This window comes from Leuresthes tenuis, unplaced genomic scaffold (genome assembly GCF_036924035.1).
Source record: "Leuresthes tenuis unplaced genomic scaffold, fLeuTen1.0.hap1 SCAF_16, whole genome shotgun sequence".
NCBI classification, from domain to species: Eukaryota; Metazoa; Chordata; class Actinopteri; order Atheriniformes; family Atherinopsidae; genus Leuresthes; species Leuresthes tenuis.
The window spans coordinates 2,105,593-2,176,163 of record NW_027325370.1 but is presented as its reverse complement, the minus strand read 5'-3'; the positions used below and the strand labels follow the sequence as shown (position 1 = coordinate 2,176,163).

The 70,571-nt window shown below is 45.1% G+C and overlaps 3 protein-coding genes and 2 long non-coding RNA genes across 6 annotated transcripts in view; 2 read left to right on the top strand and 3 right to left on the bottom strand.

Moving 5' to 3' along the window:
• LOC140271255 (IQ motif and SEC7 domain-containing protein 2-like) overlaps positions 1-17,280 on the bottom strand; it is a 212,153-nt gene extending 194,873 nt beyond the window's left edge. Inside the window, exons 1-2 of the mRNA XM_072366383.1 lie at positions 17,196-17,280; positions 1,800-3,662 (exon numbers count right to left, since the gene is read on the bottom strand). Of these exons, the coding sequence (XP_072222484.1) occupies positions 1,800-2,503 (704 nt within the window). The 5' untranslated portion in view covers positions 2,504-3,662; positions 17,196-17,280. The remainder of the gene's footprint in view (positions 1-1,799; positions 3,663-17,195) is intronic.
• A 9,045-nt stretch (positions 17,281-26,325) lies between these two features.
• On the bottom strand, positions 26,326-36,733 carry LOC140271645 (polymeric immunoglobulin receptor-like). Of its 2 annotated transcripts, XM_072366928.1 has the most exons (8): positions 36,594-36,731; positions 32,473-32,778; positions 30,532-30,867; positions 29,827-29,964; positions 29,588-29,626; positions 26,918-27,013; positions 26,796-26,836; positions 26,633-26,722 (listed from the first exon to the last, which is right to left on the bottom strand). In XM_072366928.1, the coding sequence occupies exons 1-7, from the start codon at positions 36,673-36,675 to the stop codon at positions 26,817-26,819; spliced, it is 1,017 nt and encodes a 338-aa protein (XP_072223029.1). In that variant the 5' UTR covers positions 36,676-36,731; the 3' UTR covers positions 26,633-26,722; positions 26,796-26,816. The 2 variants fall into 2 exon arrangements, with proteins under 2 accessions (XP_072223028.1, XP_072223029.1); XM_072366927.1 differs by lacking the exon at positions 26,796-26,836 and having other exon boundaries at positions 26,326-26,722; positions 36,594-36,733.
• A 101-nt stretch (positions 36,734-36,834) lies between these two features.
• On the top strand, positions 36,835-48,256 carry LOC140271646 (uncharacterized). Its single transcript, XR_011907859.1, has 3 exons — positions 36,835-37,311; positions 46,978-47,064; positions 47,356-48,256. It is a non-coding gene; the product is annotated as an uncharacterized lncRNA (long non-coding RNA).
• Positions 48,257-51,749: 3,493 nt separating this feature from the next.
• On the bottom strand, positions 51,750-58,196 carry LOC140271248 (uncharacterized). The gene is made up of 8 exons (XM_072366374.1): positions 58,066-58,196; positions 57,398-57,739; positions 56,776-57,099; positions 52,996-53,088; positions 52,693-52,829; positions 52,048-52,345; positions 51,883-51,963; positions 51,750-51,817 (listed from the first exon to the last, which is right to left on the bottom strand). The coding sequence occupies exons 1-8, from the start codon at positions 58,103-58,105 to the stop codon at positions 51,750-51,752; spliced, it is 1,383 nt and encodes a 460-aa protein (XP_072222475.1). The 5' UTR covers positions 58,106-58,196.
• A 4,223-nt stretch (positions 58,197-62,419) lies between these two features.
• LOC140272361 (uncharacterized) lies at positions 62,420-69,346 on the top strand. The gene is made up of 4 exons (XR_011907914.1): positions 62,420-63,997; positions 64,364-64,465; positions 67,720-67,760; positions 68,028-69,346. It is a non-coding gene; the product is annotated as an uncharacterized lncRNA (long non-coding RNA).
• Positions 69,347-70,571: the final 1,225 nt, after the last annotated feature.

Genomic DNA, 70,571 nt, shown 5'->3' with positions numbered 1-70,571 from the left:
GTCCTCCTGCTTGTTGTTTGAGCTCAAAGTTGACCTTGCTGAGGCCTTGAGGCTCAACAAAAACTGGATTTTAGTGCAATATATCAGAGGTAAATCCCAGCTGGCACTTGGCTGAGAAAGTGAGTGAGTGAGAGCAGTTTTCCACTGAAGCAGCCTTCATCCCGTCTCTGCCCGGTGGTGTTTTCCCTGCTTCAGCCTGATGTGCTGCAAGACAAACGTGCGTGAGGCTGTTTTGCATTTTGCTGCATCACGCCCCGTGTGACACCACGCAGAAGCCAGTGTGGGCAGCTCTGCAGCATACGGTCATGCCTCCGTGCAGAGTGGGATCTCCTGGCTCGTGGTCAGCCGTTTAAGAGGCAGCAAGCTGTCGATTGTGCCGTGTGATTTCACAACAAATCAGCCTCATCTTCACTGCTGTCAGCCCTCATCTTTGTTCTCTGCCTGTTACATCATTTGAGCTGCAGGTCAGCTTTTTCTCATGCTTTCAGCTGCACCTGAACATCCATGACTCAGAGCTTTGGTGCCTTAAATGAATCCAGATCTGGAGGTCTGAGTCACACAATCTGCTTCACTTTTTGGATGCACATATGAGGGCTTATAAGACCAAGTGATAGTACTATTAAATCTGTGTCCATGAGTCATCACTGCGTTTCCTCAGCCCTCACTTCTGCAGCTCCTTATCGAGCCCCTCTTTCAGCGCCGCTCTGCCTTCCAAACGTTAAAACATTTCAACTGTAGGTGAAGACGCCGTCCTGCAAACGGGTTTTCCAGACGCCAGCGAGCATATGCGGTTCAACTCTTCCCGATGGGATGCTCCTCAGATCCTGTTGCCAGGCAACAAACCCAAAATCGAGCCAGCAAACACAGTTTTAGAGCAAAAATGTATTCAGAGCAACACAAATTACAACAAAACAGGAGCACGAAACAAAAGAGACCGAACTACTTGGCAAGTGGTTACCATAGAGATCAGAGCAGCAAACAGCTTCCCTCTTTACAGAAAGCGTCTTCATCGTGACATAGATAACCACTTGTGTTGCTTAGCAAAATATCTGTTACATAACACCGCCGAGTCTTTGCTCCGTCAATACTCCGCGTTGCTGTAGTTTATAATTCATCCGTCTCTGGAGTCTCATGCACTCCTGCTCTCATGCAATTTACAAAGTCCCCCTGCAACCCTCCACTCTGCAGCCCCATTAACTGATAAAAGGATGAATATTTATAAGCTCTGTGTGCCCAACAATCACACTATCTCAGTGCAGGCAGCAGGCCATCAGCTGCCTGCTCCCGGCTGGAGGAAATAAAGGAAATAAAAAACCTCAGCGGTTAACTTCGACGAGTCACCTCTCCTCCTCCTTTTAGACCTAATGCTCAGCAAAACAAAGCATTTTCAGCCGCCAAACAGTCCAGTTTAGCAGGAAGACGCACAGAGCGTCTCCACGCCTGCACTACACCTGTGTGAGGGAAGCTGCAGCGTTAGTAGCCATCAGAGTCAAAGATTAACTCGAGTTCCAGAAAACCAGCCACTGTGGCTTTAAGACGAGTCCCACTTCCTCTGAGAATAGATCGCCACTGCATCACGGTTTCTTGGTTTATTATCACAGATTAAAAGGAGGCCTTTAAACACTCCAGAACACATGAAGCCCTTTGGTACCGGATCATACTGAATGTGGCATCCTGTGTCATTTTCTAACATTTACAGTGAAACAGCAGCTCACGCTTTGCAGGCCATCAGCTCTGGTTTTCCTTCCCCTCGCGCCACCTTTGCCTTTGGTTGTAGTAAAAAACAGGGTGGGACTTACGTTTTGTGGTGGAGGGTGTGGGCGTGGTGGTTATTGGCAGCGTTGGCTCTGTGCAGGCGCTCGAGCCGCTCCTTCTCTTTCTCCACAAAGTTGGTGTTGGTGCCGGTGCTGGTGGACGGCGCTCGGGTCAGCCGGCTGTGGGCCCGCGGCTGGTCTCTGGATGGGTTTGGAGGTGGAGGAGGAGGTGGAGCCGGGGCTGAGGAGGAGACTGGAGTTGGGATTTGGGTTGGAACAGAGATGGAGGTTGGGTTGGCTAAAGTGGGAATGGGAACCGGGATAGCAGTTGTGGGGGTGCTGTTGTAGGAGTGGTGGGTGGAGGAGTGGTGGTGCTGGTGGACATGGTGGCTGTGGTGGAGGGGGATGGAGGAGGGTGGCTGGAGAGGAGCTTGGTGCTGGCTGTTGTGGTGGTGGTGATTCTTTGTAGAAATGGACGTCGAAGCGATCTGAGTCGGAGGAGGCGGTGGGGGGGGAGGAGGGAGCGGAGGCTCGGGTGGAGGAGGAACGACAGGCTGCCGATCCAAACGCAGGTCCTTGTTTTCTTGGCTGAGTCGGTCCAGTTGGACCTCCAGCTCCTCAATTCTGTGCCTCTGGGTTTCTAGAAGCTTCTGCTGGCTCTCAATGATGTTGTTGAGTTCAAGAAGGTACTCCACGGCCCGGTTAGGGCTTTCAGGGCTGCCCCCGCCCGGACCTTGATTAGCATCCATGCTTGGCTAATCGGAGAGCTAGCAAAAAAAGTGGGGAACCACTGGCTAAATAACAACCTGGAAGATTAGGGAAGTCAAGATTAGCTAATGCTTAAATCCAGGTTGAACCAAGAAGCACAGAGGCTAAACTTTTGCCTGAATCTGCAGCTGGTGCAGAGCCAAAAGCTAGCTGTGGCTAACTGATCGATGAGCTAAAAGCTAAAACTAGCTTAACAATAAGAGAAAGCTTCAAAGCAGCAGAGAAAACGTATTCTTCCTACAGATTCCAGAGTCTAACCTACAACCTAAAGCCTATTCTCTAAAAACTACAACCTAAATCCTAAATCCTACACCTTAAAACCGACCCTTCACCCTCCCCCCCACCAGAGGGAAGTGGGGGGGAGAGGACTCTTTCTTTTTCGAGTTCTGATGTGAAAATCAAGATGGATCTCGTCCCCGAGTGCTCCAGTCAGGGAGTTTCATGGAGCTGCTGGTCATTCCCTGGGTGCGGTCAGGTGTTCCCGTGGGAGTTCAGACCCATGACGGGTAAAAGCAGAACAGAAAAGTCCCAGATGTTTAAATCTCCCCAGCAGTCAGAACCGTGCGAGAGGGTTGTCAGCGGATCATCTGTATCCTCTCCCTGCACTCCATTCAGAACGCTGTGGAGGCCGGAGCTGGCAGAGGCTGAGTTAGTCCCTCTGTGTCAGAGATGTCGCCTCTCAGGGTCATTGCTGTCGGATAAATGTCCAGAACTCCTGACTCTGATGAGTTCTCTGAGCCAGCATCTACTGAACCACTTCCCCGCAGAGCCTCATAACGTAAGCCTGACGCCAGAACTGTAGCAACTCAAACAGTCTGAAAGAGTCAGAAAGGAAGAGAAGCGCAGTTAGCTGGGTTCAGATGGGCTCCATCCTTAAAAATCCTGTGACCAGACAACACAAAGCTCCACAAAGCAAGAAGGCTGGTCAAAAATCATCTTCTGAACATCTGGGAGGAGGGCGTCTCCTCCTCTGGGTCCATGTGTTCCCCAGCAGGACTCGGCCGGTCACCTGGCAGTGGAGGAGCGACCCGGACCTTTAAGTTCATGTCAGATGCTTGTCTTCTTGGATGTGGGGAGACAGCTGGGACTCACTGTCATGATCCTCCCTTTTGATGGAGCCTCCAGATTCTCCTTCCAGCACTTACATGTAAAAAGAATAAAGAAGAGAAAGATGAGAAGCAGCGTCAACAAGAAATATCACTTTCAGAGCTGGAACAAACGCTTTCTTTCCTTCTTTCATGTCTTTCTGGGTTCTCCCTGATCTCTCTCCTCTCGTTCTTCTTCCATCTGCTGTTGTCTCTCTCATCTCTTTCCCTCCCTGCTGCCTTACGCTCTGTAGATGCAGGGAGTGTGAGGTCTCTCAGCCCATAAATACCAATGACATGCTCCAGCTCAGCCACCAGAGACAAGAGAATCATCACACACCATCAGCCTCTCCTCCTACACTCTGTCACTCTCCCGTCTGTCTTCATCCACCTCGATTCTACTTCTCATCTTTCTATTTTCACTCCTGCAAACCTCCTGCGGTTCCAGGCTATTTGCAATGAACTCTGCTCCCCAAACAGCTGTGTAGAATGTAAATAAAAACAGTACTTTGCTAATCTTAAACTGTATTTTGTTCACAAAAGAACACAGAAGAAGTCTCTGATTTTGAAAGAGAGACACTGGCTCTTCTTTGTTTTATTTCAGGTGGTGAAACATCTGGACTGCAGCAGCTGGACTGCAGCAGCTGGTCAGTCAGCAGCTGGACTGCAGCTGGTCAGTCAGCAGCTGGACTGCAGCTGGTCAGTCAGCAGCTGGACTGCAGCTGGTCAGTCAGCAGCTGGACTCTTAAAACATCTGGACTGCAGCAGCTGGACTGCAGCAGCTGGACTGCAGCAGCTGGACTGCAGCAGCTGGACTCTTTTACTACGAAGCCGTGCTGCTGGAACAGATGCAGGATTTAACTCTGTCCTGCTGAACTATGCAAGGCCTTCCCTGAAGAAGATGCAGATGTTGCTCTAAAACCTATTTATACCTTTCAGCTCTGATGGAGCCTTCCAGATGTGCAGGTTTCTGATCCATCTGACCCCAGAACAGTTTCCTCTCTGCCTCGGTCCATTTTAAATGAGCTTCGGTCCAGAGAAGACGGCAGAAGCTGCATCTGACGGAGCTTTAAGCTGCATCTGATGGAGCTTTAACCTGCATCTGATGGAGCTTTAAGCTGCATCTGATGGAGCTTTAAGCTGCATCTGATGGAGCTTTAAGCTGCATCTGACGGAGCTTTAACCTGCATCTGATGGAGCTTTAACCTGCATCTGACGGAGCTTTAACCTGCATCTGACGGAGCTTTAAGCTGCATCTGATGGAGCTTTAACCTGCATCTGACGGAGCTTTAACCTGCATCTGACGGAGCTTTAACCTGCGTCTGATGGAGCTTTAACCTGCATCTGATGGAGCTTTAGCCTGCATCTGATGGAGCTTTAACCTGCATCTGATGGAGCTTTAACCTGCATCTGACGGAGCTTTAAGCTGCATCTGATGGAGCTTTAACCTGCATCTGATGGAGCTTTAAGCTGCATCTGATGGAGCTTTAAGCTGCATCTGATGGAGCTTTAAGCTGCATCTGATGGAGCTTTAACCTGCATCTGACGGAGCTTTAAGCTGCATCTGATGGAGCTTTAACCTGCATCTGACGGAGCTTTAAGCTGCATCTGACGGAGCTTTAAGCTGCATCTGATGGAGCTTTAACCTGAATCTGACGGAGCTTTAAGCTGCGTCTGATGGAGCTTTAACCTGCATCTGATGGAGCTTTAAGCTGCATCTGACGGAGCTTTAACCTGCATCTGATGGAGCTTTAACCTACATCTGATGGAGCTTTAACCTGCATCTGATGGAGCTTTAAGCTGCATCTGATGGAGCTTTAACCTGAATCTGATGGAGCTTTAACCTGCGTCTGATGGAGCTTTAACCTGCATCTGATGGAGCTTTAACCTACATCTGATGGAGCTTTAACCTGCATCTGATGGAGCTTTAAGCTGCGTCTGATGGAGCTTTAACCTGCATCTGATGGAGCTTTAAGCTGCATCTGACGGAGCTTTAACCTGCATCTGATGGAGCTTTAACCTACATCTGATGGAGCTTTAACCTGCATCTGATGGAGCTTTAAGCTGCATCTGATGGAGCTTTAACCTGAATCTGATGGAGCTTTAACCTGCGTCTGATGGAGCTTTAACCTGCATCTGATGGAGCTTTAACCTGCGTCTGATGGAGCTTTAACCTGCATCTGATGGAGCTTTAAGCTGCATCTGACGGAGCTTTAACCTGCATCTGATGGAGCTTTAACCTACATCTGATGGAGCTTTAACCTGCATCTGACGGAGCTTTAAGCTGCATCTGATGGAGCTTTAAGCTGCATCTGAGTGAGAAATCACATCATCTCACACAACCCGTGTTCGGTTATCAGCCTCCTGTCCTCAACAACCGATCGGATACCACCTGATACTGTAGCCTGTGAGGTCATTTCCTGTGTCAAGATATTTGTGTGAAAGCCACTGAAGCCCACTCAATATTACTTCTGGGACCCTCCCTACAGTTAATCTGGTCCTTTGCCTAAAATCCTGAATAAGTAGCAATGAGGGCTGGGTTTCTCTGAGTCCTGATGAAGTGAACCGGGGGGGTCAGACACTCTGATGAGCCTGTTGGCTGTCGAGGAGACAGATGTGATAGATGCTGAGCCCACTGAGCTGCTGTCCTTCTTCCTAACTGATGATTTCTGGACTCTGAGAACAGATGAAACTAACAGATATTCTCTGCCACTCAGACACTGAAGAATCAGGATCTGATTAAAGACTTTTTACTGATTTTCTGTTGTTTTTATGTGGATAAAATGACAGAAAAACAGGAAAAAGATCATAGTTGTGTTCATGAACTCAGAAAATAACGAAAAAGGATAAAAAAAACTAAAGAAAATCATGTGGAAATGTGTTAAAGATCCAGAATTTCCAAGTTTCCATCCTTTTATCCCTTTAGAAAGAGAAATCTGTCAAAGCTTGTTGTTAAAACCAGCACTGAAAGGGTTAAAAAGCTTACGGACCAGCTTCTCTTCAACCTCATGAATGTGAAGGACTACATTACCCAGAATCCTTACGGGTGACTCTAAGGATTCAGGTGACTGTAAGGATTCTGGGTAATGTAGTCCTTCACATTATAAGCACACACTTGTTCAGAGAAGCCAGATGGAGTCACTGATTTACAAAGTCGCTGCTTTTGAGGAAGTTTCAGAACAAGACGTCACACACACACACACACACGTGCACAGACACACACACACACACACGTGCACACACCTTCTGGTCTCGATTGCAAAGTGGCCAAACCGTTTCAATTTTCATATCTCTTCCCATTAAGCCCGTTCTATTATTCATGAGTCACTAACTGACCACCATCCCTCTCTCCAGCTGTCTCTGTCGGGGTCTCACTGCTGTTGCTTCATGCCAGAACAGTCTGTCCCAAACACACCGTGCACAACAGCGCACGGAGACAGAGGCGCCGGCTGTGGGGGTCTGCTGTCAGTCATCAGGCTTCATCCGATTTACAGGAATTAAAAATGTTAAAGCGAAGCAGAGCGGAAACACAGGTGAGGCTCAGTCCTCTCTGCTGATCTTCTTCACACTCGATGCATCCATGAAACTGATTAAATGTATTTTTTCATGGAAAACAGAGTTTTTTATCAGTTCTGAGCAGCTTTAAAGTGAATCTCTGGTCTGAGCTCCTTTATCCTCCAACACAGCCTGAACCCTCTGAGACCAGCTTTCTGTCATTTCTTTAAGGAGTCTTCAGGAATAGTTCTCCAGGCTTCTTGAAGGACATCCCAAAGCTCTTCTTTGGATGTGGGCTGCCTTTTGTTCCGTTCTCTGTCAGATGATCCCACACTGCTTCAATAATGTTGAGGTCCGGGCTCTGGGGAGGATTCATCCCTCCATAAGACCTGTTGCCACTGATTTTCAGTCCACTTCTTGTGTCATTTGGCACAGCTCAGCCTTTTCTCCCTGTTTCCCTTCCTTAAGAACGGCTTCTTGACAGCCACCCTTCCATGGAGACCATTTCTGATGAGGCTTGGGCCAACAGTAGATGGATCAGCTGAAGGTCCAGATGCATCTCTCAGGTCCTGTCAGGTCACAGCTGGATTTTTTCCTCTTTCTTAAGGACATCACTTTCAGATCCTGTTCATCTGCTGGAGATAGTTTTTTAGGCCTGACACTTCTTCTTTTGTCCTCCACTTGTCCAGTTTCCTCAAATGTTTTAAGGACACACTGCACACCATGCTGAGATATGCCAAGTTTTCAGCTAATAGCTCTTTGGGAATCACCTTGTTGCTGCAGAAATCCTATTTTCTGTCTGTCAAACTGTGTTTTCTTTGCTGTTTTTCATAGATGCAGCTAAAGAAATGGGAACAAATGATGTGTCTTTGTGACAAAGTGCCGAAAGATCCAGTTTAAAATGTCTTCTTTGCTAAGTTGTCTGTCGACACAACACTGGTTCATCCCTTGAGTTAGGAGCCTTTTTTCTGCCTGAAGGGTTCAAAGGTCAGAGTTAAGTGGCTGAACAAAGAAAAAACACTGAAAATGCTCAGGAACAAGGACTGAAAATTAGGGGAAAAGCAGAAAATGTCCAAAGAAAAACTGTGAAAGAGCTTCAGAAAGCTGCAGAACTGTTGATCAGGACACTTTAAAGGTTACAGGAAGTCTGGCAGTTTGGCTCCAATATTAACATTAAACGTTACAACCTCAGATTGTTTCTTTATTTTTAGCAGCTGCATGCTAATGAAAGAGTTGTTGCTGGGAGAGTTGTTCTTCTGCAGAAACGGCAGAAACTCGCAGTGCGACATCAGAACCGACACAGAACTCTGTTTAAATCACATCAAGTGTGGATAAAACAGCAGCTCAGCAGCAGCTCAGCAGCTCAGCCGTACCTGCTCCCGGCTGGCAGCGCACAGGTTCTGTGAAGGACACCAGTTTGTGGTTTCATCATGATTCTGAGGAGAGTTTTAAAGATAATAATCCACCTTCAGTCTGTAAGCAAACAGGAACCACATGCTAACCTGCAGACTTTCCCTTCTTTTCTGCAGAGGAAACAGTGAAGATCGTTCAAATGTTCTTCATCCTGCCATGAAAAGCACCGCAGGCGCCACTTTGAACTTTTTATCTCCGTGTGAGTCGCTGTGAATCACTCACATGTCACCTCAAACTCTCCCCCCTCCTGCCCTGAAGCGCTCAGATCTGCACGTGCACGGCTCTCACTGGCCAGTGACTCGCCTTCATCCCTTTAAACTGCGCATCTCACAGCACCGTAACAATAGCACCGAGCTTTGTGCCCATAGCTGCATTTTCCCAAAGGGACGCTTGGAGTCTTCCCAGCAGGAAGCAAACAGCCTGTTTCCACCTGGAGTGAAACAGGTGATGAGGTCCCATCCCATCTCAGCCTGAGGGACCATCTGTGGTCACACAGCTCCTCCAAATCTAAATGCATAAAGAGCAGAGGTGCTGCAGCTGTTTTAAACTGGATGCAGGAGCTTATTTCTACTTTCTCTGCATCCGTTCAACCCCAAAGACTAAAGTTATGAAACATGGCTCCAAATCCAATATATCGTTCTTATTCTTAACATATGCCGTCCTGAGCCACGGATGCATCAGACTAATGAGTACGGACGCCTCCCTGACTAATGATTTGCACATCAAGACATTGTTTGCACCCCAACTAAATATTAAAGGTGATGAAATTGTAAAGAAGCACAGTTTTAGCGGATATAAAAGCTCAGCCCCAACTGTTTTAAAACTAAAAACTCCTTCGGTGTGGATGCAGGAGCTTATTTCTCCTTTCTCTGCATCCGTTTAACCCCAAAGACTAAAGTTATGAAACATGAACCCGATGCTTAACTGTCTTTCATCAGATGGCCACAAACGCGGCTCCAAATCCAATATATCGTTCTTATTCTTAACATGTGCCGTCCTGAGCATCAATCTGTGGTTCCATGACTTATATTCTATGTGCACTCATTGTTTTCTCCACATTTATAAAGCTTTATAAACCTGACTTCCACCCCGGTTTCTAACCGAGAATGAGTACGGACGCCTCCCTGACTAAGATTTGCATATCGAGACATTGTTTGCACCCCAACTAAATATTAAAGGTGATGAAACTGTAAAGAAGCACAGTTTTAGTGAATATAAACCCTCAGTCCCTGCAGATCAGCTGTGATGGACGACCAATGAACGCCAACCTTAAACAGTGAAACTGTGCAGAGATCAGGAGGAGACGCAGATGGTGTTTGTGTTTCCTTTAAGGCTTTAAATGGTAGCACGGCAGGCCTTTTCCCCCCCATTTCCACCTCCAGTCGGGGTTAGTTGCCACAGAACCTTGTGTGCATTGTTTCACTTTCTTACTTATAAATTCCAGTTCATGTGGAAGAAAAGGTGTCTTCGAGGTCTCTGTGTATCGATTTGTTGCAAAAACACCAGGTTTTCCACAGTTCTGAGTTTCAGCAGCTTCCTTCGAACCGTTTCCATCATGAGACGCTGCTCAGTCGGTCAGGGTTAAACAGCTGCTGCCAGCTGAAAGGAAACTTCTCCAGTGGGACGTTCTTATTTGCTTAATTAAATCCAGGTGGTGAGTTTAGAAGATGGCAGCCGTCCGGTGTCAAATGTAAAGTAAGGTGCAACGACAAAACTAACCATCGGTTACGTCATCAAACGTCTTTTTCACGCTGTCAAGCTGAACATAATTTTTCGTACGGAGTGAGTCATCTCACTTCCCTCCTATCTCTGATTAGAGACGCATGCGCATTACGGTAAATAATAGCGGGAGATGACCTGTAGAAACGGTGAAATGGCTGCGGCTGAATTATCGTCCAGGATCTGGGAGCATTTCAGCCTCAACACCCAGAAAAAAATAGATTACCTGCAAGTTAATGCATAAACATTTGAAGAAGAAGCAGGTTGGAGCTCTGGGAGACGAGGTCTCACCATGGTATTTAGATATTTAGCTTGTTAGCGTAGCCTGCTAGCTATAAATAAGCAGAGTTGTCTTAGATTTTAACATTAAAATTGTGTTATTTAATTTCAGTCCAAAGTTACAACCAGGCTGTGTTCTTTTCCACTTTTTGGTATCATTTGGCTGTTGGTGCATTACAGCATTTTCAGCTAATGTTAAAGTTAAAAATCAAGATAAAATATGGCTCGAATGTGTCCTTTTTCAGTTTTGGATTGTTTTAATTAGTAATTAACCGATAAGTCGATTAATCGTTTCAATAATTAGTCGTTAGTTGCAGCTTTAATGTAAATTACGCGATGCTTCTGCTAGCTTCACGCCGTCTGATCAGAATACTGAAAGCTAACGTAAAAAGATGCTAAAATCACAGCAAATACATTCAATCAGGTTCCAAGCTGTGGTCCAAATACGGTCACCGCCGTTTGGAAAAGGACTTTAAACCAGTCTGACCGACGAGTGAATGCAACAAAGCAAAGAGACGAGCGAAATATCTGCGTCGAGATGCTTCTGAGAGCTGTTGGCCTGGTTCTTCGTAGGTAAAACTGCCCAGAATGACGGTAACTGTCTGTATAACAGCATGTAAAGCTGCTGCTGCTGCCCCCCCGTCACCAACAGAGGAGCTGAAGGTCCCACAGCTCCTTCCTGCTGGCCCCCAGGAGCCGATCGGCACATTTCAGGAAACTATGGGCCACATTTTTAAGAAGGTTGAAATGATTGAATGCAACTTTAACAAAGAGGCCCAGCAGCAGCTTTTTCACATCCATGAGAAACATTTTCATGTTTCCAGTTTAGTGAAACAAAGAGAAATAATGTTCCGTTCAACCCAGGAAACTTTTGTGCTTGTTCAGAGAGAAAAACTCCTCAGAGCTCATTAACCATCTTCGTTCTGGTAGGGGTTGATCTTAATATTCTGTCCAATCTTTCTGCTCTTGGGTCTCACGAATGGTTTGAACCTGCTGATGACTTGTTAAAGTTAAAAGTCAAGATGAAATATGGCTCGAATGTGTCCTTTTTCAGTTTTGGATTGTTTTAAATAGTAATTAACCGATGAGTCGATTAATCGTTTCAATAAATCGATAATTAGTCGCAGCTTTAATGTAAATTACGTGATGCTTCTGCTAGCTTCACGCCGTCTGATCAGAATACTGAAAGCTAACGTAAAAAGATGCTAAAATCACAGCAAATACATTCAATCAGGTTCCAAGCTGTGGTCCAAATACGGTCACCGCCGTTTGGAAAAGGACTTTAAACCAGTCTGACCGACGAGTGAATGCAACAAAGCAAAGAGACGAGCGAAATATCTGCGTCGAGATGCTTCTGAGAGCTGTTGGCCTGGTTCTTCGTAGGTAAAACTGCCCAGAATGATGGTAACTGTCTGTATAACAGCATGTAAAGCTGCTGCTGCTGCTGCCCCCCCGTCACCAACAGAGGAGCTGAAGGTCCCACAGCTCCTTCCTGCTGGCCCCCAGGAGCCGATCGGCACATTTCAGGAAACTATGGGCCACATTTTTAAGAAGGTTGAAATGATTGAATGCAACTTTAACAAAGAGGCCCAGCAGCAGCTTTTTCACATCCATGAGAAACATTTTCATGTTTCCAGTTTAGTGAAATAATGTTCCGTTCAACCCAGGAAACTTTTGTGCTTGTTCAGAGAGAAAAACTCCTCAGAGCTCATTAACTGTGACACACTTTCTCATTTCCAGCTGAAATAAATCTTCATTTTTCCTCTTTACGTGCACAGAACGTGCACAGAACGTGCACAGAACTCAGAGCGTGGGCGGCTCCAACGCCTACATTTCCCTTATCATCTTTTATATCATTTCCATCTAATTTAACAGCAGCAGCACTATTTTAATTGTCTAATTTCACAGTCATGTTATCTGCCACGTGCACACACACGTGCACGCACACACACACACACACAGCTTATACAACCCACACACACTTTACATCAGCTCACACAGCCTCCTTCCATTTACATGCAAACATTCACATACATAAAAATAGTTCCAGGTTTAGCTCGTGCACGCTCACGTGCACGCACACACACGCACACACACAGCAGTCCTCGTGGCCTACATAGCCAACAGCTCCACATGCGTGACACACACTCGAGGGCACGCTCGCTCACATGCACGCAGACACGATGCAGCATTCGAATAGAAAGCAGGCAGCGAGTCTCACAGGTTTCAGCGGCTCCTGCAGAGGTGATGGAGGGATGAAGGTGGAGGAGGGAGGATTATTGATCCCGGCTCATCCCCCTCTCCCCTCCTTCGCTGCTGCTGTCACCATCATCTTCACCAGAGGAAAAAAGACCAAACTGCTGGTGCCACTCGGCGGTTCTCCTCTCGATCAGATTATGTTCAACTCAATCCCTCCTTCCTTCCCTCTGCTGCAGGCCAGGCTCCTCTCCTCCTTCTCCTCCTCCTTCCACCTCTTTTTCTTCCTGCTGTCGAGTCAATCTCTTTCTAATTATCATTCCTCTGCGTCTGACAGCCGAATGATCCGCTGCTGCAGCACCGATGATCCCCCTTCGCTGTGAACGGACTCCGCTGTGGTCATTATTACCGGTGAAATGTTCTCTCCTCCGCTACGCTACCGTAAAAACAAGAGGAGGAGGAGGTGTTGAGTCCAGACAGGCTGCCTGAATGGATGGATGGATGGGTGGAAGAGGAAGAAACAGCAGCACAAAGAAGGAGGAGAGTGGGTGCTGGTGGCAGAGAGGAACGTGAGCCACCAAACAGGCACAAATGTGGAAAACACATCCACAGGAGGCACTGGTTTGCTGCACAGCTGGCAACACACAGGATGTTCAGTTCAGCTTCTTCTTCTTGTGTTCTATAAACTTAAAAAACACTCATAAGGACTGTCTTAGTGAGCAAAATGTCACAGTTCAGTCATCGCAGCTGTAGTAAATGAATGATTATGTGTTTTCCACTGATTATTCCTGCAGAATTACCTGTAGCAACCAGTTTCACCACCAGGGGGCAGCGTAAAGCACACAGTTTTATGAATCTGAGCGGGTAATCAGCTGAAAACTGTGCCAGTACCTGCTGTAAAGACCTCACCTGCAAACAGCAACCCCAAGACAACCTAAATTCTGTTAAGAAAGGTTAGAAATAGAGCTGATTACCAAGGAGAAGCCCCAGTCCAACACCCGGAGTCTGGCTTACTGCTGTTAAAGCAAACCAAGCTAACATCACCTGTCCGGGAGCTGAATGACCCACAACACGCCACACTTCCAGATTCAGGCCAAAGGTGGGAGGAGACACTTCTATCTGCCACCATCCTTTCAAGTATAGACTAGGACTAGACCTTAACCAAGATGTTTCCTCTAATCTACAGACAGAGTCAGGACTTCCTGTTATGCCCTGAAGTGAATGACTCCCTTCATGAAGCTGGGGGCTTCACCAGGTCCTTTCTTCAGCTGTTTTATGGGTCTTTAGTTTGGTTTTAAACGGTGAAATGCCGCCACTGCAGAATATTCCACTTCTTTACATTCAAACACTCCCGGATCAGACTATTTTCTGGGGTCTGTCAAGTCCAATCGGTCTTTGTCTGAATCGCAGAAGACGGTCTATCCTTCAGCATTCATGCATCTGCTTCTGTCCTAATCATCGATAAACACAGTGACCCCCTGGAAACCGTGCACATCTATGGCATGCTACGGGCTCAGAGTGCTTTCAAGCTAATCTCTACCTTCGGGTATCTTCGTTCTGGTAGAGGTTGAGCTTAATATTCTGTCCAATCTTTCTGGAATGGTTTGAACCGGCTGATGACTTCTCTTCATGTTAAACTCATTAATGACATCATGATAAGGACACGTCTTCCTCCTGGAGAGGGTTTTTCTCTTGGCTGGATGCTGTGAAAGGGTTACCAGGATGTCCAGTGTGCTGTGGATGGCCTCAGTCCGCAGCAGCAGTAGCACAGGAACTGGATATGACCTGGGTTCAAACCCCCTGCATGAAAGGTATTACCTCCAGTAGGGGTCCTTAGGCAAGGCCCCCTTACCTGCCTTCCAATCTGCTAAATGCATAAAACATTTATGCATTTAAATACTTGGTCACATTTAAACGGAGGGTCTAATTATTAGAGTCCTCCATCGTGGATGTAAAGCCTCTAAATTAAAGCCGACAGCCTGCCCTTAAAGCTCATGTTCACTAAAGGAAAAACCAAAGTATCTTAACGTTTCAGTGTGATATTCCATCATTCTGTCCCCTGCCAGGAAGAGCATCCCCAGTTTAAACCTGGACGTGCACGTTCTCCAGCTACACTGAGCGGGGGGGGGGGGTATAAACCTGATGGCAGCTGAGACGGTCAGCAGCTTTGCACATGTTGAAATGAGCATCATTCATCTTTTCTGTCAGCTGACCCGAGGCTGTTTTTACCAGAGGAGCGTTAACCGAGCGCCGCTCTCTCTTCAGGTATTGAATTACGTGCTCGTGGGCTTGCACGGACCCATCCGGTGTGCCTCCAACTGAAGCCCAAGACCTCGCAATGATTCCTTCACCTGTTACAGGCGTAAATACTGGCTGTAAAACGAATGCAACCGCATTAAAACTGCAGAGAGCAGCTGAAGCAGGCTGGAGAACAGCTGGAAAGTGAACCTTCCTGCTGGATCCCTGCAGGGCAGAAAGTCAGAGGATCATTCAATCAACCTTTGTTTTGGTCTAGCTCCATCTGTACCTTCCACCGTCTTTTTCCTGCTTCCACCAGATCTTTTTCATCCACTGCTGAAGTTTCTTCACCTATTCGACCCCCTGGAAACATCCAGTTTGATGTTTCCAGTTGTTGACTTGGTCATTTTGGAGCTGGAACCCCAGAAAGACTCCTGGGCTGAGCTGTTTAAGTTAACTAATCTGCTGGTTTGGCCCACTTCGGCCATCTTGTAGGCGAACTCATTACTGCAATGGCCCCAGAGCACGTTTTTAAAGAGAAATAAACTAGTTCGTTTTATTCTGTGTGAAGTGACCTTTGACCTGGTTCCTCTGAAGCAGGTGTGGAAAATGAATGAAAAGGAATCAGAAGGAGCGCGTCACAAAGAAATTATTGTCTTAATTTGACCAAAAACTGGACAAATCCATGTAAAGGCGTCAGCTTAAGTGAAATAATGTGGAGCTGAGCCTCACAGAACTGAACTGAAACCCTCACACACCTTTTTCAAAGGCACTTTACTGAGTTAAGTGCTTATTAATCCAGACGAATCCCCAAAAAGCTGCTTTGATTCACAGATCTTTCCTGAGAAACTGGGACTGAAAATCAGTCACTTAAAGCACTTTTATTTCAGATAAATCTAATTTCTTTGGGTGCAATAATTGTTTTAAAATGCTTCCATTTTACTTCTAATTGAGCTTTTGCTTCTTTTCAGCTGGAAAAGTCTGAGTTTCTCTGTGGCTGTTTGTCTTCTGAGGATATTTGGTCTATTTTTGGCTTTTTTTGTCTTTGGATTCAGTTTTTCTTTCTTTCTGATATTGTTTTGCATCTTTTTGTCAACCACTGGAGACATTTTTCTTTAATTGTCTTTCTTCCAAACCATCTCTTTGCACAACTTCCAGCAGCCAGAGGGGTCAGGGGCCCCTGTAGGACTTCTCCCTCCATGTTTATCAGCAATAATTCCATCTCTACACTTTCTTTTACCTTTATTTAACCAGGAAAAGCCTCAGGAGCTCTTTTTCTGGCCAACACAGCAGCACCAGATACAAATGTACCAACAGACACATAAAAACTGACTGATGCATCAAACTCAAACCAGAAAAATCAGGCAGAACGTCTACAAACAGACGTTTCTGCCTCCAAGTCATCCAGCACTTTTTGAAGCCTCCAATGGGACCATGTCATGAAGTTTCAAGTCTTTCTGCAGTTCGCTCCTGGCAAAGGGAGCAAGAAAGCTTCTGTTTCCATCTCAGTTCGTACCCTTAGAAGTGAAAATGATAAAAGAAATCCTGTGAGCGAAGGCGATGAGGGCCTGAACTCCTCAGATGGAGGAAGTCTGAGAGGCAAGAAGAGAATAGACCAAGAACAGCCTCCAAAAAACAAGAATAAGCCAAGAAGGACCGTCCAACGCGTCCGTGCAATTAACAGTTTAAACGTTTCTAAGAGTTTTACGCTTTATCCACACAGAGATTTCTAAATGACTGAGATGAGCTTAATCAGAAGAATATAAAAGCGCTTCACTGTGTTAGAAAAGAGGAAAAGTAGTGCTTAAAAGCCACAGTAATTAGATTATTTCCAGAAAGAGACGCTGAATATTTCAGACTTCATCCCTCTGCATGGGAACCCCACAGAGAGGCTGCACCAGGCCTTCGGATCCCAGGAATAATGGAGCAGATCCATGTGTGCGCAGCGGTCACTGCTCCCAGGTCTGCAGGTGGGAACAGATGAAGCTTTCTGCGCGCGGCTTCATGGCAGAATGTCACGTTTCAGCCTCCTTCTGCACGCGCGGTGCGGCAGGAAAACCAATTAACCGTCAGCGCTAATTAAAGATGCCACCGCGCACCAAACTGTTCCATTAAAACATGTGGACAGAAGACATGACACGGACGGCATGCATGCGGACATTCACGCACGCGCGTGCACGGACCACACGCGTTAAAACACAGACAGCCGTCACCACGCAGAAGGCTCAAAGGTTTGCTGAGGACTCACCTCCGGCTACAGCTCGTCCTCTGTCCTCCGCTGAGAAATGAGAATAATCCCCATCACGCACGCGCCTTCTGTCACCAGGATCCGCTGCTGCGGCTGCAGAGGGAACCAAAGATCCTGCAGCTGCAGCAGGAGGCTCCACTCTGCCGGCTTCACCGACCGCTCACAGTTGGGCTTAATGTGTGCCATTTACGGGATTATATGCGCCAAACGTGTCCGAAACTGGCTTTGAGTGTGTCTTTAGACCTCCTTTAAACCTTTAAACCTGTTCCTGTACCACAAGCAGACCCAGAGCAGGAAAGCTGTGGCCCGGAACCCCAGGGAAGCCTTTCTCAGGCCAAGTTTTAAGCCCAGAACACACAAACGGAGCTGAAGTTTGCACCGACATGCAGTCGTTTGCCCATTTTCCACCATAAAGAATAGATGTTGTTCATTTTAGTAAAAAGGTGTTATGTACAATAAATACCAACTCAAAGGGGTCCAAACTAACTCACTCACTTGATCTCAAAATAGCAAAGAGAATCAACTCAAACCCTGCTTACTAGCTTTATATATATATATATTTATCTGTTAAGAGTAAATCTGCGTCTTACAGACAGACTGAAAGTAGAACTTCTTTCATTTATTTAATCCCTCAGTGTGTCCACATGGATTAGAGAACCCATGCTCTCTGTTGGACTCGTAAAAACCTGTTTCTGAAGGTCCCTGAGAAGCAGATTCATGGCAGACAATCATTCTGTCATCCACGGTCTGGATCTGCAACAAGCTGGTTGTTACTGCAGTTTCTCAGCTGTGGTTTCAGACTCCGGTTATGCGCACTTTCATGTAAAAGCTGTGTTGTTACAATGAGATGAACAATGATAAATAGATCTGCTGCCGTGTATTTATCACAAGAAAAAACGGGAATGACCAAATATTACTTCCCAGAATACCTGCAAAGTTGTCCAATTAAGATCATAAAAAAGCAGCGGAGTGAGAGCTCGTCACTTTCTCCTATCTCTGGGGGCTCTCTTCATCAACCTCCTGCACGCACTTGTGCTGTTGCACCTGCAGCAGCCTCTTCCTCCACCTCCTGTTAATCTCTCTCTGCTGCCCTTCATCTCCACCTTTAACCTTTCTCTCCTCATCCTCACCTTCTTCCATTTGGTTTCTGTGCCATCGATCAACAAAAATCAGCATTTCATATCCTTTCATATTATTTCTGTTTGAATATCAGTAACAATGACAGAAAATTGTTGGTCGTAGTCCAACTGGTATGAAACTGTCAGTCTCCCCTGGCAGCATCTCTGTCCCCTGACATGAATGTAGCATTTAGCACTTAGCATTTCTGGCTAAAGTCCATGTTGTGAGTGACAGGATCCAAAAGCAGACACAGAAACTTACAAGCATGAAGATGCCACAAGAGACTTGGAGGTAGTCCAAGAAGTGCCAAGAACTCCAAGTCAGAATCATAGAGACACAAAGTGGCTGGGAACTCATCAGTGGAAGACAAAAGACTGTCTGAAGGGTGACGAGTCCCAGGAGGGAAAACTATCAGGGCTCCTGCAGGACAAACAGGAAGTTATTCTTTCAAAACACGGAGAAAATGCCTCAGTTTTTAAGCGACTTACAAATGAAGATATAACAAGCTATATAAAAAGCTAACAATGTGTATTTTCTGGCATTACTAAGTGTTGAAATCAGTTATTCTGGATAATATTTCATAGAAAGCTTTCTGAACAACAAATAGATAAAAGTAGAGGTTTCTGGGAGGAACTCGGCTGAAATACTTCACTGTAATTTTGCTTTTCTCTCCCCTTGCTTTGGATAATTTCTTTCCATATTCCTCCTCCTCCTCCACACTCTATTCTGCTCCGACTCCCTCCTACTCGCTCTGTAGCGAGTGATTGGAAGGAGAATATTTCTCTGCAGAAATCAATAAAATCTAACTCTCAGCCAAAATCTAGACACACTTTTAGCTGCATTGAAATGTTTTCAACTTGAGAAAAGAGCAGAAAAAGCAGTTAAATCAAACTTACTGTACAAACACTGCAGTGAACACCTCTGCAAAGGTAGCATGGCACATGTTTGAGGTTTGTAGTGGTGGCAAGGATGCCTGAAGTTAGCCTGACTGTTAGCCTGACTGTTAGTTATTCTACTAAAAATACTGACAAATTGAGCTGTACTGCCTCAGGAACAACAATAAAGAGCATGTTTGGGCTACAGCAGCATATGTTAGCTTGCATGGCTAACATTAGCTTAATCACAGTTTGTTTTTTGTCCATCTAAACCTCAGCTGATTCCAATGTTAGCATGTGGCTAATTGTGCTAGCTTGACAGTCACTTAGATTGAAGATGATTTCACGGCTTTTCAAAACAAAAAGCCAGTTTGCAACCTTTGTCGCACCCTTTAAGACCACAGAATTTGACTCGAGGATACTTTTGTTGAATATTCTTATAGCTGACTGCAGTTTGAAGTTAATTTTGGAAGGAGAATATTTCTCTGCAGAAATCAATAAAATCTAACTCCAGACAAAATCTAGACACACTTTTAGCTGCATTGAAATGTTTTCAACTTGAGAAAAAGCAGTTAAATCAAACTTACTGTACAAACACTGCAGTGAACACCTCTGCAAAGGTAGCATGGCACATGTTTGAGGTTTGTAGTGGTGGCAAGGATGCCTGAAGTTAGCCTGACTGTTAGCCTGACTGTTAGCCTGACTGTTAGTTATTCTACTAAAAATACTGACGAATTGAGCTGTACTGCCTCAGGAACAATAATAAAGAGCATGTTTGGGCTACAGCAGCATATGTTAGCTTGCATGGCTAACATTAGCTTAATCACAGTTTGGTTTTTGTCCATCTAAACCTTAGCTGATACCAATGTTAGCATGTGGCTAATCGTGCTAGCTTGACAGTCACTTAGATTGAAGATGATTTCACGGCTTTTCAAAACAAAAAGCTAGTTTGCAACCTTTGTCGCACCCTTTAAGACCACAGAATTTGACTCGAGGATACTTTAGTTGAATATTCTTATAGCTGACTGCAGTTTGAAGTTACTTTTGGAAGGAGAATATTTCTCTGCAGAAATCAATAAAATCTAACTCCAGACAAAATCTAGACACAGTTTTTAGCTGCATTGAAATGTTTTAAACTTGAGAAAAGAGCAGAAAAAGCAGTTAAATCAAACTTACTGTACAAACACTGCAGTGAACACCTCTGCAAAGGTAGCATGGCACATGTTTGAGGTTTGTAGTGGTGGCAACAACACAGAGTTAGCCTGAAGTTAGCCTGACTGTTAGCCTGACTGTTAGTTATTCTACTAAAAATACTGACGAATTGAGCTGTACTGCCTCGGGAACAATAATAAACAGCATGTTTGGGCTACAGCAACATATGTTAGCTTGCATGGCTAACATTAGCTTAATCACAGTTTGTTTTTTGTCCATCTAAACTAAATAACACCTTAGTTGACACCTGACACCAACGTTAGCATGAAGCTAATTGTGCTAGCTTGACAGTCACTTAGATTGAAGATGATTTCACGGCTTTTCAAAACAAAAAGCCAGTTTGCAACCTTTGTCGCACCCTTTAAGACCACAGAATTTGACTCGAGGATACTTTTGTTGAATATTCTTACAGCTGACTGCAGTTTGAAGTTAATTTTGTCATTTTGAGGTGCGCTGCTGAGGATTTTCTAACTGCTTCCTGGAATTCCATGAGCTCAGATTACAAAGAGCTAAGAAAAGCTTCAGTATTATAATAACATGCTTATTAGTTTCATTACTGAGCAACTCTGAGCTGCACTTGTCCTCCCCTGCATGTATTTATAACAGCAGAGTTCAGGAAAGTATAATTAGTTGGAGCGATTAGTGGGAGGACGGGTGCGAGTGGATGTGATGCCATCATTTATACAGTATGTGCGTAGGGGTGTAATGTGTTTATATCTTACATCGTGTATGTGTTTGTCTCCCGGGAAGCTGCAGAACTGAGATCTCTTGCTGCAGATTTAAGAAAATACACTGTATGTTCACACAGATGGACGTTTCTGCTCCATGAGAATCTACAGTGAGCGAGTTTTCTGTTTTTCATCACTTTCATCAGGTGATTTTTAGTGTTTTCATTGATGAATTAGCTTGAGTTCCATTGATTTCACCATCAGAATGTATTTTTCAACAACTATCTCTGAAATATTCTCAGCCTAAAGGCTGAAATCACCTGGAATTTTCACATTATTTGGAGGACTTGCATGTTGCAGAATGACTTCACCCAGAAAACTTTGTTGAATTGATGTTAACGGTTGCTGCTTCATGCCTTTATTCAGCCTCTTCAACATTAATCTTCAAATATTTTTATTAGAGCACGTTGTTATAGAGTTACACATTTACAGCAAACATATAAGTATACAGTACACCAAACAGAAATGTGCGCAGCTCGGATACAGCGCTCTCTTTTTGGGGTTTTTTACATAACAATGGGAAGTGAAATAATAGCCAAACATGTAAAGGGAAGAAAAAACAGATACATAAATTAAAAAGAAAACAGCAGCAAAAAACAACAAACAACCCCCCCCCCCCCCCCCCCCCCGTACCATACCGTCTATTCATTAATTTGTCTTAATACAGGGCAAAAAAATAGAAAATAAAATAAATGAATTGCCACTACGAGGTGTGAGATAATGCATGAGAGGTGACCACATTTTTTCAAATATCGGGAGTTTATCCATGAGAGTACATTTAATTCTCTCTAAATGGAGAAGCCTCTTCAACATTAATGACCCAGATGTATGCTGTATACAGCAGGTATCAGCACAAAAACAGCCCCCATCACAGATAAGTGTGGTGCCTTCTCTGTTCCATTTCCTGCGCTCCAACGAGGCGTCACACCTCCCCACAAAGTGTCTCACTCAGAGAATCTCCTGCTGTACGAACAGGCAACTGCCCACTTCAACCTGATTCTGTGAATTTCTCACAAAAACATGTGAAGTCAACACAACAACCTCCATTTCCATGGTTTCTGTTGAGTTTTGGTTGGTTTTGACTTTATTTCCCGGTTTTGCTTTGACATTTAATTGGCTGTTTGCCTTGATTCACCCCCTCCCCCCGTCCATTTACCGTTTTCTGTGGTAACTGCACCATAAGGCGCACCCAAAAGCCTTATATTTTCACAAAAAATGGCCGTGCGCCATATAGTCCGGTGGAGAGGGCTGCATTGGGATTTGGTCCCGCCGGGTCTCGCGGGAATAAACTCAAATCTCGCGGGAGCGGGCGGTATGAACTTTGCTGCGGGCGGCTAAAGAATCTGCTAAGTCTAAAGAAGGGAGGAGAATAACAATAGGATTCCTGGTAACTACTGGAATAATTAAAAGAATATAGAAAAGAAGAAATAGAATAAAAAAAATAATTTAGTCCACTAGATGGCGGCATATGCAACACCAAGGATGCCAGCTGCCATTAAAAACCAAAGAAGAAGAAGAAGAAGCGGGCGGCTAAAACACACTGCGGGATGTAGCCGAGCCACAGGATGTCAATAAATGATGTGAAAAGGAAACTCAAAGAAGGACTTTAAAGCACAAAGACAAAGCAAGGCAAGTCAGACATTTGGAGAAGTTTCTCAATTGTCCGTGAATCTCTTTATTAACAACCTATAAAATTATGTGTTTTCTCCTGCGGGAGGAGACACGAAATCAACGCATTTCTATTATTGTGCATAAATTCTCAAAGTTTTGCGGGTGGTAATGGTCAGAAATTCAGCGGGATGAAGAAAACAGTCCCGCGCAGGGCTCCAGTCCGGTGGCTTTATGTGCTGGAGGATACCGCCATTTTGAATTAACCGCGGGGAGCTCCCCCTTCGCGCCTCTTCGCTCTCATACATTGGAAATGAGCGGCAACTGGTCCAGGGTCCGGCGGATCCCAGCCTTTCACGCTGAAATTAATGTTAATGTAATTAACTCATCATTAATGCTTCTGCCCATGTCTCAGTGAGTCTGTTCTTCGGTCTGAGATGGGTGAAGCAGACCGATGTGCAGTTTATAAGTTTATTAAGTGTAAAAACCACAGATTATGTTTTCTTTGACCATCGGGCCATTTCCGCTGACACAGGGACGTAAAACATGCACGACATGTGCTGGCAGCGATAAACCAATCAGAGAACATTACGTAATACTGCGCCTTATAATCAGGTGCGCCTTATTTATGGGTTAAGTCCAGAAATGGATCCCATAATTGAGGCTGCGCCTTATAGTGCAGAAAACACAGTAGTTAGTATCTGTTCTTGTCTTTGGTTGTTGTCGGTTTGGTTTTCCTGCCCTTATCCCAGGTTACCGCCTGTTCCCTGTGTTCGTTACTCGTCTCTGGTTCTGTTTTGTTCTGAAGCTTCTTTAAAATAAACTGCTTTACTGCCTGTTAGTCCTGTGTTTGGGTCGTCCTCCTCTTGATAACATGGACTCTGACAGATGTCAGGACGTCTGGCTCAGTTAATGCTAAGGTTATTAGCATTTGCTTTACCATAACCAAGTGTGATGAGTGACCACACTGAACTAATCGGTTTATTATCCTGCACCTAACTAAACAGAAACTCAAAACCCAATACTTAGAAGTACTGATAATGTGGGTATGAAACAGTATTTGCACTAAGAGTTGGAGCAGGTGGACATTATGCCTTTATTGGGGCTCTTTATACAAGGATACTGTGTTGTAAATGGGCTGAAAAATGGGATCCATGTAGTAAAGGACTTTGGCTGTGAAATGAAGTGAATGGAATTCGATTCAGCCTGAAGTTTGGCTGCACAGTGCTGTGGTGTGAGGAGGTTCCTGGTTTAAATCCCAGCTGAGGTCTCTCTGTGGAGTCCATAAAACCGTCTTTCATTCACACTCAAGAACCCATTTCAGGCGTTTCAGTGGTCAGAATGAGCCTGTGACTCTCTGCAGCCACAGTACGGTGCATTTTACCTCCTATAGCAACACTGGATACTGTGTTTTATTATTAACTGGAAGCTTCCTGGTGGTTAACAGTAGGTTTAAGCTTCCTCATTCAAATATCTGCAGGGTTCTTTGTTTTCTAATGTGGACTTTGCATTTTCTTTCATTCTCTCTGGGTACTCTGGCTTCGTCCTGCAGTAAAAAATAAAGCATTCTGCTTTGATTAGCTCCCCCCACAGTGTGAGGACAGGTGACCTGACCAGGATGCACCCTGATGGGCAGCAGGGATGGATGAACTCCTCACGGGTGCCTGGAAACAGGAGGTTTCCCTTAAAGAGGTCTTACCACAAACTCCCCTCATCCTGCTCTGAGTGATGGAAGAAGAGTAAAAACGTCTTGATTCCTGCAGACGTGAAGAAACTCCACACAAACTGAAGGAGTGAGAAGGATTTAACATGAAAACCTTCACAAACACTGCATGTGGGGATGAGAAAAGTGATGTTTGTGGTTTTATTCGATGCTCTGAGGTTTGTGGTGCAGGGAAAGCAGGTCATTTACCCCAAAGAGAGCCGGATCTCACAGGCCTGACTGACAGTAAGACTGAGAAAGCATGAAGTAACCAAACACGCCTACACTGATCTGAGATGCAGTAAAGTGCCCAACAAGCCCTGCAGCCTGAGTAAAAACCCTCCCCATCTCTGATATTCTCCTGCTTCCACCTTATTCACATGAAAATCTGTAGAAATGCCCATTTTTGTCGTAGATTACATTGGAGGAGGACGTGCCGCTGCTGTGATCTTCTTCCCTGTGCATGTGAACGTCCTCCGCTGCTCTCAGATAAGTCCGAGTTGGTCCATCGCTGTTTGCTAGTGACCTCTGACCTCCCATCGATGCGTGGGCTGCAGAGCTGTGTGGGACGCAGCGGACCACGGACATACGGATAGGTTTCCTGTAGAGGTGCGCTTTAAGGAAAGGAACCTTTAGTCACCGCTGGTTCATTTTTACCTTCGTTTCTGGTTCATTTTACACCTGATGTCAGTATTTACAGCATCAGTTTTACAAAGTTATGGACAACTCTGACGTTGACTTTGGAGTGTAAACTCAAGGTGTTTCATCCTGTCTGCTTCATTTAATCTCTTCATTTCTGCTGAGACGGGGCAATTAGGGCCTCATAACGAGCTTAAAGGGGAACTCCGGTATTTTTAAACCTTATTTTTGGCATGAAATACGTTCATCTGCTCACAGAGAACAGTTTGGTGAAAGTCGGCGTCCTTCAGAAGATATTTAGATAACTGGAGATCCATATAACGGAGTGAACGGGGCTTAGAGGATGCAGCCTCTAAATAAGGCATTATCTGTCTTTATTTCACCAATACTTTAAGAAGAATGAATGAATGAACGTGTGCTATAGCTCTGTTAGCTCATAGCTCTGTTAGCTCATAGCTCTGTTAGCTCATAGCTGCTGTGTTGTTGTTATTGGCGGCTATCGGGGGGCTTATAGACGTCCATCTTACTCAAAGTCGTCGTTCACGTTGTCAAAATCTGATAAATATCCTGCCATGTTGCACAAAACTATCAGCAGCAAACTCTGTGTGAAGTTAGCCGACTGTCACAGAGCACGGAGTGAATAAACTGTGCTGCAGGGGGGCGTGTGGATGAAGTGGTCCCAGTAGAGTGCCTGTGTAGAAATCCCTCCGTTAGCTCTCCTATAGCTGCAAGTAGCCACATAACAGCAGCTATGAGCTAACAGCAGCTATGAGCTAACAGAGCTATAGCACACGTTCATTCATTCATTCTTCTTAAAGTATTGGTGAAATAAAGACAGATAATGCCTTATTTAGAGGCTGCATCCTCTAAGCCCCGTTCACTCCGTTATATGGATCTCCAGTTATCTAAATATCTTCTGAAGGACGCCGACTTTCACCAAACTGTTCTCTGTGAGTAGATGAACGTATTTCATGCCAGAAATAAGGTTTAAAAATACAGGAGTTCCCCTTTAATAAGTTAGAAAACACAAGAAAAATAAACTGTGCTGCAGTTGTTAGTTTATGGGGCAGATCTGCCACATCCAATATGGCGGACACGCTGACATATTGCAGACTAACCTGCTCAGTGAGGCGTATATATGAGGAGTAAATATGTCTTTGCACCAGTCAACCTCAAACACTGACGTCTGCCTCAGGGCTCAGCTCCGTGCTGAGCTGTGCTGCCCTCTGGTGGATGAAGCTAAGAGCTACAGCCTGGAGGATTTGGTTAGAAATAAGAAAAACATAGAACTTGTGCACCATTTCTAAAGGGCATGAACTGTTTTGGGACGAGTTGCAGGTCTGAAATGTAGAAAATTGATGTTTGTTAGCAGAAATAAAAGCTTTATTCCATAAACAACAAGATTCAGAGACTCCAGAGCCAAAGAGTGGAGGGTTGTTATCAGATTATAATGTTAATGACCAAAGTACAAAACAATTAGCTTTCAGCCTGTATTCAGAACCAGTGGACTTTAGGTACAAAATGCTCAGATTGAGCTCCTGCCACCACAAATGCAGCAACTATCTGATGCTGTGGGTTCACAGCTGATGCCTTCAGGACTGCTGGATGAATTCTGTCCATTCTGATGCTTCAACATGAGGGAAACTGTAACAACAGAGAGATGAAGAGTCACAGTTCATGTTGAAAGGTAACATAATGAGAGGAAGTGTTGTATCACCTCCATGTCCTGATGTGTGCATCATTTTGGGATGTTTGATCCTGCAGAACAGAGGAAGAGGAACATGAAGCGTTCACAGCTCGATTCCACGCATCGTTTAGCACAGAAGGAGAGAAACTCACTGTTTTCTATCCTCTTCTTTAGGTAGAGCAGGAGCAGGACTGTAAGCAACAGCACGGCGAACACGGCCAGACAAACGATCAGCAGGACGCTGAAACCTGCACAGATGCAGACGCCTGTTAAATAAATGGACCTCTGTCCACTTTGTTCTATCACAGGAGTTCAATGAAGTCCCAAACCAGGCTAAATTCATGCAAATAAATGATGTAATATGGATACATATGAAGGCACTTAGTGATTTAAAAGAGCAGTTAAAGGCAGTGAAACTGAGATAAATACTTTTTGGGAGGCTTATTCTCTGGGATGGACCCTGGGAGCCACCAAAGGAAGAAGGAAAACAGAAGGTTCCCAAACCTAACCTCCTGAAAGCAAAGGTGGGCCTTTGGATAACACGAAACTACATCTAAAAAGGGGAAAAGGCTAAATCTCTGCTGTTGTGAGGAGGCTGTTCATGCCTGTGTCTGAACTGAAGCAGAGAGCAGGTGGAACAGCTGCTGAAATCCTGCGTCTGCTGCCTGTTTCCAGGTATGAAAGGCGTGAAGTTTTATGTGGGGGAAAGAAGTCGGTTACTTTAACCATAAATTAAACCACTGGGATCCATTTACCGGCTTCAGATGAAGCTTATCTGCATGCGTCTGCCAGTCCAAGCACCTCAATGAAGTCTCCTCGTATCTGTGAGCCTCTGGAACTTCTTCCTTTTAGTTTCCTCTCCCTTTTCCCTGAGTTTGCTGCCTGTTTCCAGGTATGAAAGGTTTCCAGGTATCTGCATGCATCTACCAGTCCAAGCACCTGAATGAAGCTCCACTTAAGCCTCAGCTGTGTATCCGTGAGCCTCTGGAACTTCTTCCTTTCCCTTTTCCCTGAGTTTGCTGCCTATCTTGGAGAGTCTCTGTCACAGGTCATGTTTTGAATGATTTGACATTTATGTTTTCAGTTTCTTTGTTAGGTTTTCAGGTTCTTGTCACGTTCGGTTCACTCACATCACCTGCTTCATTGCTCACAGCTGCACCTGATCACTCCCTCCACAGCCTCCTGGTTTCCTTTCAGTCACTGCAGAATCCTCACTATCCCTTCATGCCACAGAAAGATACGGCTGGTTTTGCCTCATTGCCATCGTCCTGTCTTGTTTTTTCAGTTAACGTCATGGTTTAGACATTGGGGGGGGTCCAAGAAAAAAAAATTGTTAAGTGCATTATCTACAATTCTGTATTTATATATGAAAAATTGGACATTTAGAACATAGTTTAGAGGACTACATTGACCATGTAAGTTCACATCTAAAGGAATAGTGTAATTTCTCTGAGACAGTGACTGCCCCCCCACTTTGTTTTGGTTAGTTGCTTACTGTTTACTGACCTTAAACACACCTACCAATTACAGTTATGCTCTTCCAGTAGTTCTGTAGCAAATAGGACAGCTTCCAATGGAAAACGACCAAATACCCAAAGCATGTTTATGGAAATATTTTAATAAGGACAACTAATGATGTAACAAATTACAGACTTTTCCTTTAACAAAAAAGGTGCTGAGGACTTTTAAGTCCAGGTTCATTTCTATTGTGTCAATGTCTCAAAATGTGCATTAACAATGAAAAGTCTAATAGTCTAATGTTATTTTTGTTTTAAGTTGTTTTATTTTGAAAGGGGGCGGAAGTTTATTTTGTTGATTCTGTGTTGGATTTCCTGTTCTGGTACAATCTGCTCTGTTGAGCAGCGCCCGGTGGGTCACTCTCATTGGCTGTTAGCATCAACAACGGCGACCGCGGCACAGCCGTTACCACGGTAACACACGGAAATAAACTGAAAATAAATAAGACATAACAAGAGACCGATCCCTTGACAGGGTTCATAAAAGGAGAACATGCATTTTACATGTTTTCTTCTGTATATTGGGGGGGACAGGTTGGTATTTTCTCAACATTGGGGGGGACACGACCCCCCCAAAGAATGCGTGGTTACGCCATAGGTTAACGTTAAGTATTTTTGATGATCCGGCCTTTTGTTCTTGCTTCCTGTTTTGTGAATAAACCTTTTTGAGTCTAAAAGAACTGCATCTGGGTCCCACCTCACCACCAGTCCGGGACAGTCTCAGCTGCTTAAACCCCCCCCCCCCCCACCCGGTCTGAGCCACTTCATCGGTTTGAACTCAGCTTTTTGAACTGTTTGGTCATTTTGTCCCCTGCTCTTCCCTGGATTGTGACCACTGGTTTTACTCACCAAGCCTCAGAAACTAAGACACTTCCCACTTCAGGAAACACCGTGCCAGGAGAGACTGTTCAGCTGACTTTATTTATTGGTCTTCCTCTTAAATTCCAAGAATAATTACTCACCAGGTCAATCAAACACTGACCTCTTCTGCAGAGATTCACCCTTTGAGCTTGGCAATACTTATATTCTATACATATTCTGTATAAATACTTTTTGTAGGATTATCAACGTAAAGCATTGGTTTTTGGCAGAGGATGCACCGCCCTTCAGTCTTGTTACACGTTTTGATGTCAGAATGTGTTGAAACGCAACAGAAATGCATGTTTGGGCCACATAATCTCATCCCAAACTCTGGAAAGAAGGAGGATAGATCCAATACTGAGACGGGGTTACGCTGGGGATTTAAAGCACATCCATCGGTGTGAGAGAAGTTGGGAGTGAGAGCTGGTTATTATGGGTTGTTACCATTAGACGCGGTCTCCGTAACATCATTATCTTCAGCATCTGCGAACATGAGAAATGCAATTAGATGAGAATTATTTAGAGATGTACTCCATTTACTGTACAGGACCCATGAGCAAACCGGCCTAAACCTCCACTGCTGAACACTGACTGTTTGATTTCATTTGGATTTGATTGAAAGGGATTTAATTAATCCTCTTGGCTGTTCCAAACTATGACGCTGGCTGTGTTGCTGTGAGTACCTTTATCTTCAGACAGCTCCACGGTTTGGGAGACATCGGTGGGAAGTCCAGAGGTGGAAAGTCCAGAGGTGGAAAGTCCAGAGGTGGAAAGTACGCAGCTCTTTGCTGCTGCTTTGGAGGCTGAGCCGATCTGTGAAGCTGTGAACAGTTACAAGTAAATTATGTCCATCCGTCACTTCTAAAAGCTTCAACCGGAGGGCTGTCCGGGCTTCCAGCTGTCAGAACACCACAGCATTTAAAACATTCTGAGATGACAGAGGTGGATCCGGTCCGATCCGATGGCTCAACAACGAGCCAGTGGTCTCTGGAGAAAGACCTGCAGAACTCCACCAATCAGGCTTTTAATGCAGAATGAAGCAAAAATCCAGTTTCAAACCCAACTGTTCAACCAAAAGCACCCTCAGAGGAAACCAGCACCAGTACCAGTATGGGACAAAGTTTGCCAAGAAAACAAAGGAGAGGGTGTAAAGTTCTGTAGAGACCCAGACAGAGTCTGGTCTGAACTCTGTAGAACTTTACTGGAGGGATTTAAAGCTTTAAAGTTTCTGCCATAGAACGGTAGAAGCTTAATTTAACCAGTGAAGCGAGCGTAGAAGGATCAGGGATAAAGATAATTAAATCCAGTCTGAGATGAACGAAACATTCCAAAACGTGAAATGCATGCAGGAAGCTTCTGTTTGCATCGAATAAAGATGGAAAACTCACCGCTTGTGACTCGGATCTCAACTGTTTTGCATGGGTTTGGTGCAGAAGTGACATCAACTCCACAACTGTAGAGGCCCGAGTCAGACGTGGTCAGGTTGGAGATGGTCACGTGAAACACTCCCTTTTTCTCATACTCAATCCTGAACCTGCCTCTCTGAGCTGTGAATCCACTGGCTTCCACCAGAACTTCCCGTTTCTTGCATCCGTCTTTACAAAAGAACAAGTTGAAGAGATCGGCTGAAGAAAACGAGCAGGTCACCCTCATCGTTCCCCCTTCGGCTTCACTGCAAACCGTGGCTGCCGGGGCGGCGGGAGCCGGGCCGCCGTCACACATTTCTGCCTCGGAAAGGACAAACGGCGGAGATCAGAAACTCTGCAGTCAATTCAAAGTCTTATTCGCTGCTCTGCGTTACCGTGGTAACAGTTTACGGACCTCCAGCACATCCTCTGGCCTTGTTGGAACAAATGAAAGATTGTCTCACAGACTCAGTTTTTGTTCAACGGTTAGAAAAAAGGGAAAATAAATCTTTATTTTTTCTACACCTAATTGAAATGAACCCATTTATTGCATCTCTTTCTTCCTTTGAAGTGTGTTTTGAACCTAATCTGAATTTACAGTAAATGGTTCTTTGGTGTCTTTACTGTTCACGGAGCTCATTGGGAAACGTTAGTGACAACACAGAGGAAGTCTGATTAAACCCCAAAGCAACTCGCGATTTCTCAGATTCCTCTTTTCTCTTTCATGTCTGTGCTTCCTGTTGCTCAAACGCTACTTTTCAAGCCTCTTGGTCGTGTTAAATCTATTTTAAGACTTGTCACTGGATGACGCACAAATGCTCTTTATCCTAGAAATTAGATCCACAGAGAAATGACTAAATGAACCAAAGGTGTACCAGAGTAAAAGGACTCTTAAAGGAGAAAAACTAAAATAACAGCGATAATGCAGTGAGAAAGAATAACGACAAAGTGGATAAACTCCCACAAAAATGACTTAAAGCAACGCTATAAAAGATTGTGAACCTTAAAGGGGAACTCCGGTATTTTTAGACCTTATTTCTGGCATGAAATACGTTCATCTGCTCACTGAGAACAGTTTGGTGAAAGTCGGCGTCCTTCGGAAGATATTTAGATAACTGGAGATCCATATAACGGAGTGAACGGGGCTTAGAGGATGCAGCCTCTAAATAAGGCATTATCTGTCTTTATTTCACCAATACTTTAAGAAGAATGAATGAATGAACGTGTGCTATAGCTCTGTTAGCTCATAGCTGCTGTTATGTGGCTACTTGCAGCTATAGGAGAGCTAACGGAGGGATTTATTTATTGTTTATTCACTCCGGTAAGAACGTCCATCTTACTCAAAGTTGTCGTTCACGTCGTCAAAATCTGATAAATATCCTGCCATGTTGCACAAAACTATCAGCAGCAAACTCTGTGTGAAGTTAGCCGACTGTCACAGAGCACGGAGTGAATAAACTGTGCTGCAGGGGGGCGTGTGGATGAAGTGGTCCCAGTAGAGTGCCTGTGTAGAAATCCCTCCGTTAGCTCTCCTATAGCTGCAAGTAGCCACATAACAGCAGCTATGAGCTAACAGAGCTATGAGCTAACAGCAGCTATGAGCTAACAGAGCTATGAGCTAACAGCAGCTATGAGCTAACAGAGCTATGAGCTAACAGCAGCTATGAGCTAACAGAGCTATAGCACACGTTCATTCATTCATTCTTCTTAAAGTAAGCAGATATATCTCTGCTTTTATCTTTCCTGAGAGAAGCCTCCTGAAAGGTTTTATTTCTGTCCACTGCAGTGCATCCTGGGAATAGAGTAGAAGTGGTTCCATACCTAGCCTCAGAAAGGTTTCCTCCAAAATGGCTGCAACCTTTAGTCTGGCATGAATTATTCCTACAGTTCATATCATTGGAGGGTAACTGAATAGAAACTCACCGTCTGTTACTCTGAGTTCAAAATCTCGCTGTAGATCCGGAGAAGAAGAGTTGCCCACGCCACACCTGAAGTGACCGGAGTCGGACTGTTTCAGCCGGACGATCCTCACGTAAAAGATGTCTCCGTCAAAACCGATGCTGAATCTGTCGCGCTGAGTGGGGTCGTCACTGGTTTGGATGAGCAGGGTTTCGCTCTCCAACCCTTTCTTTATGAAGAATTTGCTTCCTTGAGGTGGATTAAAAGCGCAGCCAAAAGAGATGCTTTCTCCTTCCAGTTTGGTAAAAGTTTGGCTGCTGCTCAGAGCTCCTGAAGAGATTAAAGACAAAATAGGTCCATAAAGGAATAACAGTCTGATCCTTTGCAGGCGGCAGTGCTGCATATAAAACTATATTTGGGCCATATTCTCACAGACGGCCCTTTCAATCTCCTGTTCTTACCCAACAGTAAACAGCGTTTGTAATTCATGGTGCAGTGGGGTCATTTCAACCACAATTTCCCACATTTGCAGCACAATGAGGAACTGCCATGGCCAGCCTTTTACTTTCCATTTACCCACAGTTCCACTGTGAAAGAACGCCCTGTATTTCAGGGTCATTTCCACTCCTTCACCAGGCAGTTTTCACCTCTGAAGCCTGCCTCACGTGGGAAACTTTGAGCGATAAAAGCTCTACTGAGTTAGACTAACATGCAGGTTTCTGGACGGCGGGAGGAAGTCAAAGTTCCCGGAAAGAAGTGACACAGAACAGGCAAATCCCCCCCCAGCGCTAACCACCGCCTCATCAGCATCAGCAGGTTGAACTTACGTTTGAGGAGGAAATGATCAGCTCCACTGGGAGGAAATTTCTTCTTCACGGGCGACTCCTGCGAGCTGAGATGGAGACATGTTTGGTGACCTGAAGATCTGGATGTGTGCAAATCAAACCAAAGAGTCTGAAGGTATAAATCTTATTTTTTAAGTGCATGCAGAGTCTGTAAGTCTGCAAATACGAGTCAGTTCTGAGCAAAGCGTTTCACAAAGCTTTTCACGAAGCTTTTCACGAAGCTTTTATCGAAGCGTTTAACGAAGCTTTTAACGAAGCGTTTAACGAAGCGTTTAACGAAGCTTTTAACGAAGCTTTTAACGAAGCGTTTAACGAAGCGTTTTACGAAGCTTTTAACGAAGCGTTTTACGAAGCGTTTTACGAAGCGTTTCACGAAGCGTTTCACGAAGCGTTTAACGAAGCTTTTAACGAAGCGTTTTACGAAGCTGTTCACGAAGCTTTTCACGAAGCTTTTAACGAAGCTTTTCACGAAGCTTTTAACGAAGCTTTTCACGAAGCGTTTAACGAAGATTTTCACGAAGCTTTTCACGAAGCTTTTAACGAAGCGTTTAACGAAGCGTTTTACGAAGCTTTTCACGAAGCTTTTCACGAAGCTTTTCACGAAGCTTTTCACGAAGCGTTTCACGAAGCGTTTCACGAAGCTTTTCACGAAGCTTTTCATGAAGCGTTTTACGAAGCGTTTTACGAAGCGTTTAACGAAGCTTTTAACGAAGCGTTTTACGAAGCGTTTTACGAAGCGTTTCACGAAGCGTTTCACGAAGCGTTTAACGAAGCTTTTAACGAAGCGTTTTACGAAGCGTTTTACGAAGCTGTTCACGAAGCTTTTCACGAAGCTTTTAACGAAGCTTTTAACGAAGCGTTTTACGAAGCTTTTAACGAAGCGTTTTACGAAGCGTTTTACGAAGCGTTTCACGAAGCGTTTCACGAAGCGTTTAACGAAGCTTTTAACGAAGCGTTTTACGAAGCTGTTCACGAAGCTTTTCACGAAGCTTTTAACGAAGCTTTTCACGAAGCTTTTAACGAAGCTTTTCACGAAGCGTTTAACGAAGATTTTCACGAAGCTTTTCACGAAGCTTTTAACGAAGCGTTTAACGAAGCGTTTTACGAAGCTTTTCACGAAGCTTTTCACGAAGCTTTTCACGAAGCTTTTCACGAAGCGTTTCACGAAGCGTTTCACGAAGCTTTTCACGAAGCTTTTCATGAAGCGTTTTACGAAGCGTTTTACGAAGCGTTTAACGAAGCTTTTAACGAAGCGTTTAACGAAGCTTTTCACGAAAGCTTTTAACGAAGCGTTTCACGAAGCGTTTAACGAAGCGTTTCACGAAGCGTTTAACGAAGCTTTTCTGACGATCCAACAGAGATGCTTCAGTAATCAGTGGAACTTTAAAGTCCCAGTCGGTACCTCCTCTCACGGTTTTTAGCTTCTGATCTTTGCACGTTTCAGGCTTTCCTCTTAACTGTTCCATCTTTGTGTGTTCGCTTAAATTTTCAATTCAGTTTTATTTATAAAGCACCAAATTACAACAATTTTCATCTCAAGGCACTTAAGTAATAAAGTCCAATTCAAGCCAATTGGAATTCAATTCATTGTAATCATAATCCAATTAATTCATATGGAGCCAATTCAAAAATAATATCCGAGCTAAGGAAACCAACAGATTGGACCGAAACTTGTCTTCAGTCCAATCTCCCGTCCTGAGCCTGAGGGACTGTGGAAAGGAACGACTCCCTTTAACAGGAAGAAACCTCTGGCAGAACCAGAACCAGGAAGAAACCTCTGGCAGAACCAGAACCAGGAAGAAACCTCTGGCAGAACCAGAACCAGGAAGAAACCTCTGGCAGAACCAGGAAGAAACCTCTGGCAGAACCAGAACCAGGAAGAAACCTCTGGCAGAACCAGACTCAGGAAGAAACCTCTGGCAGAACCAGAACCAGGAAGAAACCTCTGGCAGAACCAGAACCAGGAAGAAACCTCTGGCAGAACCAGGAAGAAACCTCTGGCAGAACCAGACTCAGGAAGAAACCTCTGGCAGAACCAGAACCAGGAAGAAACCTCTGGCAGAACCAGACTCAGGAAGAAACCTCTGGCAGAACCAGACTCAGGAAGAAACCTCTGGCAGAACCAGACTCAGGAAGAAACCTCTGGCAGAACCAGACTCAGGAAGAAACCTCTGGCAGAACCAGAACCAGGAAGAAACCTCTGGCAGAACCAGACTCAGGAAGAAACCTCTGGCAGAACCAGACTCAGGAAGAAACCTCTGGCAGAACCAGAACCAGGAAGAAACCTCTGGCAGAACCAGAACCAGGAAGAAACCTCTGGCAGAACCAGACTCAGGAAGAAACCTCTGGCAGAACCAGAACCAGGAAGAAACCTCTGGCAGAACCAGACTCAGGAAGAAACCTCTGGCAGAACCAGACTCAGGAAGAAACCTCTGGCAGAACCAGACTCAGGAAGAAACCTCTGGCAGAACCAGAACCAGGAAGAAACCTCTGGCAGAACCAGACTCAGGAAGAAACCTCTGGCAGAACCAGACTCAGGAAGAAACCTCTGGCAGAACCAGAACCAGGAAGAAACCTCTGGCAGAACCAGACTCAGGAAGAAACCTCTGGTAGAACCAGACTCAGGAAGAAACCTCTGGTAGAACCAGACTCAGGAAGAAACCTCTGGCAGAACCAGAACCACGAAGAAACCTCTGGCAGAACCAGAACCACGAAGAAACCTCTGGCAGAACCAGAACCAAGAAGGGTGTCCATCCGCCTGGACCAGCTGGGGTTTGAGAGGAGTTCAAATGAAAGGCTCCTCATCAGGCTGCAGAGCTCGATGAGGAGCTGAATCAGGTGTGGTGGAAGAGGGAAACATGGAAAGCACTGCAGAGGTCCGCAGGTGTTACAAACAGCCACTGCTTTCCTCTACAGCTGCGTGACATGATGTGTTTTTACTTTCAAAAAGAAAACATCCTGGGTTACCAGTGGTCTATGTTCAGTTTCTGTTCAGTTTCTGTTCAGTTTGAGTTCAGTTTGAGGTAAAGAGAAACAAACATGTGGTGAAAAAAACAGTCACTAATTATGTTTCTGTAGTTGAGCTGGAAGAAACGGAGCCAGCCATGTTTTTAAGAAACATGTTCGGAACAAAAAGGCAGAAAACAGATTAATTTAAGTGACTTTTATCAAAAACATCAGTGGAATCACTTGATATCTAAAAGCTGGAGAGGAAGAGAGAAAATAGCCTGCGATATTTTTCAGCTCTGCACTTTGGCTGCCTCCAACCTTCTCAATCTGTTCTGTTCTGCTGTTATTTACCTGCGTTTTCCTCTTCAGCAGCCAGTCCGTACCTCTCCAGCTGCGAAGCAGCAAGAAAAACCAGCAGACAAACTCGGGCCATGTTGTTGCCGTCCAGTGTTTGTCTGATTTTGACCCAAAAGCCAAAGTGGTGCCAGAAAGAAGAATCCACAGCTCCAAAGTACAGCGACACAGTGTTTACTCACCTGTCATACATTACCAGCTACCCCAAAATACTGCAAACAGAGCCATTCTGTCCAAAGTAAAACCTGAAGTAAGAGCACAAGAACCTGTGTTCTTCTTCTACACATCTACAGTGGGGAAAGTTCCTCTTTTTTAAAAGAAAAGAAGAAGAAAAAGGACAAAAGACGAAAAAAGAGAAGCAGATTCAACATTTCGATGGGTTAAAAGAATATCAAGGTGCTCATTCCTCACCTGAAAGAGAAGCTGGTGGATGTTCATCCTGCAGAACAACCCTTCCAGCCTCTGAGAGTCTGCAGAAAAAGGCTCAACGAGTGACTCAGCTGCAGGACTCTTTCAGACAATTGTGCAAAGGCTCAGCTCGGTATATTTACTGATGTCATGTGGGCTGGACTTGGCTGACTGTAACTGATGCTCATGACAGGGTGATGATGACGTGTTACATTTATGGAACAAAAACTGAGACGAAACAGAAGCAGTGAGTGAAAAACTGAGTGAATCCCTGATCCGGCAGCTTGTAGAAGCAGCTTCAGCAGCAGTGAGTTGAAGGTTTTTAATTAATTCATGTTAATTAACATATTTGTTAATTATAGGAGACAAGTGCGACTGAGACCAGGAGACGGGTGAGACTGAGACCAGGAGACAAGTGAGACTGAAACCAGGAGACAGGTGAGACTGAGACCAGGAGACAGGTGAGACTGAGACCAGGAGACAGGTGAGACTGAGACCAGGAGACAGGTGAGACTGAGACCAGGAGACAAGTGAGACTGAAACCAGGAGACAGGTGTGACTGAAACCAGGAGACAGGTGTGACTGAAACCAGGAGACGGGTGAGACTGAGACCAGGAGACAAGTGCGACTGAGACCAGGAGACAAGTGCGACTGAGACCAGGAGACAAGTGCGACTGAGACCAGGAGACAAGTGCGACTGAGACCAGGAGACAAGTGCGACTGAAACCAGGAGACAAGTGAGACTGAAACCAGGAGACAGGTGCGACTGAGACCAGGAGACAGGTGCGACTGAAACCAGGAGACAAGTGAGACTGAGACCAGGAGACAAGTGCGACTGAGACCAGGAGACAAGTGCGACTGAGACCAGGAGACGGGTGAGACTGAGACCAGGAGACAAGTGCGACTGAAACCAGGAGACAAGTGAGACTGAAACCAGGAGACAGGTGCGACTGAGACCAGGAGACAGGTGCGACTGAGACCAGGAGACAGGTGCGACTGAAACCAGGAGACAAGTGAGACTGAGACCAGGAGACAGGTGCGACTGAGACCAGGAGACAAGTGCGACTGAGACTAGGAGACAAGTGAGACTGAGACCAGGAGACAAGTGAGACTGAGACCAGGAGACAAGTGTGACTGAGACCAGGAGACGGGTGAGACTGAGACCAGGAGACAAGTGCGACTGAGACCAGGAGACAAGTGCGACTGAAACCAGGAGACAGGTGCGACTGAGACCAGGAGACAGGTGCGACTGAGACCAGGAGACAAGTGCGACTGAAACCAGGAGACAAGTGAGACTGAAACCAGGAGACAGGTGCGACTGAGACCAGGAGACAGGTGCGACTGAGACCAGGAGACAGGTGCGACTGAAACCAGGAGACAAGTGAGACTGAGACCAGGAGACAGGTGCGACTGAGACCAGGAGACAAGTGCGACTGAGACTAGGAGACAAGTGAGACTGAGACCAGGAGACAAGTGAGACTGAGACCAGGAGACAAGTGTGACTGAGACCAGGAGACGGGTGAGACTGAGACCAGGAGACGGGTGAGACTGAGACCAGGAGACAGGTGAGACTGAGACCAGGAGACAGGTGAGACTGAAACCAGGAGACAGGTGAGACTGAGACCAGGAGACAGGTGTGACTGAGACCAGGAGACAGGTGAGACTGAGACCAGGAGACAGGTGTGACTGAGACCAGGAGACAGGTGTGACTGAGACCAGGAGACAGGTGAGACTGAGACCAGGAGACAGGTGAGACTGAGACCAGGAGACAGGTGAGACTGAGACCAGGAGACAGGTGAGACTGAGACCAGGAGACAGGTGCGACTGAGACCAGGAGACAAGTGCGACTGAAACCAGGAGACAAGTGAGACTGAAACCAGGAGACAGGTGCGACTGAGACCAGGAGACAGGTGCGACTGAGACCAGGAGACAAGTGCGACTGAGACCAGGAGACAAGTGCGACTGAAACCAGGAGACAAGTGAGACTGAGACCAGGAGACAGGTGCGACTGAGACCAGGAGACAGGTGCGACTGAGACCAGGAGACAGGTGCGACTGAAACCAGGAGACAAGTGAGACTGAGACCAGGAGACGGGTGAGACTGAGACCAGGAGACAGGTGAGACTGAAACCAGGAGACAGGTGAGACTGAGACCAGGAGACAGGTGTGACTGAGACCAGGAGACAGGTGAGACTGAGACCAGGAGACAGGTGTGACTGAGACCAGGAGACAGGTGAGACTGAGACCAGGAGACAGGTGAGACTGAGACCAGGAGACAGGTGAGACTGAGACCAGGAGACAGGTGAGACTGAAACCAGGAGACAGGTGTGACTGAGACCAGGAGACAGGTGTAACTGAGACCAGGAGACAGGTGTGACTGAGACCAGGAGACAGGTGTGACTGAGACCAGGAGACAAGTGTGACTGAGACCAGGAGACGGGTGAGACTGAGACCAGGAGACGGGTGAGACTGAAACCAGGAGACGGGTGAGACTGAGACCAGGAGACGGGTGAGACTGAGACCAGGAGACCGGTGAGACTGAGACCAGGAGACCGGTGAGACTGAAACCAGGAGACGGGTGAGACTGAGACCAGGAGACGGGTGAGACTGAGACCAGGAGACGGGTGAGACTGAAACCAGGAGACAGGTGAGACTGAGACCAGGAGACAAGTGCGACTGAAACCAGGAGACCGGTGAGACTGAAACCAGGAGACGGGTGAGACTGAAACCAGGAGACGGGTGAGACTGAGACCAGGAGACAGGTGAGACTGAGACCAGGAGACAAGTGAGACTGACTGAGACCGGGAGACAGGTGAGACTGAGACCAGGAGACAAGTGCGACTGAAACCAGGAGACGGGTGAGACTGAAACCAGGAGACGGGTGAGACTGAAACCAGGAGACGGGTGAGAGACTGAGACACCTGAGGACATCTCGGGCTGATGACAAGAAACGAGACTCTAACTCTGAGGATTGACACTAACACAGAATGCAGGGAGTAAAGCTCAAAGAACAGGAACACAGAGCAGAGACTGAAACCAACAGAAACCACGGAGCAGGACACGGTGAAGCCGGTCGGTCCTTCATGCTCCTGTGGGTTTAAATAAAGGTTCAAACTAATCAGCGAAGCTGGGATTAGAGTTTAATTTGCTGCACTGTGTGACTTCTTTACTGAAAAGCTAGAATGAGGAACACCAGAAAATGAAGAACTGAAACTTTTTCCCTGTAATGTGAGAGTTATTGTAAATGTTACTATAAAAGAATCTCCTTCTAAAGAAAGAGGAAATCACATGAATCTTTTAGGAAAGATGCTTCCCGTTTCCTCCTCACTTACTCAGCAGAAAAGTACTGACCTCACCGCCTCAGAGGGTCAAAAATAATTCACGGAGGCTGTCGCCGCCAGGCGGGGAAACTGGGAGAACAACTAATAATCTCAGGAGAAATGTTACTGGTCTTGGCAAAGATGTTTGTGACCTGCCAGAGAATCTGTGGACATCTCAGCAGATGTTCAAACTTCATTGGGACGCCATGAACGTCTCTCTCAGCAGGATTCAACACAAATGGAAGTGTGCTATAGCTCTGTTAGCTCATAGCTCTGTTAGCTCATAGCTGCTGTTAGCTCATAGCTCTGTTAGCTCATAGCTGCTGTTATGTGGCTACTTGCAGCTATAGGAGAGCTAACGGAGGGATTTCTACACAGGCACTCTACTGGGACCACTTCATCCACACGCCCCCCTGCAGCACAGCTTATTCACTCCGTGCTCTGTGACAGTCGGCTAACTTCACACAGAGTTTGCTGCTGATAGTTTTGTGCAACATGGCAGGATGTTTATCAGATTTTGACATTGTGGACGACGACTTTGAGTAAGATGGACGTTCTTACCGGAGTGAATGAGCTGTGCTGCAGTGCACTGTTTACTGCAGAAGAAGAAGGAGATGTCACAGTTCAGTTAAAACAGAATAAGCAGCTTTTACGGTCCCTGCCTGAAAAGACACACGATGCATGAAGGAGTCTCATAGCTGCTGTTAGCTCATAGCTCTGTTAGCTCATAGCTGCTGTTAGCTCATAGCTCTGTTAGCTCATAGCTGCTGTTAGCTCATAGCTCTGTTAGCTCATAGCTGCTGTTAGCTCATAGCCTCTGTTAGCTCATAGCTCTGTTAGCTCATAGCTGCTGTTAGCTCATAGCTCTGTTAGCTCATAGCTGCTGTTAGCTCATAGCTCTGTTAGCTCATAGCTGCTGTTAGCTCATAGCTGCTGTTAGCTCATAGCTCTGTTAGCTCATAGCTGCTGTTAGCTCATAGCTCTGTTAGCTCATAGCTGCTGTTAGCTCATAGCTCTGTTAGCTCATAGCTGCTGTTAGCTCATAGCTGCTGTGTTGTTGTTATTGGCTGCTATCGGGGGGCTTATAGAGGGCTTTTTTGTTCTTTCTTATAAGCCAGATCGCCATTTTTGCCTGACCTATAAGAAAATGAATTAGATAAACAGGCTTATGCTGTGCTACACTATATATGGGACCAAAAATACATAATAAAATAATAAAAACAATACCCTGCTAACCGTTATCTCAGCACTGTACAAAGAGGAGCCAGTTTTGAACAGCCGAGCTGTAAGGTGTCCTCAGTTTGTCAGGAAATGCAGTGGCTTCCTGTTCTTGGATGGAGACATCCTCCCTATCTCTCGGTGTCCGGTAATCTTCCTCAGCGGCGGCATCCTGCTGCTTAACGCTCTCCTGGGAGCAGGGAAAGTAGAACTTGTGTCTGCTTCCACATGCAGCATCAGACTGTCAAACTTTATTGAGATTATTTGTGAAACAATGAATGAATTATTAACCTTTCGTTTGATTTCTCCTTGTTGGAATTTCAGTTACCAGGTGTTGAAATGAGGTAAATCCAGCCTGAGAAATATTACACTGAGTTTATTTATGGAACAAAAACTGGGACAAAACACAGAGGCAGTGTGTGAAAAAGTAAGTGAACCCCCTCACTGCTTCCACAGGAGTGTCAGCAGCAGCCAGGCGCTGCTGATCCAACCAAGTGAAGACAGAAAACCACCACCTCAGACTGGTTTTTATTGCATGGTTCTGGAAATATATCTGACAGGGGATGCAGCTTCATGCACTGCGTTTGTTGGTGAGCGTGGAGTAGATCTGCTCCTGGTCCCGAGCTGCTGGATCCAGGCTCTGGTAGACGGACTCTTCACCTGCGGAGACTCTGACGTTTTCATACTGAAAAGAAAGACGACACGTTTCAGCCGAATAAGTCCTCTTTAAATAAGACTTTTAAATTCATTCATTAGTACATGTGTTTTATTCTGCTTTTGAGAGGTTAAGCCAGACTGTTTTCTGATTTCAAACTGCAGATTAATACTGAAAGTTAGTGAAACTCGTCTCATCCTCAGTTCTAAGGTTTTATTTATCAGGACATCTCACCAGATCTTAAGATGAAGTAAATCCAACCTCAGTTGAACAACCACACAGAGGCAGTATGTGAGAAACTAAGTGAACTGCCATGTTCTTTTTAGAGAGAAGAGGCTTTCTCCTGCAGCCCTTCCAAACAAGCCATCCTTGTTCAGTCTTTTTCTAACTGTACTGTCATGACCTTTAACCTTTAACATGCTAACTGAGGCCTGTAGAGTCTGAGATGTAGCTCTGGGCTTTTTCACCTTGGGGTGACCTTTAACCTTTAGCATGCTAACAGGCCTGTAGAGTCTGAGATGTAGCTCTGGGCTTTTTCACTTTGGGGTGACCTTTAACCTTTAACATGCTAACTGAGGCCTGTAGAGTCTGAGATGTAGCTCTGGGCTTTTTCACTTTGGGGTGACCTTTAACCTTTAACATGCTAACTGAGGCCTGTGGAGTCTGAGATGTAGCTCTGGGCTTTTTCACCTTGGGGTGACCTTTAACCTTTAGCATGCTAACTGAGGCCTGTGGAGTCTGAGATGTAGCTCTGGGCTTCTTCACCTTGGGGTGACCTTTAACCTTTAACATGCTAACTGAGGCCTGTAGAGTCTGAGATGTAGCTCTGGGCTTTTTCACCTTGGGGTGACCTTTAACCTTTAGCATGCTAACTGAGGCCTGTGGAGTCTGAGATGTAGCTCTGGGCTTTTTCACCTTGGGGTGACCTTTAACCTTTAGCATGCTAACTGAGGCCTGTGGAGTCTGAGATGTAGCTCTGGGCTTCTTCACCTTGGGGTGACCTTTAACCTTTAGCATGCTAACTGAGGCCTGTGGAGTCTGAGATGTAGCTCTGGGCTTTTTCACCTTGGGGTGACCTTTAACCTTTAACATGCTAACTGAGGCCTGTAGAGTCTGAGATGTAGCTCTGGGCTTTTTCACCTTGGGGTGACCTTTAACCTTTAGCATGCTAACTGAGGCCTGTAGTCTGAGATGTAGCTCTGGGCTTTTTCACCTTGGGGTGACCTTTAACCTTTAACATGCTAACTGAGGCCTGTAGAGTCTGAGATGTAGCTCTGGGCTTCTTCACCTTGGGGTGACCTTTGACCTTTAGCATGCTAACTGAGGCCTGTAGAGTCTGAGATGTAGCTCTGGGCTTCTTCACCTTGGGGTGAACTTGCTGGGACGTCCCCTCCTGGGAAGATTGACAGCTGTCCTGAATGTTTTCCACTTGTGAATAATCTTTCTCTCTGTAGAATGATGGACTCCAGATAGTCTGGAAATGGCCTTATAACCCTTCCCAGACTGATGGGCAGCAGCAGCTGCTTCTCTGAGATCATTGCTGATGTCTTTCCTCCTTGGCATCGTGTTAAACTGACAGAACTCCTGCTTTTATAGAGCTGCTCACACTGTCTGATGATCAGATCATTTTAGGATGCATAAAATCTTTGAACTGACATAGCGTCCACTGTCTGTCTCACAAGATTTGAATGTTTTCACAAACATCGTCTGGATAAAATTAGTTTCTGAGCATAAAGAAGAAGAAAAAGGAGCAGAAGTTAATATCAAAAGACAATAAAAAATTCACCTGCATGTCGCCGAGATCTTCTCTTTTGTTCAAACCTGGAAGAAATCAGAGCAAATCGTGTTGGTTTTTATCCGATTAAGAATCAGACACAAACATATCGTTTGAAAAATTCTCACCATCAAAGTTCCTCCGTTTCTTTTTGAAGAGGAGCAGCAGACCAGCCACCGAAAGTGAAATCACCACAGACACACATACAATCACAGGCCAGACGTAATCTGGACGAGAGGCAGAGGAAACGAGCTGAAATCAACAAGGATCTTAGAGAAGCCTGTAGGTGAGACACAGGCTGAGCTGTGCAGCTTTGAACCTGAACTGTTCTGTACCTCCATCCTCTGGGGTCGTTGCATGGAGAGTTACAGGAGCTGTGGAAGTCGGAGGGATGGTTGTTGGAGCTGTGCACAAAACAGAAAACGCAGCAGTGAAACTCTTCAGACAGAGAAACGGTAAGAAGAAGCAACAAACTTACAACTTCTAAAGGCTTCATGTGTGAAGAAAGAGGCCACAATGAATGTGATGAATCTGAGTGCATGTAGAAGAGCCAATATCCCCTTAGCTCCTCCCAGAAATGGACGATGACACGTACCCCCGTCCTGTGAAATACTCTAAAATGCAAGTATTCACTCACCCATCAAAATGATTAAATTCAGGTGTTCCAGTCACTTCCACGGCCACAGGTGCATAAATTAAAGCACCTCGGCATGCAGACTGCTTCTACAAACATCTGTGAAAGACTGGCTCGCTCTCAGGAGCTCAGGGAGTCCCGGCGTGGTACCCTGATAGGAGGCCACCTGTGCAACAAGTCGTCCTCGCTGCTAAATATTCGCCAGTCAGCTGTTGGTGGTGTTATAACAAAGTGGAAGTGATTGGGAACGTAAAATGACGCAGAGGACACCAACTTTCTGCAGAGTCAGTCGCTACAGAACTCCAAACTTCATGTGACCTTCAGATCAGCTCAAGAACAGAGCGGAGGGAGCTTCATGGAATGGGTTTCCATGGTAACTGCATCCAAGCCACGCATCACCAGGTGCAATGCAAAGCGTCGGATGCAGTGATGTAAAGCTGCCGCCACTGGACTACAGCAGTGGAGACGCGTTCTCTGGAGGGACCAATCACGCTTCTCCAGCTAACAACCTGATGGAGGAGTCTGGGTTTGGCGGTTGCCAGGGGAACGGTACGTATCTGACTGCATTGTGCCAAGTGTAAAGTTTGGTGGAGGGGGGATTATGGTGTGGGGCTGTTCTTCAGGAGCTGGGCTTGGCCCCTTAGTTCCAGTGAAAGGAACTCTGAATGCTTCAGATACCAAGAGATTTTGGACCATTTCATGCTCCCAACTCTGTGGAAACAGTTTGGGGATGGACCCTTCCTGCTCCAACATGGCTGTGCACCAGAGCACAAAGCAAGGTCCATAAAGACCTGGATGAGCCAGTTTGGTGTGGAAGAACCTGACCTCAGCCCGATAGAACACCTTTGGGATGAGTTAGAGCAGAGACTGAGAGCCAGGCTTCAGTCCAACATCAGTGTCTGACCTCACAAATGAGCCTCTGGATTCTTCCAGAGGTCAAAAACTCCCATAAACACTCCTGAACCTTGTGGAAAGTTGAAGCTGTTATAGCTGCAAAGGGGGGCCGACCTCATCTCAACTCATCGTGTTGACGACATCTTTACCCTGCAGCTCTAAATTCAGTTCACTGAGCTCGCCAGAGAGACCAGGGAAGACGGGTAAATCTAAAAATACACGGGGAGAACATGCAAACTCCACACAGAAAGGCAGGGATCGAACATTTGGTTAAAATAACAAACTAATCCTGATCATTTTCTGCTCATTTTCTTATGTGAGTGAATAAATCTGCCGTTTCTGTTCAGGTAAACTCACCAGCTTTGACTGTGAGTTGAATATCATGGCTCAAAGGAAAAAGGCCGCTCAGACCACACTTGTACCGTCCTGCATCAGCGCTGGTGAGCTGCTTGATGGTCACAAACAGAGCAGGAGATGTCGATGCTCCTCGGTACTCAAGGCTGTATCTACCGTTATGAGCTGTGTCACCAAGTGTTTCAACGAGAACATCTTTCCCTTCACAGCCTCCTTTGCAGAAGAACTTCCTCTTTCCAAAAAAAGTAAAGTGACATCGTGCGGTGACGCTCCGGCCTTCGGTTCCTGTAATAGAGATCAGTTCTGCACCGACAGACCCTGACAGCGCTGCGAAAAGGAGGAACAAGTGTTCAGATCAGGGCTTCAAATCACTCAAAAGCTGTTATTCTAATTGTTATTATTGTTCTTATGCAAAATTAAGTCTTTGTACTTTGCTAATCTCCCGCCAAACACTTAAACTTTAAAAAGATTTTAGTGTCAAAGCACAGCTTGGATGGTGTTGTCCACGGAAAGAGTTTAAAACGTAGCATTCAGTCGGGTTTAAACACAAGTTTAAAGACCAAGTTCGCATTAACATGTTAATAACGAGCCCAAAAAGAACAACACTGGTCTGAAATACACAGTAATGTGAAAATGTTCTGGATGAAACTGTTTGCAGAAGCTGATTTTATCTGGATGATGAAGCTTCGAGTTTCTCGTTGAATTTCACACAATCACAGATTTCACAAGGCTGTGAGTTTAAGTACTAAGATTGATCAGAAAGACTGAGGTCTTTAACATCTTTTGCATGTTTGCCTTCTCTGTAAAAAAACACGTATATTATAAACAATACAATCTGAAGCATTAAAGCAGATGCTTTGTTATTTCCTTTAAGTTAAACGTTCCAAATGATCATTCGTTTCCTCTTAGATAGCAACAGGTTAAGCTGTTTAACCTCAAAATGCAGGGAACTTTTATCAGTCTGAAGATGGGATGAAGCCATGTGAGCTGCAGCATCTCAGGCAGTGAGATCAGGGCTTCTTACCTGATATGAAGCACACGAACAGACCAAGGTGGACGTTCATGGTGAAGAGAAATAAAAACACTGCAGGACAACTTCCTGACTTCTCACTTCTCTTTCAACAGTGTGATTGACAACGATCTATTTCCTTCCTCTTTTCCTTCGGCTTCGTAAAGGTCAGCAGGAGAGAAAAAATAATCACTCGTTTCAAGGTAAGTAATGTTAATTTAAATGTTTGTGGGATAGATATAAAGTTGGGAAACTTGTTGCTTTTCCTCAGAGCCAAGCTGCAGATTTCTTCTCTTCCTCTTCCTCTTTAACTTTGACTCGGTTCACAAGTAGAAAATAGTTCTGTGGCTTCTCAGTATGTTCAGCTAATAATAAAACAGCTAATAATAAAACACAACAAAGTGCAAAGTGATCGTGGGTTAAAGAGAAAAACTTTCCTCAACATGAAATCAGGCCGTGAAGAGGGCGAATGAACTGAATGACTTGTTCAAAAGGTCCAACCAGCCCAGGCACTCACTTCACACCTGATGAAGACGTTGTAGCGGCTCTTCCTCAGACCCCAGGTGCAACATGCTAAGGACTGCCTGCAGTTCGCCTACCAGCCAGGCGTTGGTGTCCATCCTCTACCTGCTACACCGGGTACACTCCCATCTGAATAAGGGAAGAGGCACAGCGAGTACTCACTTCTTGGACTTCTCCAGTGCCTTTAACACCATTCACCCCCCTACGCTTCGAGGCTAACTGAACAGGATGGGAGTGGACCCCCACCTGGTGGCCTGGATCTCCAGCTACCTCACCGACAGGCCACAGTACGTCAGGCTGAAGGACACCACGTCTGACACTGTGGTCAGCAGCACTGGAGCCCCCCAGGGCACAGTGCTGGGTCCTCTTCACTCTGTACACCACGAACTTCTGCTACAACTCAGAGTTGTGTCACAGAAGTACGCCGATGACACAGCCAGCGTTGGGGCGACAGAGAGGATTATCTGGTGGGGGACTTTGCTGTTTGGTGCTGCACAAACCACCCAGAGCTCAACACCTCTAACCGGGGGCTCACACCAAAATCTCACGACGCTCACAACCCGCCGCTTCTACTTCTTCTGCCGCCGGAAGTGGCCAAAGGGGCGGGGCTTATATGTATAGCAACTAGCAGATATATATAATAATCCATCCATACATCGGTTCCCTCTTTCACCATGGATCGTACTCTGGGCTCTTTGTGTTTCTTTGTGTTTGCGCTCTGCCTTTTTCCGCTTTTTTTTGCCTTTTTTCCACCTTCGGAATCCAGATCGGCCCTAATTGGCTGTCGTTGCGTCGTGTCACTGCTCATTTGCATAAAGTTGAGCCTTTCTCAACTTTTGCAGCTCACGATGCTAACGAAGCTCACGAAGCTCACAACGCCAGCTTACATTGAAAATGAATGGCAGCTGGCCGCTCACAACGCTTTTGGTGTGAGCCCCCGGTAAGACAAAGGAGCTGGTCATAGAGTTTGGGAGGTCCGGACCGAAGCCGAGACCAGTCCTACTGGAGGGAGCTGAGGTTGAGGCTGTGGCTGAACAACAGACTGGACTGGGCAACACACACCAGCCACCTGTATGGGAAGACTCAAGGCAGGATGTACTTCCTGAGGAGACTGCGGTCTTTTAACATCTGTGAATCGGCATGAAGCTGGACCCTCAAACCTCAAACCCTCAAACACAAACTGTTGGACATTATGGAGCCGCCCTCTGCACACCCCTGGAGCCTGTTCAGTGGGAGTCCAAGTGCAGGAATAACAGACTGAAGAACTCCTTTGTCCCTCAGGCTGTACAACTCCTCACTTTGGGGGGAGGAGGTAACAGGAACAGAGGGCAGAAGATTCTTACAAACAGTGGTGATTCAGGTTAAAAACCTGGATTTTACCCTAAATGTGAGATGGATAACGTTGGAGTTTGTCCTCTTGTAGAAAAGATCAGGTAAAGTCACTAAAACAGTTACTAAAAATGACTTACACACTGCAGGGATAATAAATTTTATTTGATTTATTCATTTAGGATACATAGTTTAAATCAGTTAAAATTGGAAAATAACAAAGAGAAGAAGAAAGACGTCAAAGCAGCCTGAAGTTGTTTCTATGCCCACTAATTCAGGCTCCTTGTTAGCATTGACCGAACCCCAGAGACCTAAAGTGAGATCATTCCTAACAATGCAAAGTGCATCCAGTCACTTGGGAAAAAGCAACTACAAACCACTCCCATTCTTAACCTTTGCCCCCCCCCTCAGGCCCTTCTCCGTGAAGGAGAGAAACTTTGAAATATAAATCCCATCAAGCTAGTTTTGATCCATCCAATCTGAGTATTGATACTATTAATCGATTAATAAAATTAAATCGATCCGCACTTGGCAATTCTTCACTTTCTTGAACACTTCACTGAAACACTGCCGCCTCTTCATAGGCGGAGTTTGAGGGTTACTTAGTTTGGGCTAAAAGAAGTTCTGAGCCAGGGCTAAAATCCATTCATTTCATCACCCTTTTGGACGCCATGCTGCGAGTTGCCTTGATTACGTGTAAACACAACTAGTTATCAATAACCTGTATCACTTCCTGGTTGGGTTTAGGCACTGATGTCACTTTAGAATTAGAAAATTATGATGATAAAGACTAAATAAGAACCCGTCAGGGCTGGGTATTCTTCCCACATAATTGCAGGTTGAAAATGAACGATGGCTCAATATTTTTGCACAGTACTAAGCTTTTATTAATTTCTGACATAACTGGACTGCTTTTATTTGATTCCATTGTTGGACATAAAAGATTTTTACGAAACATCGCAGACACATGATTGGCGCATGAACATATACTGTAGACTCACAGCCTGAAAACATTACCAGCCTCAGTGTTACAACTGCTACAGCTGCTGTGAGCTTTATGCTGAGTAGGTTTACTGGTCCCTGCTGGATGGGTTGTGATTCTCGTACACAGATTCTTCACATTTGGCAGAGAACTGTAAAACAAAGATAAATGACATCAACCATGAAGAGGGAGCAAAAGTCTGATTCAAACACAACAAATCTGATATTCCTAATCATATTACCAGTTTGAACCAAGCGGTTATTTAGAGGAAGTTGCCTTACAATATGGAACTGAAATGGAAAAGCTTTGGATTTGACGTAAAGTGCCCTTCTCAAGATGGTAAACGGGAGTTTTAATTGAATAATGGGTATTAAAACATTTAAAAAAGAATCAGAAGTAAGGCAAAGTGGTCACTTATCAGTGAGGGTGTAAGATCGCACTCTTTCACAGGCGCTACAGACGGCACCATGACCAGGGGCCTCATGTGCAAAGGGTGCGTGCACATCTGCGCTTTTTCACGTTAACGATCAGATGTATGAAGAGCGAAATGTCCGTGGAAATGTGCCTCACGCCAACTTCAGGGCTGGCGTTCGCACTTTTCTACAGCTGATGATTCTTTGGCGACACTTAGAGGTGATGTTGGGAAACTGTTATAATAAATAAACGTGACCTCAGACTGAGTGATGTGCACATCTGAGACACATTAACAATTAACACTGATTAATAATTAACACATCCATGTGTCTGCAATTACACGAGTGGATATAAAAGCATGTGCAAAGTGGTGCAGTGCATACCATTAGAAACAATGGCTGCTTTAGCGGTGTTGGAAGACTTTGTAAATGGTGCAATTGTAAGAGAGCGTGTGTTCAGAGACTGAGAGGATTTGCTGGCACATGATGATAACTGGTACATCAGCCGTTTTTTAGGGCAATCCTCCTGGAACTGTGCGCAGATCTTGCGTTGGAGCACAATACAGCGAGGAGCCGTGCGCTGCTCGTGCCACAGGTGATGTGCACACTGGGGTTTAAGCAACCGGGGGAGCTGGCCAACCGATTGGGACTGTGCCAGTCGACCCTGAGCCGAGTGGGACTGAATTATCTGCATCTCAGCAGGTATATCAAATTCCCACAATGCAGTTGAACAGGCCAACATTAAAGCACAATTTGCAGCAAGATCTGGTTTTCCTGATGTAATCGGAGCTATCGACTGCACACACAGTGCTATAAAAGCGCCATCACATAATGAATTTGTATATAAACAGGAAACATTTTCATTCGATCAATATACAGATCGTATGTGCAATTAACCAACATTGTGGCGAGGTGGCCTGGTTCAACGCACGATTCATACATTCTGAGTAACTTAATTTGTGTAATTGTCCTAATATTATTCCCCGTGACGTGCATTGAGCATGTGGGCGACCAATTTCTATCCCATCTTCACAGCATCATAGTTGGTGGTTAAAGTTAGTGTCTTGCTGTTTTTTGCTGGTTAAACTACAGCTTAAGATCTTTCTAACAAGCCTCTGATTGTCTCTGTGTGCAAATGTTAATAACCCCTACACAAAAACATTGCTTTTTACCTTGGAAGTAATCAGTCACCTACATGTGCTCCCACCACCCCTGAGAGAGCAGTGTCACTCTCTGTTTAAACAGCCCCTCTTCTCCTGTCCCCCCTCCTGTTTTGGCCACACTTCGGCCGTGGGCAGCCAGTCTCCGCTTCACTTCCACCTTATTGTCGGACCACTTCTTTTTCTCTCCTGGTTGTGTGGGCTTCTCAGAGCATGTGCATCCCCAGTTTCTATCTTCACAGCATCGTTACCAGTCGGTGGCTAAAGTTAGTGGCTGGTTAAGGGCAGCAAAGAACTACCATCAGCAGAGGACCACATCAGCTTTGTCACAGAAGGATGGGGAAGAAGAAACACCAGGCCAAGAGAAACACCAAGGCCCTTCTCCCCGACCAGGAGTGGAACATGAGGGTTGTCCTCGACAGGCAGCTCCGGTTCCCCACTGAGATCACCACCACATCTCCCATCCTGACATAGTTGTGTGGTCAACCAAGGCAAAATCTGTGCACCTCATCGAGCTCACAGTACCACTGGAGGAAGGGATTGAGTCCGCCTTTGAACGCAAGAAGGCCAAGTACTCAGAGCTGGCTGCTGAGTGGCTGGAAGGCTACGATCTACCCAGTGGAGGTTGGATGCCGAGGGTTTGTGGGGTTGTCAACCACACGCCTTTTGAGAGACACAGGAGTGACTGGAGGAAAGCTGAAAAGGGCAAAAAAAGAACTGGCAGAGAAAGCTGAGAAGGGCAGCTTTTGGCTTTGGCTGAAGAGGAAGGACACCTAACACCAGACAGGGGCTGCTCCGCCACCAGGAGACGTTCCAGGATTAAAGGAGCGAAGCGTTGGTTCATGGCTGATGACCCTGCAGCTGAACCACCGGAGGAGGTGCAGGTAACGTCTTTACAGCAGGGGTTGAAGAGTCTGTACATCAGACCACTCTCAGCTGCACTCTTTTCGATGCCATCTGTCATCACCTCGACAACAACAGCCCCACACTGAAGCATGGCGGTGGCAGCATCATGCTGTTGCATTTCTTTAATTCTTTCAAAGTTAATGATAGTTTGTCCCTTCAAAGTGGCAGCATTCTGTGTTGATAAAATTATGCAAACCCCCCAAAAAAATCAGTTTTAATTCAAATTTTTAATTCAAAGAATGATTAAAGAATGCCAAAGGGAGTGAAAACGTTTTCCAAGCTTCTCTTATATTATCTGTTGGAGTCCATGTGCTTTGTACATGTGCAGGTAGCTTTTTAGGGTGTGACCAAATCTTTATTTTGAATATAAAGTGAGAAATTCTGGTAAATGATTCCTTGTATAACAGCTTTGCAAAGCCTCCAAACTCACTCCCTGCCAGCAGAAGGCGTGCTGAGATAATGATGTACAGCAATCACTGAAACCCATGTATACGCACCAAACAGGTATCAGAAACTCACCTTCACGAGTGTGTCACGTGTGTTGAAGTTCAATCCAGAGTTCCTTCTTGTTCTCCAAATATAAAGGAGCAGAAGACAAACGGCCAACAGTAACACACCAGCAATGAGCCCCAACACGACCCAAGATAAGAAGCCCCCTGGACAGAAGACACGGGAGAAAACTACAGATTAAAAGCGTTTTGTAGAAGCTTTCTCTCTGCTGCCTCACATCCAGTGAGACAGCATTAGTACGTCGATGGGTTAGTCGTGTTTTAATCATATCTACAGTCCGAGGAACATTGTTTTGTTGAAGCTGAAGTGTACCTGTGCACTGGTCAATGGCTTTAAAAGAAGCCGAAGAAGACGTGGACGTCTCGAAAGTCTGCGTTGTTGTTTGCTCCGTGGTGGTAGATAGTTCTGAGAAAAACAATTACTCATTAAATCAGTGCTGATCGAATGTGTCATTGTGATAAAATGTTTATGTTTATGCATTTGGCAGGGTATAGGGTATAGGGTATAGGGTGTAGGGTGTAGGGTGTAGGGTGTAGGGTGTAGGGTGTAGGGTAAGGGGGCCTGAGGACTGGAGGTAGTACCTTTCATGCAGGAGATTTGAACACAGCAATCAACCACTACACCATCTAACCTACCCAGCTCCTGGTGCAGGCCATGGTCATCTCACACCTTGACTACTGCAACGCTCTCCTAACTGCTCTCCTAACTGGTTTCCTAACTGGTTTCCTAACTGGTTTCCTAACTGCTCTCCTAACTGGTTTCCTAACTGGTTTCCTAACTGCTCTCCTAACTGGTCTCCTAACTGCTCTCCTAACTGGTTTCCTAACTGGTTTCCTAACTGGTTTCCTAACTGGTTTCCTAACTGCTCTCCTAACTGGTTTCCTAACTGGTTTCCTAACTGCTCTCCTAACTGGTTTCCTAACTGGTCTCCTAACTAGTTTCCTAACTGGTTTCCTAACTGGTCTCCTAACTGGTTTCCTAACTGGTTTCCTAACTGCTCTCCTAACTGGTTTCCTAACTGGTCTCCTAACTAGTTTCCTAACTGGTTTCCTAACTGGTTTCCTAACTGGTCTCCTAACTAGTTTCCTAACTGGTCTCCTAACTTGTTTCCTAACTGGTTTCCTAACTGGTTTCCTAACTGCTCTCCTAACTGGTTTCCTAACTGGTTTCCTAACTGCTCTCCTAACTGGTTTCCTAACTGGTCTCCTAACTAGTTTCCTAACTGGTTTCCTAACTGGTTTCCTAACTGGTTTCCTAACTGCTCTCCTAACTGGTTTCCTAACTGGTTTCCTAACTGCTCTCCTAACTGGTCTCCTAACTGCTCTCCTAACTGGTTTCCTAACTGGTTTCCTAACTGGTTTCCTAACTGGTTTCCTAACTGCTCTCCTAACTGGTTTCCTAACTGGTTTCCTAACTGCTCTCCTAACTGGTTTCCTAACTGGTCTCCTAACTAGTTTCCTAACTGGTTTCCTAACTGGTCTCCTAACTGGTTTCCTAACTGGTTTCCTAACTGCTCTCCTAACTGGTTTCCTAACTGGTCTCCTAACTAGTTTCCTAACTGGTTTCCTAACTGGTTTCCTAACTGGTCTCCTAACTAGTTTCCTAACTGGTCTCCTAACTTGTTTCCTAACTGGTTTCCTAACTGGTTTCCTAACTGCTCTCCTAACTGGTTTCCTAACTGGTTTCCTAACTGCTCTCCTAACTGGTTTCCTAACTGGTCTCCTAACTAGTTTCCTAACTGGTTTCCTAACTGGTCTCCTAACTGGTTTCCTAACTGGTTTCCTAACTGCTCTCCTAACTGGTTTCCTAACTGGTCTCCTAACTAGTTTCCTAACTGGTTTCCTAACTGGTTTCCTAACTGGTCTCCTAACTAGTTTCCTAACTGGTCTCCTAACTTGTTTCCTAACTGGTTTCCTAACTGGTTTCCTAACTGGTTTCCTAACTGCTCTCCTAACTGGTCTCCTAACTGGTTTCCTAACTGCTCTCCTAACTGGTTTCCTAACTGGTTTCCTAACTGGTCTCCTAACTGGTTTCCTAACTGCTCTCCTAACTAGTCTCCTAACTGGTTTCCTAACTGGTTTCCTAACTGGTTTCCTAACTGGTCTCCTAACTAGTTTCCTAACTGCTCTCCTAACTGGTTTCCTAACTGGTCTCCTAACTAGTTTCCTAACTGGTTTCCTAACTGGTTTCCTAACTGGTCTCCTAACTAGTTTCCTAACTGGTCTCCTAACTTGTTTCCTAACTGGTTTCCTAACTAGTCTCCTAACTGGTTTCCTAACTGGTTTCCTAACTGGTTTCCTAACTGGTTTCCTAACTGGTTTCCTAACTGGTTTCCTAACTGGTTTCCTAACTGCTCTCCTAACTGCTCTCCTAACTGCTCTCCTAACTGCTCTCCTAACTGCTCTCCTAACTGCTCTCCTAACTGGTTTCCTAACTGGTCTCCTAACTGGTTTCCTAACTGGTTTCCTAACTGCTCTCCTAACTGCTCTCCTAACTGCTCTCCTAACTGGTTTCCTAACTGGTCTCCAAACTGGTTTCCTAACTGGTTTCCTAACTGCTCTCCTAACTGCTCTCCTAACTGGTCTCCTAACTGGTTTCCTAACTGCTCTCCTAACTGGTTTCCTAACTGGTTTCCTAACTGGTCTCCTAACTGGTTTCCTAACTGCTCTCCTAACTAGTCTCCTAACTGGTTTCCTAACTGGTTTCCTAACTGGTTTCCTAACTGGTCTCCTAACTAGTTTCCTAACTGGTTTCCTAACTGGTTTCCTAACTGGTTTCCTAACTGCTCTCCTAACTGCTCTCCTAACTGCTCTCCTAACTGCTCTCCTAACTGGTTTCCTAACTGGTTTCCTAACTGGTTTCCTAACTGGTCTCCTAACTAGTTTCCTAACTGGTCTCCTAACTGGTCTCCTAACTGGTCTCCTAACTGGTCTCCTAACTGGTTTCCTAACTGGTTTCCTAACTGCTCTCCTAACTGCTCTCCTAACTGCTCTCCTAACTGCTCTCCTAACTGCTCTCCTAACTGCTCTCCTAACTGCTCTCCTAACTGCTCTCCTAACTGGTTTCCTAACTGGTTTCCTAACTGGTCTCCTAACTGGTTTCCTAACTGGTTTCCTAACTGCTCTCCTAACTGCTCTCCTAACTGCTCTCCTAACTGGTTTCCTAACTGGTTTCCTAACTGGTTTCCTAACTGGTCTCCTAACTGGTCTCCTAACTGGTTTCCTAACTGATTTCCTAACTGGTTTCCTTACTGGTTTCCTTACTGGTCTCCTAACTGGTTTCCTAACTGGTCTCCTAACTGGTCTCCTAACTGGTCTCCTAACTGGTTTCCTAACTGGTTTCCTAACTGGTTTCCTAACTGGTTTCCTAACTGGTCTCCTAACTGGTCTCCTAACTGGTTTCCTAACTGGTTTCCTAACTGGTTTCCTAACTGGTCTCCTAACTGGTTTCCTAACTGGTCTCCTAACTGGTTTCCTAACTGGTCTCCTAACTGGTCTCCTAACTGGTCTCCTAACTGGTCTCCAGCCTGTGAAACCTCTGCAGATGGTCCAGAACGCGGCGGTGCGTCTGGTCTTGGATCAGCCTAAAAGAACACGCCCCCCCCTCTGTTCATTGAGCTCCTCTGGCTGCCCTTAGCATCAGATCCAAGTCCCTGATGTTAGCTACAAAGAGCTTAATGGAGCGGCTCCATCTACTTGAATGCTCTTGCAAAGGCTTCTGTCCCAACTGGGTCCCTCCGTTGGTCCCAGGATTGTCGTCTAGCAGCTCCTACACCACGCCTAAGACAATCCAAACTCTGTTCATGTGTCCACGTAAGGTATTTAATTTCTATTAAGGTATTTCTTTTTTATTTGCTCTGATTTGTGGAAGCAGAGTGCTTTAACCATTATTTTGATGTTTTTTAACAGTAGATTTTATGTTGCTGTGTGGCTGCAAAACAAATCTACCTTCGGGTACGAATAAGCAGTAATTCTTGCACTTTTCTGGAAGAACATGTTAAATTCATTGCCCCAAAGACATCTGATGTACCCTCTGATGTGCACATAAACAACATAAATTATGGAGAAATATTTTCATTAATTTGAGTCTCACCTGCTGTGACAACAAGCTGGAAATCCTTGTATGAATCCGGAGATGAAGGGCTGCCGTAACCACACCTGTACCACCCATGGTCCCACTTGATCAGCTGTGTGATGGTCACATACAGCCCAAATGCAGATCCTTTATCATATTCCAGGCTGTATCTGCCATGCTGAGCTGTGACATCATTTGTGTCAATGAGAATATCTTCTTCTCGCTCACACTCGTTCTTACAAAAGAACTTCCTCTCTCCATAGACTGTATCACTGCATGCTTTTGTGATGTTTCCTCCTTCATTTTCTGTGCTAACAAAACCAGAGTTTTTATCCAAGAGTTCTGTGAAAATAAGGACAAACAAACGTCATTAGTTCATCTCAGAACTGGACTGGGGATTTATGATTTAATCCACCATCAGTAAAATATTATTCAAGTATTTTACAAACAGAAGAAAGAACAGATTTTGGCTCCATAAATCTAATCCTAAATGTCCTTAAGCACAAGGTTATAGTTTATAATCAATAAGAAATCAGAAGCATTTGTTTTGTCAGGGAGTGACTTTATGTTTCCATCCTGATAGAATATATGGCAACAATAATAAAGCATGTTTTATCTTATGTCTTCAGCAGAAACTCACCATCTGAAATCCTGATCTCAAAGTCTGAATATGAATCTGGAGCCAGAGATCCTCCCAGACCACATCTGTACCGTCCTGCGTCTGACTTGATCAGATGTGAGATGGTCACAGACACGATTCCTCTTCCAGCTGATCCACTTTCATATGTGACGCTGTATCTGCCACTCTGAGCTACGGCCGCATCAGTCTTGACGAGAAGATCATCAGCTTCACATTTGTTTTTACAGAAGAACTTTGTGCTTCCGGGGAGAGTAAGATGGCAGCTTATTGTCCCATTTCCTCCTTCAGGTCCAGCATAAGCATTTAATGCGCTGACAATGCCGGAGTTTCCACCGCACAGTGCTGTTGGTCAGAAGAACAAATACACACACACTGTTTAGGTATTTGAATATTTGTTACTTCAGTCATTTTATCACGATGGCCTGTCCTAAGATTTCAGGAACAAGGAAAGAAAGATGGTTTTATAGCTTATTCATACAGGTTTAAAGCTTTATTGTTCCCACAAGGAGAGCTGATTGACACATACAAAACCAAAAAACGATCAATTACGTTTAGGTTGAGAAGGAACTGAGGTACAAGTGACAGCACGTCAAAAATAGGAACTACAGTAAAACATCCACAGAACAGTGTGTTGCAGCATTAGAGACGTTCGGGTCATCAGTCCTCACCTGATGAGAAGCAGAAGAACAAAATGTAGTCGATATTCATTCTGAAGTTGATCTTGATGGGAGGGAAACAAATACTTCAGTAAATTGTCTCTTCCGCTCTCTGTGTGTCTGCTCAGTAGAAAAGGTGTTCTTCTTCTTCTGTCTGTCTGTGGACGAGTGCAAGCGACCCGAAAGTGACTTGACTTCACAGAAAGAGTTGTTCCTGTTTCTGACAAACACCGAAACATCAAACTCATCAAACCCTTCCGAAAAACATAAAAATAAATACATGATTTTGAAATGTAGACGCCCTGTTCCTCTTGTGATGTTTTTTCTCCCACATTAACTGTACAGCTGCTGGTGAAAAACTCTCAGAAAAAAGATGTGTTCACTCAATTTGGTCTTCATTCTTTCTGTAAAAATGCTATTTACATTATTTATCTCTATTTCTAGAGATTGTCAGTTTCATATCATGAAAATAATCAAACATATTGGAAGAGCCTGTAAAATGACTTGAAAACAACTCCAAGGTGACAAATGTCTTTTTTTTTAACAATTTGGCGCAATTTTCTGAGATCCGATGATGTGTGAGACACATTTCTGCTACATTAACAGATGTGCTTCTCTGACCCCTGTTTTAAAGTCTCTCCTGTGAACAGTTTACTTGTCCGGGCAGAGAGTGAATAAGGTTCAATGCTGCTCAGGCCATTATTAGAAAAATTATTTATCCACTTATCCTAAACCTCAGGTCGCAGGACTAGAGTCCTAACCCTAAAGCCCACCTTCTCCAGGCCATTATTAGAAAAAAATGTATTCAGTTATCCTAAACCTCAGGTCACAGGACTAGAGTCCTAACCCTAAAGCCCACCTTCCCCAGGCCATTATTAGAAAAATAAGTTATCCAGTTATCCTGAACCTAAGGTCACAGGACTAGAGCCCTAACCCAAAAGTCTACCTTCCCCAGGCCATTATTAGAAAAAAATGTATCCAGTTATCCTAAACCTCAGGTCACAGGACTAGAGTCCTAACCCTAAAGCCCACCTTCTCCAGGCCATTATTAGAAAAATAAGTTATCCACTTATCCTAAACCTAAGGTCACTGGACTAGAGTCCTAACCCTAAAGCACACCTTCTCCAGGCCATTATTAGAAAAAAATGTATCCAGTTATCCTAAACCTCAGGTCACAGGACTAGAGTCCTAACCCTAAAGCCCACCTTCCCCAGGCCATTATTAGAAAAATGATTTATCCACTTATCCTAAACCTTAGGTCACAGGACTAGAGCCCTAACCCAAAAGTCTACCTTCCCCAGGCCATTATTAGAAAAAAAATGTATCCAGTTATCCTAAACCTAAGGTCACAGGACTATAGCCCTAACCCTAAAGCCCACCTCCCCCAGGCCATCATTAAAAAAAATGTATCCAGTTATCCTAAACCTCAGGTCACAGGACTAGAGCCCTAACCCAAAAGTCTACCTTCCCCAGGCCATTATTAGAAAAATAATTTATACAGTTATCCTAAACCTAAGGTCACAGGACTAGAGCCCTAACCCTAAAGCCAACCTCCCCAGGCCACTACTACAGAAGTAAAAATTTATTTTAAATATCTTATATGGCCCCTTCTCATCTCTTTTAACCCCCCCCCCCCCATTTGTAGCACACAACATACATAAATAAAGACCCCTGTGTCTACTGCGCCCACATTCAGCACATCTCAAACCACATGAAGTGTTCCCACGGCCTCACTTCCAAAACAGGACAATACTCACAGCATGACCAGCCAGATCTTGAGTTGTAGTGTACACCCCCCTAGTTTCTACACCAAACTCCATGGCAGCTATCTAATTGTATAGGAAGAAGACCAGAGTAAAACCTCACAAAGCTAACCCTTGTCCACTCTCTTTCCCTGCCAGACCTGTAAGGACCGAGGCCTCCCAGCTCCTTCTCCTGCAGTCATTCCCCCTTTTCAGCTTACCAAGCAAAGGCAAGTGTACAGCTGAGAGTCCACTGAGAGACGACCCAAACTTAGCTTGAGCGCTATCTCCAACAGGACCAGAATCATTCTTCCAGAGAGCACAAGAGATTCAAACCAAAGACTAGACCTTGACAATACCCCCTTAGCTCTCGTGTTTCACCTGTGTCTCATCTTCTTCCCCCCGTACGTGTTCCTATGAGTAATTTGGGTTTCTAGCATCTAGCTTTATCTTCTCACATGTTACCGACCCTGCTTGCCTTGTAAATTTTTCCAACTGCCTTATCTCGATTTGAATACATTGGTCTGCCCGTTCTTTGACCTCCTTTTTTCGACCTTGGACTGTAACTGGTTCCAAACTGGTTCCAACCTGTACCATCTAGTTCTAACTTTTAAAAACGTTTTTTTGTGTTAATATAGATCTTTATTATCCACTCAGTATAGAACATTTTGACAATATGTGTGAGTTAGTTCTTAATAACAATAAAATTAGGAAATAACTTCAAACTGTTGTGGAGTACACCGTATGTACTTAACTGAGTAATAAAGAATACACACTTTCTATAGTGAGATATGCAATATGAGGTAGGTAGTTATGAACGAAGAGAGGCAGCAGGAAACCATCAGAGCCTCAACATGAGCGTCCATCGCACTTTGTTCTGCTGCTTCTTCCTCTGTGAGTACATTTATTCTTATTTCTTTCACCCTCAGTCCCACCGTAGGTTTGTTCATATGATTAAACGTCATAACTGGAGTCATGTTGAGTGGTTTTATTGGATAAATTCAGATTTTTAAACCGATAGCTCATATTTATTCAGGTGTTTTTACTTGTGGAATTTGTTTCTGATACGGATACTGTTTTATTAGTTATCCAAGTCATTTTTTGAGGCTCGTGTTAACAGAAGAAACTGTCGGTGCACAGATGGACCATTTGACTTGACTTGACTTGAGTATTTGTAATTTCCTTAAAGTAAGCTGTTAGCTGCAAAAACCTCAGAATGATTTTATTTCTATGAAAACAAAGCTTATATTCAGAAAGCTTTGATAAGTAGTACCCAGAACATCATGAAGAGCTTCAGCTGCACAGAACAGTTCAGATAGAATCTTGTTTCTATTGCAGCTCTGCTTCTTTTGTTCTGCAGACAAATATAAACCTGAGTGAGACTAAATGAAACCGCATGACCTCATTCTAGCTGTTGAGCTCTCAGTGGTTTGCGTCTCATGTTCGAACCTTTAGTTTGTTACGTTCAAAAAACAGAAGTGTTGGTTTTATGTTTTAACTGTCCTCCTGCTGAACCTTTCTAATGATTTCCCTGTTTCTTAGTTAAAATGAGACGTCCACGTCATGTTTTGTGTCTCAGAGACAGAGAGTTTCCACCATGCTGTGTTTGGACAGAAAATGTTGGGGTCAGACTGCAGCTTCTTACTTACAGGAGACACAGATATTAACTGTTGATGCTTCATCTCTTCTGCAGCTCTGCAGGCTGGAAACAGCGGTTCTGTTAACGAACTGGATCATTTCTATAAACTCACTGGAGAGGAAATCACAATCAAATACACCGTTAATTCTTCTGGAACATGGAAGTTCTTCTGCAGAGAAAGCTGTGAAGGAGAAAACAAACTCATTCAAACTGGTCTTGCCACAGCTCAAAGGGGACGATACAGGATTGATTATAACTATAAAACTTCTGTTTTGTCTGTGAGCATCAAACATCTGACCACGTCTGACTCAGGGCGGTACCGGTGTGGTTTGGGCAGATCTTCATCACCATCTTCTTACAGAGACTTTAAACTCGTTGTAGACGGTGAGTTTCTATTCAAGCTGAGGAAAAGTGTCAGTTTTCACTGACAGCTGCTGACTTAGGTGATCGGACTGCATCACACCCTTGGCGGTCTGATCCTCGGCTACCGAAGCTGGCTCTTGGGACGTGGAATGTCATCTCTCTGTTGGAGAAGGAGCCTGAGCTGGTGCGCGAGGCTGAGAGAATACGGCTAGATCTAGTCGGACTCACCTCGACACAGGGCTTGGTCTCCGGAACCAGTCGGGTCCTACGCACCAAACAGCAGCTTAGAGTACCCACCCTTTTTGGAGTCCCTGGAGTAGGCACTGGAGAATGCTCCTGCAGGAGACTCCCTCGTTCTGCTGGGGGACTTCATTGTTCACATGGGCAATGACAGTCACATGGGACTGGGACTGGATGGTGTAGTGGTATGATTGCCACCTTCCATGTGGGAGACCTGGGTTCAAATCCTCTGCATGAAAGGTATTACCTCCAGTAGGGGTCCTTCGGCAAGACCCCCTTACCCTACATGCCTACCTGTACAAGTGCCAGGGACAGGGATGTCTGGGTTTCTCTTCTTAGCTGCTGCTCCTGTGACCCGACCCCCGGTTATCAGGTTATCGGCTGTTTTGTTATCGGACTGTTATAGGACTGGATAGTGTAGTGGTATGATCCATGTGGGAGATCTGAGTTCAAATCCCCTGCATGACTCTAGTACGGGTCCTTAGGCAAGACCCCTATATGCCTACCTGTAAGTCGCTTTGGATAAAAGCGTCTGCTAAATACATAAACATAAACATGGTGTTCTGTTGTTGGACTTCTGTGCTCGCCATGGACTGTCCACAACGAACACCATGTTCAGGCATAAGGGTGTCCACATGTGCACTTGGCACCAGGACACACTGGGCCGCAGTTCGATGATCGACTTTGTGGTTGTCGTCGGACTTGCGGCTGTATATCCTGGACACTCAGGTGGGGCGGAGCTGTCAACTGATCACCACCTAGTGGTGAGTTGGCTCCTCTGGTGGGGGAGGATGCCGATCAGACCTGGCACACCCAAACATATGGTGAGGGTCTAGTGGGAATGTCTGGTGGAATCCCCTGTCAGAAGGAGCTTTAACTCCCACCTCCAGCAGAGCTTCGATTATGTCCCGGGGGAGGTCGGGGACATTATGTCCAAATGGGCCATATGTCGTGCCTCCATTGTTGAGGCAGCTGACTGGATAGTGTAGTGGTAAGATTGCCACCTTTCATGTGGGTGACATGTTCAAAACCCCTGCATGAAAGGTACTACCTCCAGTAGGAGTCCTCAGGAAAGGCCCCTTACCCTGACTGCCTACCAATGTAAGTCGCTTTGGATAAAAGCGTCTGCTAAATGCATAAACATAAAGCTGTGGCCGTAAGGTGGTCAGTGCCTGTCGTGATGGCAACCCCCAAACCCGCTGGTGTACACCGGCAGTGAGGGAAGCTGTCAAGCTGAAGAAGGAGTCCTATTGGGCCTTTTTGGCCAGTGGGACTCTGGAAGCAGCCGATGGGTATCGATGGGCCAAGCGGTTGCTCAGGGAGGAGTTCGGTGAGAACATTTAAAACGACGTCCGGATGGCCTTGAAGAGATTCTGGTCCAGCATCTGGTCACTCATGGGGGGAAGCGGTGCAATATCAACATGGTGGGGATGGGGCTTCGCTGACCTCAACTAGGTTTAACAATAGATCCACAGAATTCACCATCTCTGTCACAGATGGTGAGTTTTTACTGAACCAAAATGCTCTGAATGTCTCTGAAAGATTAAAACATGTTTTATCATCAGTCACTGACAGCTGCTGGTAAACTACCTGATGTGCTGTATGATACAACAATCCTGCTTATTGGATTTTTCCACCAGCTGTAATCTCCATCTTTATTCCAGTAACAATGAAACAAACTACAACAAGCATGTTTTTTTTTAGATTAAAAGTACTATTTGATTATTTTCTCACAAAATGAACTCAAGCAGCCTTTAAATTTAAGGCTCATTTCATGTTTCATCTTGTTTTTGCTTCGTTTTCTGTGTTTTTTCTGTTTAATTTGTGGCAGCTTCATCAGCTTCTACACCAAAAACCGCACAGAGTTTCAGCTCCAGGTCAGTAAGCTCCACACCTTCAGCCTCCTCTGGAACAGCTGACCAGTCTGTACCGCCTCAGCATAAAGGAAGAACATCTACAGGTACATCCGCACGCTGTGCCTGATAGATTAAAGCTTGTATTTTAATCAGCTTCTGTGTCCTAGTGTGTGACTTTTTGTGCCACTATCAGCCAAAGATGGGTGTTTTTCTCAGAATTGGTTTCATATCGATGAAGAACTCAAAGAGAATCTGTAACTCAGTCTCTATGTGTCAGAGTCGAACTGCACAGGTCTCCTGAGTTCTGTTTATGTTGGATCTGAAAGCATTTTGATGTATGATGTGTTGACACTGACATTTATCATGTGGATATACAGTGTGTGCATTCCCTCTGCAGCCATATAGTCTGTGATTATTTAGCTGATCCAGCAGGAGGCGTCAGAGTAAAACAACTTGTCAAACTTCTGCAGATGTGCGGCTGATTGTGGGTCTGACTGTGGGTGTCACAGTCATCCTGTCATCAGTGGCCCTGCTGGTACTCTGCAGGAGAAGATCTTGTAAACCTCTGAAAGGTGAGGCAGCACATCACACACTCAGTGAGATGATTAAAAATTAACTTAAAATTAACTAGCAGTGGTGTGAAAATATAAACTCTTACATGTCAATAAAAACATTTGTTTACCAGAATCAGAAGCATTTATTGTCAAGCAAGCATTACAACATTACACGCAGATTGAAATGGCGTTTATCCAACTCCAGTATGTGAAGAAGGGTCGCAGCCATCGAGGGCCGGGAGAAAAACCTCAGCACATCAAGAACAGTAACATAGGTCACCATCCAACATAAAAACTCAAAACATAAACAAACTTTTGCTCGTTTCACACATAAAAAACTCAAGACATTCGAAGGCGTGGGATGGGGGTAAGCCCAGAGAGTTGCTATGTCTGGCTCTCAACCAATGTTTCAGTTCACAGGATGTCATCGTGATACCACAGCAGGTTGCCATGGAGAAGTCCTTCATTGGGTCCCAGTCGGAGTCAACCATCACCAGGTGTCCAAGAAGAAGGGAGGGGGAGAAGTAGTTCAGAGCGTCTCACAGCAGTGATTTCAGGAGAGTTGTTTCAGCAGCGGCCTTAGCCAAGGAGAGCAGGAATGCAGATTAGATTATGATAGTTGGTTAGGGCGAGTAGTCGTTTTCAATGGACACGACTCACTCCGTTTGTCCATTCTGGTCACAAAAACGATCCATATGACTTTGCAAAGGCACCAGCGTCTCCAAGATGTTTCCATAATGCGGTTAATGACCACAGTCTGAGAGCCAATAGCTCCGCCCACCGATTCAAACATGCAGGACAGCTTGGGGCCTGTGACCGCTGTCTCTGACTTCCGAATTTTGCGATACATCAGGGCAATGCCTAATCCAATCAGCAGAAAGCCCGTTGTCATGGTTCCGAATATGTATAGATCCTCCGTGTCTTCAATGGAAAGAATCGCCAGGCACACGACCCTCCACTTCTCCCAGGAGTCCCTCGTGTACCCAGTGGCAAACGTTCCGTCGGGACAGGCGGGTTCCCCTGGACCCGAGCTTCTTGTAGCAATCATTTTGTCAATTGCGTTTAGAGACCAGCCGATCAATTCCATGATTTAGTTTGAAAGCAGAGAGAGGCACTGAAGTTGAGACAGGACCGGACAAGACAAGAGAAGCAGGAGAGATATGGGAGAGAGTAGAAATGCGACCACCTTCGCTGAGAGCCGGAAGAAGAATGTTTATGAGTCACAACTGATTTTCCTCATGAAATGTTACAAATGCTGAAATGAAAGTAGATACTCAGAGCAGAACAAAGACACCACATTTTAAAACCTGTAAAATCTGACACAGTTCAGTTAACAATTAGAAAAACCTAAAAATGCCTTTTCTGACGGGCTCACCACCCGTGGGAGGGGCCAAGGGGGTCGGTTGCAGTGTGAGTTGGGTAACAGCGGAAGGTGGAGACCTTGGTGGTCTGATCCTCGGCTACTGAAGCTGGGTCTTGGGACTGGTGGGCGAGGCTTAGACGTTCCAGCTAGATATAGTCGGACTCACCTTGACGCATGGTTTGGACTCTGAAACCAGTGGACCCTCTTTTCCTCTGGAGTTGCCCGTGGTGAGAGGCGCAGAGCGGGTAGGGGCATACTCATTGCCCCCCGGCTGTGTGGCTGTACATTGGGGATCACCCCGGTGGACGAGAGGATAGCCTTCCTCCGCCTTCGGGTGGGGGGACAGGGTCCTAACTGTTTTCGCTTACGCACAAAATGGCGGTTTAGACTACCGACCCTTTTTTGGAGTCCCTGGATGAGGCACTGGAGAATGCTCCTGCGGGAGACTCCTTGTCCTGGGGGACTTCAGTGCTCACCTGGGCAATGACAATGAGACCTGGAAGGGTGTCATTGGGAGGAATGCCCCCCCCATCTGAATCAGAGCGGTGTTCTGTTGTTGGACTTCTGTGCTCTTCATGGACTGTCCATAACGAACACGATGTTCAGGCATAAGGAAGATTGAGGGGGAATCGGTGCGGCATCAGTGCTCCTCCTTATCGAGAGGAGCCAGATGAGGTGGCTCGGGCATCTTTTTAGGATGCCTCCTGGACACTCCCCTGGGGAGGTGTTCTGGGCACATCCCACTGGGAGGAGACCCCGGGGAAGACCCAGGACACTTTAGAGAGACTATGTCTATCGGCTGACCTGGGAATGCCTCGGGGTCCCCCGGAAAAGCTGGAAGAAGTGGCCAGGGACAGGGATGTCTGGGTTTCTCTTCTTAGCTGCTGCTCCTGTGACCCGACCCCCGGTTATCAGGTTATCGGCTGTTTTCTTATCGGCTGTTTTCTTAATGGTTGTTTTCTTATCAGCTGTTTTCTTATTGGTTGTTTTGTTATCAGCTGTTTTCTTATTGGTTGTTTTGTTATCAGCTGTTTTCTTATCGGCTGTTTTCTTAATGGTTGTTTTCTTATCAGCTGTTTTCTTATTGGTTGTTTTGTTATCAGCTGTTTTCTTATTGGTTGTTTTGTTATCAGCTGTTTTCTTATCGGCTGTTTTCTTAATGGTTGTTTTCTTATCAGCTGTTTTCTTATTGGTTGTTTTGTTATCAGCTGTTTTCTTATCGGCTGTTTTCTTAATGGTTGTTTTCTTATCAGCTGTTTTCTTATTGGTTGTTTTGTTATCAGCTGTTTTCTTATCGGCTGTTTTCTTAATGGTTGTTTTCTTATCGGCTGTTTTCTTATTGGTTGTTTTGTTATCAGCTGTTTTGTTATTGGTTGTTTCATTATCAGCTGTTTTGTTATCAGCTGTTTTGTTATTGGTTGTTTTCTTATCAGCTGTTTTCTTATTGGTTGTTTCATTATCAGCTGTTTTCTTATCGATTGTTTTCTTTTCGGCTGTTTTGTTATCGGACTGTTATAGGACTGGATAGTGTAGTGGTATGATCCATGTGGGAGATCTGAGTTCAAATCCCCTGCATGACTCTAGTACGGGTCCTTAGGCAAGACCCCTATATGTCTACCTGTAAGTCGCTTTGGATAAAAGCGTCTAAATGCATGAACATTTACAACATTTACATTTATCGACTGTTTTCTTATTAGTTGTTTTGTTATCGACTGTTTTGTTATCGACTGTTTTCTTATCAGTTGTTTTCTTATCGGCTGTTTTCTTATCGGCTGTTTCCTTATTGGCTGTTTCCTTATCGGCTGTTTTCTTGTCACTTCATCTCAGAAACACTGATCTTTCTGCCTCGTGTGCACATTGAATAATTTCTTATTATAACACAGTGAAATACTGTTTTTTTTTTCCACAGGTTTGAGGACGAGAAGAAAGTCAGACAGCTCAAACATGGAGGTGAATGTCCTTTAATTATTTGTTGAAAGATTGCTCCTGTAAAACTGAAATAAATCAGTCAAGCTGAGATGGAACAGTTTGCCATAAACCCCAAAGTAAGAAGGTGAATCAGATTCGTATGTGACACATGACACAAATGATACTGTAGACTGAGAGGTTCAGAGTGGAGCGCTGTGAGTGTTTCCCACCACAGAGTAGCTGCTTAGACAGCGCATGAGGCTTTTTATGCTGCATTTCATTTGAGGAAAACACTTGTTTGTCTCTCAGAACGTCAACTATGAGAACTGCACTCCACCTACATGTGAGGACTCCACCTACCAGAGCCTCAATCCTGCCACCGGGGACCAGAACCAGATCTACTCCACACTCACAGATCACAGGGATTAAGAGCTGGACTCTGTTTCTGTGAGTCAGGGCTGCCACCTGAAGAAAACTGCATTCAAAGGCTAAACTCTACTCAGAAAACTCACAAGCAAAAAGTGGGACTCTGATCTGGAGATTAAATCTCAAACTCCAGCTGATGATTCACAGATAGACCCAATAAGAGCAGCGATTTATTGATCATTGACAAACTTTTTGGGAAAATAGATCCCAACCATGTGTGATGGTCTGTCTCCACTCTTCTTTATGTTTTATTTGTTTAATCTCTGTCACTATTGATGGGTTTCACTGATACTTCCTGTTTTACTTTGAAAGGGTTGTGCATTTCTGGTAGCTCTTCTTCCTGTTTGTTTTCTACCACACCTCTGTTCAGGTATCACCTTACCTGGTTGGTCTCTCTGGTACTAACCTCCAATGGGTTAGTTCTTATGTCAAAGAGTGAATTTGGACACATGCTCCTCAAGGACACATGAAATTAAATGTGGTGTGCCCCAAGGCTCAATTTTAGGCCCCATACTTTTTAATTTGTATATGCTCCCACTCAGAAATGTCATCAGGAGGCATAGAATCACTTTCCGCAGCTATGCAGATGACACCCAGCTGTACATATCCATGTCTCCTGATGACACAGGGCCAATTGATGCCCTTTTTAAATGTGTTTTAAACACCAGATCCTGGATGGCAGAAAGCGTCTTACAGCCCAACCAGGACAAGACTGAAGTTTTGATTTTGTATTCTTAGGTTAAATTTATATTTTAGTGCTTTTATTATGTTATTATTTTTACAACAGAGTTCATTTGAGCTATTTCATTTTGTTATTTTATTTAATTCATTTCTTTATTTCATGTTCTTAGCCTTTGTAGTTTTTGCTTTTATTCCATATCCCCAGTGTTTCCTTGGTGGGGGCTTTCTGAGCGTCTGAGCTGGGGGCTGTGATCGGACATCGAACATCGGCTTGGCCAGGTGGGGGGGTCTGTGGCAGTGCTCCAGTGCTGTGGGCCCCTCACTGGCCTGTAGCTTGGTGTGCAACTGGGTGGAGGCGTCCTGGTCGTGGGTCGAGAGCAGCACCCAGTGCAGATGGCCTCCTGTGAGGGTGTTTCCTCACGTAGCTCCTCTGTATTCAGCTACATGTTTCTGAGATTATTCTATTCATGCGTGTGCATGTGTCTGTGCATGTGCTGGGGTGGGGATTGGGGCTGCTTTTAAACATGTAAAACACTTTGTGCTACGTTTTTAAATGTATGAAAAGTGCTTTATAAATAAAGTTTTAATGATTGATTGATCAGCTGTAAAAGTTCCCTGCTTTTCATTGTTTTCTGTCCAATGTTTCTGCACCCTAGCATTAAAACTAGGGAAGCACTGATATATGGGTCTGGTATCAGTACTGGCTGATACACGAACCGATGTTTCTGTAATGCTGCATTGACTTTGCCCTGAAACTGACAGCTGCAGATTCAGCTAACATCCAGTAGGGGGCAGCCTAATCCCACAGCAGGCAATTTATGTTTCACGAGAATATTTTGTTGGACCGACCGATTCCTGAGAATTCATTGATTAGGTAACAGTTGAACAAGTTAAAAGGGCGTTTGAAGCAGTCATTTTTCACATGGAGGATGTTTGTTGTCATGTGAAAGGTTATAATAAGGGTTGGTTATTACATCCATATGAAAGAGTTTGTGCTCATTCAAACATTTTGTGAAGAAAAGCTGAAACTGCTTTCATTTTTCTTATATTGCACATTGCTTTTATTTTACAGATAATAAAGGATGATGGAATGCCCTCTCCGGGTCGGGAATGAGATCCTTCCCCAAGTGGAGGAGTTCAAGTATCTTGGGGTCTTGTTCACGAGTCAGGGACGAACGGAGCGTGAGATTGACGGGTGGATCGGTGCAGCCCAGGCCATTATTAGAAAAAAGATTTATCCAGTTATCCTAAAGCTCAGGTCACAGGACTAGAGTCCTAACCCTAAAGCGGACCTTCCCCAGGCCATAATTAGAAAAATAATTTATCCAGTTATCCTAAATGTAAGGACACTGGACAAGAGTCCTAACCCTAAAGCGGACCTTCCCCAGGCCATTATTAGATAAATAAATTATCCAGTTATCCTAAACCTCAGGTCACAGGACTAGAGCCCTAACCCTAAAGCACACCTTCCCCAGGCCATTATTAGAAAAATAATTTATCCAGTTATCCTATCCCTAAGGTCACGGGATTAGAGCCCTAACCCTAAAGCTCACCTTCCCCAGGCCATTATTAGAAAAATAACTTATCCAGTTATCCTGAACCTAAGGTCACAGGCCTATAGCCCTATCCCTAAAGCGCACCTTGAATTGACGGGCGGATCGGTGCAGCGTCTGCAGTGTGGCTCTGCACCGACCCGTCGATGTGAAGAAGGAGCTGAACCAGAAGGGGACATCCAGGAGGGGCTCG

Coding starts and splice junctions, on each gene's coding strand:
- LOC140271645 (XM_072366927.1), bottom strand. CDS start 36,675: ATGGCCCGAGTTTGTCTGCTGGTTTTTCTTGCTGCTTCGCAGCTGGAG. Junction 27,014..29,587: donor TACGGAGACCGCGTCTAATG/GTAACAACCCAT, acceptor GCATCTGTGCAG/GTTTCAGCGTCCTGCTGATC. Junction 26,723..26,917: donor AAAGAAGAGGATAGAAAACA/GTGAGTTTCTCT, acceptor CTGTTGTTACAG/TTTCCCTCATGTTGAAGCAT.
- LOC140271248 (XM_072366374.1), bottom strand. CDS start 58,105: ATGAATATCGACTACATTTTGTTCTTCTGCTTCTCATCAG. Junction 52,830..52,995: donor AGCCATTGACCAGTGCACAG/GTACACTTCAGC, acceptor TCTTCTGTCCAG/GGGGCTTCTTATCTTGGGTC. Junction 52,346..52,692: donor CACGTGACACACTCGTGAAG/GTGAGTTTCTGA, acceptor TTATCAACACAG/AATGCTGCCACTTTGAAGGG.